General features: G+C 45.5%; 3 protein-coding genes and 2 long non-coding RNA genes across 5 annotated transcripts; all 5 read right to left on the reverse strand.

Annotated features, from left to right (window-relative positions):
* Nucleotides 1-11466: 11466 nt before the first annotated feature.
* On the reverse strand, nt 11467-12525 carry LOC120935876 (gastrula zinc finger protein XlCGF17.1-like; the record flags this gene model as incomplete). The annotated part of the gene is made up of 1 exon (XM_040347912.1): nt 11467-12525. A coding segment is annotated over exon 1 (855 nt), but the record flags the coding sequence as incomplete, so codon positions are not given.
* A 1340-nt stretch (nt 12526-13865) lies between these two features.
* On the reverse strand, nt 13866-14375 carry LOC120935879. The gene is made up of 3 exons (XR_005748556.1): nt 14333-14375; nt 14049-14252; nt 13866-13961 (listed from the first exon to the last, which is right to left on the reverse strand). It is a non-coding gene; the product is annotated as an uncharacterized LOC120935879 (long non-coding RNA).
* Nucleotides 14376-32473: 18098 nt separating this feature from the next.
* LOC120935509 (gastrula zinc finger protein XlCGF17.1-like) lies at nt 32474-33685 on the reverse strand (the record flags this gene model as incomplete). The annotated part of the gene is made up of 2 exons (XM_040347559.1): nt 33672-33685; nt 32474-33452 (listed from the first exon to the last, which is right to left on the reverse strand). Coding segments are annotated over exons 1-2 (993 nt in total), but the record flags the coding sequence as incomplete, so codon positions are not given.
* Nucleotides 33686-35967: 2282 nt separating this feature from the next.
* On the reverse strand, nt 35968-36480 carry LOC120935878. The gene is made up of 3 exons (XR_005748555.1): nt 36440-36480; nt 36196-36357; nt 35968-36081 (listed from the first exon to the last, which is right to left on the reverse strand). It is a non-coding gene; the product is annotated as an uncharacterized LOC120935878 (long non-coding RNA).
* Nucleotides 36481-52916: 16436 nt separating this feature from the next.
* On the reverse strand, nt 52917-54046 carry LOC120935877 (gastrula zinc finger protein XlCGF17.1-like; the record flags this gene model as incomplete). Its single annotated transcript, XM_040347913.1, has 1 exon — nt 52917-54046. A coding segment is annotated over one exon (1071 nt), but the record flags the coding sequence as incomplete, so codon positions are not given.
* Between the last annotated feature and the right edge of the window lie 15544 nt (nt 54047-69590).

The following is a 69590-nucleotide window of genomic DNA, read 5'->3' on the forward strand; positions in this document are numbered from 1 at the left end:
TCCTTCACTGGGCAATGCCAGACCCTGTGTCTTTCGAAGGTATTGGACAAGCCAACCATTTGGACATGCTGCATAAACAGACCTCCTATAAGAAGTGTCCTTCTTCATTCCACTTAGGCCCCGTACACACGACCGAACATGTCCGCTAAAACTGGTCCGCAGACCAGTTTCAGCGGACATGTTCGGTCGTCTGTACGTCCGACCGGACAATTTTCCGGCGGATCGGACAGGTTTCCAGTGGACAAATGTTTCTTAGCATGCTAAGAAACATGTCCGCTGGAAGCCTGTCCGTTGGACATGTTCGGTCGTCTGTACGACTTACCGGACATGTCCGCTCGGCCGAAAGCCCTCGCATGCGTCGAAGTGATTCAACGCATGCGTGGAAGCATTGACGTTCCAGGGTCGTGCACGTCGCTGCGTCATCGTTGTTACCACGTCACCGCGTATCCTGTCCGCGGGGATTTTGGTTTGATGGTGTGTACTACCATCAGACCAAAATCCGGCAGCGGACATGTCCGATGAAAACGGTCCGGCGGACCATTTTCATCGGACAGTCCGTCTGTGTGTACGAGGCCTTAGAATACTGGAATATATCACTTGACCAATGCGATGGTGGAAGGTAAAGGATACTTTCACTTCCTTTGGAAGGAGTTAAGGAGGATTGAAAATTAATTGTAGGTGGGAGGACCATCAGAAACCAAGAGCTTCCCTAAATCCTACAGTCCCCCTTAGCTCAGAGCCTTTCAGACTGACTACTTCCTCTGAAGCCCCCACACCTCTTCAGCACCATTACACCCTCAGAGTCATTTAGCCCTATTGCTTCCTCAGTGTCCCCCAAAGTCTTTTAGCTACACTACCTCCTCAGGGGTCCTAGAGCTCTTCAGATGCCGTAAACCCTCAGAGGCTCCTAGAGCCCTTTAACACCACTACCTCCTCAGAGGCCCCTCAGCTATTCTACTTCCCTCGGCACCCTCAGTATTTTCCTCCCTCTGACACCAATGATGGAACATATTGTTCATGGCAGGCTGGGGAATGTTTTCTTCCTCCTGACCAGCAATGTAAGGGGCTCTATGCTCCATACTCATGACCCCTGCACTCCATCATTGTGATGGCTGCATACTGCGATGATTGCCCATTGGCTGCCTGTGTAGTGTAATAATTGGCCTTTGTAGACCATGTATGGTCAGGATGGTCATTGTCTTGTCTATTTATTGTCAGTGCTGTGTGTTTAGAGAACCATATTACTAGAATTTAAAGTGGATCTAAAGGCTGAAGGTTTTCCACCTTCATGCATTCAAAGCTTTATTGTGATCAAGTGATGTGCACGAGAGAGGCTGTAGTCCTAAGTCCCTGCCTCCTATTTGGTTGAGACTTAGCAGTGGGAGCCATCGGCTCTTTTTTTTTTTTTAAGGCTGCACATACCTTATAATCTATATTTGCAATCCGGCTTCCAGGTACTTCTCCCGCGGGAGTAGGCGTTTCCAAGCTGAGCCGCAATGTAATCTGGGAGTTCGCCCAGATGATTGATGTCTATCAGAAAATGTTCCCCCGGCGGATAAGGCCCCGCCACCCATATTGCTTAGTTGCGTCACGGAGTTTCCGAAAGAACCCGAACATGCAGAGCTGTGCGTCAGCTCTATACGGCGCCTGGTCGGTGCGCAGGCGCTGTGTAGAGCTGACTCGCAGCTCTGCAAGTTCGGGTTCTTTCGGAAACTCTGTGACACTTGTGACGCAACTACGCAATACGGGAGGAACATTTTCTGATAGACATCAATCATCTGGGCTAACTCCCAGATTACATTGCGGCTCAGCTTGGAAACGCCTACTCCCGCGGGAGAAGTACCCGGAAGCCGGATTGCAAATATAGATTATAAGGTATGTGCAGCCTAAAAAAAAAAAAAAGGCCAATTGTACATGTTAGAAGTATAAAGAGTTTAGTCTGATGTAGATGTTATTTGGGTGAAACTCCGCTTTAAGTCCAAAATTAAGACAATGTTCTGACCCTATTAGTGGGGAAATGTTCTAACCCTGAAGGGGTTAATATACAGATAAAAAATGTTCGGGCAGCACTTGCACTATGGACACAATGTTTAAATACTTAACATGATAGTTGCAATGAAACTTTCTTAAAGTGGTTGTATACCCTCGGAGACAACATTATTTAAAAAATTGGGCCATAACACAGGCAGCCCAACGCTGTCTGTGAAAATGTACTCACCCCTGTAATTAGCTGTAAAATCGCATTTTTTTTTTTGATGATGTCACCGCGCTTGCGCACTTATGCTCGTCAAAACCGGCCCATCTAAAGTTTGCCGGTTTTTCATTTTTGTTGCTTCCGGCACTGAATGTGAGAGAGCTTCCCCTCTGTCCGACACAGAGGAGAAGTCTCGTGTTGTTATAGCTCTTGCTGATACTCCCCACGTGTGATTGTACAAGACGTCACAAAGGGGAGTACACTGCAGCCGCAGACACAGCAACTAATGTAATTTCCGCGGTAACGGAGATTGAGATCGAGGCTTGGTTACGGTGATACAGCGCATGCACGAGATTTACAACAGGGAAACAGTAAGGGCGGAAATGACGTATGAAAAGGAGTCACTAAACAGCAGTCGCAATGGCGCTTTCAATACCCGGAAATGCTGCAAATAAGAACTACACAAAAAAGTATTTACAGGACTCGTTTTTAAAAGTGTTATATGTAGAATGCATTGCGCCGAGCTAGTGTACTATATCAATTCAAAAATAGAAAAAATCGGCGGGGGTTTACTTCCTCTTTAAGTCTCAGTCAACTCGGATGAATCAAAAGCAAACAACTCAATGTTAATATTGAGTCCGGCCGGAGCAATTGTGTTGAGCTCAGAAATCCATTTTGATTCCCATCTGGACATCTTTTTGATAAAATTGCCCCTCTCCGCTTTGGGTTCACCATCCTAACTACCCAAAATCTAGTCCCTTTCAGACTCCTATTGTGAGATTCGTCATAGTGTTTCTGGATGGGGCGCTGACCATTCCTGTGTAAAATCTTACAGAAATCTATCCTAATCCCGACCTTTAATTATCATTTCATTCCCCCCACATACAATGTCTGGAACCAGCGTTTCATGAAATCAACACAGACCATAAATTCCCTCATTAATCTACATATCCACACTATATATGTGTGTATCATCATCTGCTAGAGATAAAAGACATCACAGTGACTATGGAGGAAGAGGACGGACATGACGGGGTTACTGGGTGTAAATAGAAAATAAGATCTTATTACCTCCTCTGCTGCCAGTTCCAACAATGTCTCCTCTCTACTTCTTCCCAAATCACCTCTCACCTGCAACTTCCTGTCTGTACCTGACATCACTTCCTGTCAGTATATTACATCACTTCCTATGATCTATAAGGGAAGCAATCTTCCCACTGATGATGATGTAAAAATGTCCTTCTCCCACTGTCCACTGATATAAGGGGATCCTTCTCCCATTGGTCACCAGTGTAAGGGACCACTACACTGACCACTGATATAAGGAGGTCTTTCTTCCATTAGTCTCCAGTGTACGGGGGCACTAAACTGACCACTGATATAAGGGGGTCCTTCTCTCATTGGTCAATAATGTAAGCAGCCACTATACTGATATAAGGAAGTCTTTCTACCATTGGTCATCAGTGTAAGGGACCACTACACTGACCACTGATATAAGGGGGTCTTTCTTCCTTTAGTCTCCAGTATACAGGGCCACTACACTGACCACTGATATAAAGGGGTCCTTCTCTCATTGGTCACAATGTAAGGGGACACTACACTGACAACTGATATAAAGGGGTCCTTCTCTCATTGGTCACAATGTAAGGGGCCACTACACTGACCACTGATATAAGGGGGTCCTTCTCTCATTGGTCAATAATGTAAGGGGCCACTACACTTAACACTGATATAAGGGGGTCTTTCTTCTATTGGTTTCCAGTGTAAGGGACCACTACACTAACCACTGATATAAAGCATACCTCCCAACTGTCCCTGATTTTGAGGGACTGTCCCTGATTTGGAGAAATATCCCTCTGTCCCTCATTCCCCATTTTGGTCTGATCTATATATATGTACATGTAGCACTACCCCCAAAGGAGCTGCTGGTTTTATTTGGGTGGCACGTTACCTCTATATTCCTGTCTAGCGTACTGGATGAGAGCTGTAATAAAGTCAATGTCCACACGACAGGTGTCTTTTCTGTGCTTTTATTACCCAGCCGGGTAAAAACGGTAAATAGTAGAAAGGTGAAGGGTTAGAAGACTTGGAAAATGGCGGGTTCAGGGTTAACTGTCGAGGAAACCGTCCTGCTTCGAATGATAAACTTCTTCACCACTTAACTCTCTGACCCCCGTTCTAAATTTACAATAGCACCTGCTATAAAAGTAGCTAGGCGCTACATATATAAAATGTAGCCTTACTGTGCCAATTATATATAGAATCACCAGATTGTTGATGTAATTGTCTGACTGTGGCTGAAAGCTTTCCTTGCTCTCTGATAGGTAGTCCTTGGATTTGTGAAATGTCAGGATCCTGCTGTTGCAGAGTGGTAGTCCATTGTGGATAACTCTGACCCTATATCCACTAAGCACTGAGCTTGTCACCCATTAATCTCTGTGATGATCACAGGCAATGAAGATATCTGTTTTGGATTCACACCTGGAACATGCTGAAGTAGTTCCTGTAGGTTCTCCCTCTGCCCTGGGAGTGTCTAGTTTAATGGCTTGGTGGGGAGAATTCCTGTACTCCTCCCAATTACAGTTTCTCACTATATGCCTTTGACGAACACACTGCCATCATCTACTGTCCATATCGGGAACCCTTTCCCGATTTCCTGTTTCCTGTTATCCAGTGGAACTTGCCCCAACTCCCATTTAAAGCTGAAACTTTCTGCCGGATGAAGGTGAGAGACTCAGGCAGCTTTCAAATGGCAGTCTCCACCACAGACAGGGGGAAGTGGAAAGGGCTTTCTCCCTCAATAGAAGTCTTCCACGTCCTTGGGTAACTACAACATAAGCTTCCACATCCTCTGGCTCACTCTCTACTAGGGTGACCACATTTCCAAACTGCCATTTAGGTACACCCCCCTTCCCAAAAATCAGCTTGTGCTGTAACGAATAACAGCACAGTGATTGGACACAAGATTTCTCCAATCACAAGCAGGGGACAGGGATTGTGCTTCTCCAGGCATTCCCGGCCACGACAAGTACTGTCAATGAGTAAAGCAGTGATGTGGCATCCTTTTTGGGGGAATCTTTACCGCAACCTTTACTGCCATCAGGGGGGTACAGGCAGTACACCTGTAAGGGGCCCGGAGGTCCACAGGGCCCCAGATGGCAACCCCCCCTTTTTTTTTATTTATTTTTTATAAAAAAAAATATATTTTTTTAATATAATTATATTTTATTTCTTATTAAAAGGGACAATTTTTTTTTAGGGATCCGGAGGTTCCCAGGGCCCCAGATGGCAACCCGCCTTTTTTTAAATTTATTTTTAAAAAATATATATATTTTTTTTAATATATTTTTATTTTATTTTTTATTAAAGGGACAATTTTTTTTTTTTTTTTTTTAGGGGTCCGGAGATCCCCAGGGCCCCGGATGACAACCCCCCCTTTTTTTTATAAAAAAACTCTTTTTTTATATATATTTTTTTTATTTTTTATATATATATTTTTTTATAAATGTTTATTTTTTTTTTATATATTTTTTTTTTACTTTTTCTTTTATCAAAGGGCCCAGAGGTTTCTTTTTTTTATTATTAAAGGGCCCAGAGGTCCCCAGGGCCCCAGATGGCAACCCCCCTTTAAAAAAAAAATATATATATATATATATATATATATATATATATATTTTTTTTATTTATTTTTATTAAAGGGCCCAGAGGCCCTATATATATTTTTCTTTATATCTTCTCAATTCGCGGCAGCCCCCCCGCTTCTCAATTTCAGGCGGCAGCACCCCCCCCCCCCCTGGTTCTCTGCTCCAGGTGGGCCCATGCCTAAATCTGTGTAAGGGGCCCCATAATTCCTGATGGCGGCCCTGACTGCAGCATGTGAGTGTGTCAGCCTGTCACACTGCATTTACGCACACTAATCACTAGTGCCAGCCTGCCCCCAGTGTCCCTAATCACTAGCCACCAGTGAAATGCAAAAAAACTGTGCAGCCAGTCACTTGTCACACCTGTCCCAGTGTCACCAGTGCTGCCAATAACACCACCATACCTCATACCAGTGTCCCAATTACCTTCATACCCCATACCAGCATCCTGATTACCGCCATACTCCATACCATCGTCCTGATCACCTTCATATCTCATACCAGTGTCCTAATCACCACCATACCCCATAACTGTGTCATGATCACCGCCATATGCCATACCAGCACCCTGATCACCTTCATACCTCATACCAGTGTCCTGATCAGCACCATATCCCATACCAGCATTCTTCTCACCTTCATACCTCATACCAGTGTCCTGATCACAGCCATACACCATACCTGTGTCATGATCACACCATATCCCATACCAGTGTCCTGATCAATGCCATACACCATACCAGTGTCTTGATCTCTGCCATATGCTATATGAGCATTCTGACCACCCCAATACCCCATAACAGAATCCTAATCACCACCATACCTCATAACAATGTCCTGATCACCACCATACCCAATACAAGCATCTTGCCCCCCGTCAGACCTCATACCTGTGTCTTGATCACAGCATACCAGCATCCTGAACACAGCCATACACCATACCAGTGTCCTGATTACCGCTATACCCCATACCAGCGTCCTGATCACCGGCATACCTCATACCAGCATCCCGATCACCCCAATACTCTATAAAAGAATCATGATCACCACACCTCATAACATCATCCTGATCATCACACAGACTAAATAATATACACTGATTTGGGTTATTTTTTGGGGGAAATTATTTTTATTAGTTTTAAAAATAAAACATACAAAACAAAGCCTATTGGGCATACCCAAGCTTGAGAGACAAAAACAACAACACTACTTATTAACTTAATACATAGCACTATTGATCTGGTAACCAATACCCAAAGGCAACCATATTCTAAAATTGCTGGTGGTCAGTAAATGGACGAGTAGTAAAAAACTCTGTCCCAGAGTTTGGGGATATACAAATGCAGTTAAGAAGAAATAAACTGTTGTCATCTAGAGGGGCGATATAGTGGAGGTGACAATATCCTTGGATTCTGTTCAGAGACCCCACACCTTGGAGAATTTAGTAGGGCATCCTTTCGACTCATAGGTCAATTTGGATAGTGGCACCATTCTGTGGACTTCCAAAAGTCCAAAGTAGGAGCTTGAGGGGATTTCCATTTATAGGGGTAGATTCAGGTACCTGCGCTTTAACTTACGGCGGCGCAGCGTATTGTATTTACGCTACGCCGACGCAACTTACAGGAGCAAGTGCAGTATTCACAAAGCACTTGCTCCGTAAGTTGCATCGTTGTAGCGTAAATGGGGCCGGCGTAAGCCCGCGTAATTCAAATGTGGAAGGGGGGCGTGTTTTATGCTAATATGTTATGACCTGACGTGATTTACGAACGGCGCATGCGCCGTCCGTGTACATATCCCATTGTGCATTGCTCTCAAGTACGCCGCAACAACGTATTGGTTTCGACGTGAACGTAAATTACGTCCAGCCCTATTCGAAAACGACTTACAAACGACGCAAACAATTCAAATTTCGAAGCGGGAACGACGTCCATACTTAAAGTGGTTGTAAACCCACTTTTTTTACTTTTGCCTACAGGTAAGCCTACAATAAGGCTTACCTGTAGGTATAAAGAATATCTCCTAAACCTGTACGGTTTAGGAGATATTCCCCTCGCAATGCGCCGCTGATTGCAGCGGCGCATGCGCAGGGGGGATCCTCGGCTGTAGGACCGGCCCCGCCGACCCATGCCGGAAAGGAAATCTCCCGCGCGCATGCGTTCCGAGGTAAGTGTTTCATAATGAGCTAATATGCGGTGCATACTAGCTCATTACGGCTTTTGCCTTGCAGGTGTAGAAAAAAAAATTTAATGCGGGTTTACAACCGCTTTAACATTGGCTGCACCACCTAATAGCAGGAAAACGACTTACGCAACGACGTAAAAAACTACCGCCCGGCGCACGTACGTTTGTGAATCGGTGTAACTAGGTAATTTGCATAATCTACGCCGAAAACGACGGGAGCGCCACCTAGCGGCCAGCGTGAGAATGCACCCTAAGGTACGACGGCGTAAGAGACTTATGCCAGTCGTATCTTAGGCTAATGTCGGCATATCTTGCTTCCTGAATACAGAAAGGAGATACGCCGGCGCAGATTTGAATTTACGCGGCGTATCTATAGATACGCCGGCGTAAATTCTCTCTGAATCTACCCCATAGAGTATAGTCTTGCGAGCATAAAATAATAAGAACCCTATCAGGGTTCACAGGGCTCTGGAAGTGGCTAGTAAATAGATCAGGCCCAGCATACAGACATCAATGGAAAGGGGTACTGAGCTGGTTGGACACATTTTGAAATATCTGACCAAAATGACCTGATGAATGCACAGTCCCAAAGTCCATGAAGAAACGTGGAAGGATCTTTCAGACAACGCCAACATTTGGATGGGTGGGAAGGAAAGACCATGTGGAGCTTTTGGGGAGTAAAATGAACTATGTAGAATTTTAAATCAAGTTAGTCTGTCTCTGGCTGAGACCAATTGTTGCATGGGGTATTCCCAAATTTCCTCCCAATCCTCGGAATCTAGCTCGAGAACCTCTTCATGCCAGCAAGACATAAGCTTGTTGAGGCCTTTATGTACAGAGGGTTGAAGGGCTTTATATATATATTAGAAAGAGGTCTCTCTAGAGATTCCTACTACAGTAGGGATTCAATCCCTGAAATTACAAATGATACTGTTTTTTTTATGGAATTGCAAATGGAATGCATGGCGAAGCTGGAGGTACCAGAACAGGTACAAAGTTGGTGAGGGAATATTTAAGTTTTAGAGAGTCAACGGTTTGGGGGACACCATTTGTACAGATGTGATTAATATATTTAATTCCCTTAGAGGCCCATATATTGGGATCCAGAAAGAGAGAGAACTGAAGGAGAGAGGGGTTTAACCAGAGAGGTGTGTGAGACGACCAGTGGTGGGAAGACAAACGATGTTGAAACTGCCAAGCCTTAATGACAGTTTGGAGGCTGAATGGCCTCCAAACAATAAGTTTCAAAGGGAACCAAGGTGTGCTGCCTTCATCAATACAATTGCTGCATTAGTCTCATCCACCACCAATTATGTGCCTGTGTAAGAAACACAGCAATGTAGTAGGAGTATAAATCTGGCCAAGCAAGACCCCCTTGTGTCCACGGTCTCTGTAGTACCCCTGAATCTAGGCTGCTGTGAACCCCATAGGAAATAAATCATTGCCTGCAGACTCAAGTTGTTTAAAATGTTTCTTTGGGATCCACACTGGGGCATGTTGGAGAATATATAGTATTAAAGGGGAATAGTTTACATTTTATAAGGTGGATCTTGCCTATGAGGGAGAGAGGGAGATGAGCCCATGCTGCCATACCTTGCTTCGACCAGTTGCAGTAGCGGTAAAAGATTATTGGGTTATTTTTTACCAAAGAAATGTAGCAGAATACATTTTGGTCTAAATTTATGGAGAAAGACTATTTATTTGTAAAATTATAACAGAAACTAAGAAAAACATATTTTTTTTACAGAATTTTCAGTCCTTTTTCCTTGCTATAGCAATACATAATAAATAATAAAAAAAAACAGTGGTTAATAAAAACCAAGCTAAAGTTTTATCTGTCTCAAAAAAAAAAAAACTTCCATTAAAGTATGACTGTGCCCCCCCCCCCTTTTTTTTCCTGGCTATTCTACACTACTTTTTCTTTTTGCACTCCCTTTTCTTACACCCAATTTCCCTCCTCCCCCCTCCTCTTTTCCCTCTTCCCTGCACTGTTCCCTATATGTGATAGTCTAATGCTCGGACCCACACCTCATTATGTCCTTTTTATATAAATTTTAGTCCGTCTATCAATCCTAGCCTCCCGTGTTCGCCCCTGGGGGGGGGATCACCTATCCCAGGGTGTCTCTAATGCCCCATTTGGGCCTGCATTTTGCGCTGGTCTACTAATACTCCAAAACTCAATGTCATAAGGGTAGCGTTGCTACAATATTGTCTTTAATGAGTACTGTATCTTTTTATATATGTTTATGGTTGACTCCTCCTGAAGAAGAGACATTTGTTGCAAAACATGTTGAGGACCACTTCTGGACCTGCATCTCTGTGTCCCTACACACCAGTGGGGCTCTTCATCTTCTAAATGCAAATGCATCGGAAGTTACAACAACTATACTATTGTTCTGTTGTTGAAAGTGGAGGGTAGGGGGCGCTAGTTGTGCTAAATAATCCAGTGAAAAATAATACTGTTCTATAAGTGAAAATCAGCATTAATAGTCCCAATAACATATATTGACATTCATAGAAACAAAAGTCCATGCATGTATCCAATAAAGGAAAAATACAAAAAGTGCTATAGATTTTCCAGTGATACGATCAATAGAAAGTCCTTAGTGTGGAATTTTAAATCAAACAATATTGCGTGATGAGAAAGGTCATCAAAGTGTGGAATCCACCTTCACCATAGAGCTAACATTTCACCCGACGTGATCAAGTAAAGGATGGCACCTTACCAACAGTAGTTGACCCTTTAGTTCAAAAGAAGTCAATAACGCTTTTTTACACAAAGTGTAATGCTCCTTGCAGGACCAGAGATTTGCCAATCAAACGATCATGTTCCAACAGTGAATCCCACGGGATATAAAAGAAAAGACCGCAATAGTGTAATACTGATTTATTAAAACGATAAATAAAATATAAGCTGCCAAGTGGCTCCTTACTATGTGCGGTGCCCAAGTCCCGGCACTGAGGCTGCTGAGCGTGTTCAGTATGAGAGATGGTCTCCATCGCTGGGAAGTCTGGCGTGCGTTCCACCACCGACGACCAGCTGACCCGGAAGAAACGTGAGTATGCGTGACCAGTGTGCGCCTCGACGTACGTTTCATGGGTTACGTCATCAGGAAGCGATCTCGCCAATGAAAAGTAATGACTCAATTTTTATTCTTCTACTGCTATCAATGGCCAACACGGTACAACACTTCATCCATGTCTTTGGTGATCTCTGATCTCCTTATGAACTGTTTCTTACATGATGAAGATCAGCCATGGAGTATATCTCAGGTGTATATCAGGGTGTGCTTCTTCCCCACATGAGAGCTGTGATGTCCAGTAACATTCATATAGAAGACATTTCCGGCACTCAAGGCACTAATACACCTCAAGGGTTGTGTGGGATCCCTGATGTACAGGAATACAGTACTTCAGTGAGGAACAATTCCCTCACTCAGGACAGGAGAGTGGCTTCTCCCCCGTGTGAGATCTCTGATGTCTGTAAAGATTGGACTTCTGTGAAAAACATTTCCCGCACTCATTACAGGAATATGGCTTTTCCCCTGTGTGCAATCTCTGATGTTTGAGAAGCTCTGATTTTTGGATAAAACATTTCCCACATGCAAAACAGGAATACGGCTTCTCACCTGTGTGCAATCGTTGATGTGTGTAAAGATGTGACTTATCTGAAAAGCATTTCCCACATTCAGGACAGGAATAAGGTTTTTCCCCTGTGTGAGTCCTTTGATGTGTGGAAAGATTGGACTTTTTTGAAAAACATTTCCCACACTGAGGACAGGAATACGGCTTCTCCCCCGTGTGAGATCTCTGATGTACAGAAAGATTGGACTTCTTTGAAAAACATTTTCCACAATCAGGGCAGTAATAAAGCTTTTCCCCCATGTGAGACCTTTTGTGTGTTACAAGCTCTGATTTTTGTAAAAAACATTTTCCGCACTCAGAACAGGAAAACGGCTTCTCACTTGCATGCATTTTCTGATGTCTGTAAACATGCGACCTATCTGAAAAACATTTTCCACACTCAGTACAGGAATAAGGTTTTTCCCCTGTATGAGATCTTTGATGTGTGGAAAGGTTGGACTTCTTTGAAAAACATTTCCCACATTCAGGACAGGAAAAAGGCTTCTCCCCCGTGTGAGACCTCTGATGTACAGAAAGATTGGACTTCTTTGAAAAACCTTTTCCACAGTCAGGGCAGGAATAAAGCTTCTCCCCCGTGTGAGATCTTTTATGAGTTACAAGTTCTGATTTTTGTAAAAAACATTTCCCACACTCAAGACAGGAAAGTTGCTTCTCATCCATATGAGATCTCTGATGTATGGAAAGATTGGACTTATCTGAAAAACATTTGCCACACTTAGGGCAGGAATACGGTTTTTCACCTGTGTGAGATCTTATATGCACAGTAAGACTGGATTTGAATTGGAAACCCTTCCCACACTCAGTACATGAAAACCTCTTATCTGTTGAAAGAACGGCACCGTCCCTCACAGTCTGAGGTTCCTCAGGATAAGAGGAATACGATGGACCGGCACCGTCCCTCACAGTCTGAGGTTCCTCAGGATAAGAGGAATACGATGGTCCATCTACACTGTGTGGTGCCGGATGGACATTTGAGGTAGTCGGGTTTTCTCCTGGACTATACTGTGTGATGTCCTCATCTTCTACTTTACAGTCTGGAGACAAAGTGAGACAATCCTCTGAGGTTTTCCTCATCTCCCGTCCATCTACTAAAATAGAAATACAAAGATTATTACTAGACATGAGCAGATTGGTTCCCCTAAACCAGGACTCCGCCCACATCAGGCAGCTTTGTCTCTAAGAATCTTACAATTCCCCCCTTCAAGGTAACTAGTAAATGGGTCCTCTGATCTCCTACCAGATCATTTCTTTATTCATGGACCTTAGTCAGAGAGTGAGGAAACGAGAACTGTCTATTATAGGAGTGACAGTGATGAGGGGGATTATAGGACGAGTGTCCCCACCCCCTCTATCACTCATTGCCATCTTCCCAACACAAGACGTCCTGCACTTCATTATTTACTACATAATTTAATATGAATAACAGTGGGGCTGAGTCCCACCAGAGGTCAGAGAGTGAGGATGGGGGTAGAATAACCAAGATGAAGACTGGACTGATCCTGAAAACCACCATCATTGGGTTATTGACTCTTCCTTCACTTTATGTTTAAGGTTCTAAAGTTTGAGGATGTTATCACATTATTATCAACATATAAAAGTCTGTAAAAAAAAAATCAATAGATGGTGCTGGCTGCGCTCTAGGTCTAAAAGTCTGTGCTTCAATAAAATCATCAGATATAAAATGTCCAGCTGGTAGAAAATGGGTGTAACAAAAGAGAATACATATTATGTGTGTATATATAGCAGTGGGTAGAGGAGAGAAAGCAGAAGTCAGGCCTATGAAAGGTACAAAATATGGTATAATATAAAAGGACTATATAATATATATTGTAAGGGTCAGGGCTCACATGTAATCATGAAGCCACGGGCATAGGGCAAATGACTCAAGACACATGCCCCAGTTGCCTAGGTCGAGCAATGCCTATAATAAAAATCAACATTTTGCTGCCAGCAGAACCCGAGAATCTCCATACATTCAGTATAGATACATAAATTGTGTCGGCAGCACAGAAAAGGAAGATTATCTGAAAAAATACAACACTACAGGATGGTGTGTAAGTGACCAGGGTATTACAGGCTTATATCACCCAGTCCCCGCCCTACTCTGGACCAATCAGTGAGCAGTATGGGTGGAGGAATGTATTTAGTGTTAATGACCCACCTGTGCTGATCTCTGTAGGAGTGTCCTCCTCTATAAATGTCCCCGTTATTCCATCCTCCTCCATAGACTGCTGATCATCCCTCACATACCTCTCTTCTTCTGCTTTAACCTCAACTTTTATATCCATCAGATCTTCAACCTTAAAAAGAGAAGGAGAAAAATAACATCTGTAAAATCGAAAAAATCTAAACACCCTCTACATAAGTTCATGTTCCATTCCACCAACCTTGTAATGGTGAAAGATGTTGTGATCTTCCTGTGTGGAATCCCCGGAATACAGAGGATGGGGGCATCTCTCTGGTGGGTTCCTGGTATTAGGTGATTCCATCATGATGTCCTTGTAGATATGCTGGTGTTCCTCAGAGAGCTCATCATCCCCCTCTTCAAACTCTTCTTTAACAACAATATTGTAATCCTTGAGGTTTCCACGCTGAATAAATAATAATACATTAATTGTAACAAACAAGCTTGTGTATAAATCTTAACTATCAATTATTGTTCCTCATCTACCTGATGATGGTGGGGGATGGTGTGACCTTCCTGTGTGGAATCCCGGGGATACAGAGGACGGGGACATCTCTCTGGTGGGTTCCCATTACTGGATCCATCTGTAGGAAACACACACACTGACTGAATACATTGTTTCTATGTGTTTATCAGATGATGGGGGATCTAGGTGGAGCCTCCGTACTGCTCTCACCTTTACAATAAAGTCTCCTCTTACCCGGTGATGTGAGGGGCGGCTGATTGTCCATCATGACGTCCTTGTAGAGATCCTTGTGTCCTTCTAAATACTCCCACTCCTCCATGGAGAAATAGACAGTGACATCCTGACACCTTATAGGAACCTGACACACACAATGATACCGTCACCATCCAGACACATCCCTTGTCTGTTACTGGATAATGTCCCAGAATTCCCGGCACCGCTCACCTCTCCTGTCAGCAGCTCCGTCATCTTCTTGGTGACTTCTAGAATCTTCTCCATGTTGTGTCTCTCAGGTTTTAGGGAGTCACATGGAGGCACTGTGATGGTCATATGATCACCTGACTTCACAAGAGGAAATCTCTGTATTGAGGAACCAATAGAAATATCATGTTAGAATCCCAGAATCCTCCTCACCTCTCCAGACATGTTTGTGTTTTATTAATAGAGATAAGAGTGATGTCATGTGACCTCCCAGAATCCTCCTCACCTCTCCGGTCATCAGGTAGATGATCTCCAGGGTGAAGTTTAGTATTCTCTCAGTCATGTGACTCCGGTCCTCCTCCATCCTCATTGGTGACGTCATTTGATCTATACAGGTCTCCTTGTAGACGGATAACTTTGGGTAATGAAAGTAAGAATTATTTGGATGGTATTTGTCACACAATAATATGATGTGGATGTGAGGGGGTAATAGGAGGACTACTGCCTCCACGGGAACACATAGGTAGCTGGATTCATAAAGAGCGCTGCATCTTTAAGGCGGCGTAGCGTATCGTATTTACGCTACGCCGCCGTAAGTTAGATAGGCAAGTACTGTATTCACAAAGTACTTGCCTCCTAACTTACGGCGGCGTAGCGTAAATGGGGCCGGCGTAAGCGCGCCTAATTCAAATGAGGATGTGGGGGGCATATTAATTGTGACCCGACGTGATTGACGTTTTTTACGAACAGCACATGCGCCGTCCGTGTACATGTCCCAGTGTGCATTGCTCCAAAGTACGCCGCAAGGACGTATTGGTTTCGACGTGGACATAAATTACGTCCAGCCCTATTCACGCACGACTTACGCAAACAACGTAAAATGTTCAAATTTAGACGCGGGAACGACGGCCATACTTAACATTACTAGTCCAGCTATTTGATGGAATAACTTTACGCCTAAAAAATTACATAACATAATCTGCGTAGCTTTACTGCGACGGGCGCACGTACGTTCGTGAATAGGCGTATCTAGTTATTTACATATTCTACGCCGAACTCAATGGAAGCGCCACCTAGCGGCCAGCCTAAATATTGCACCCTAAGATACGACGGTGCAGGCTGTCGTATCTTAGCTAGGTTTAAGTGTATCTCAGTTTGAGAATACACTTAAACTTAGGACGGCGCAGATTCCGAGTTAGGTCGGCGTATCTATGGATACGCCGGCCTAACTCTTTCTGAATCCACCTATTAGTTTGTACTGTTAAGTGTTTGTTACCTTTTAAAGGTACCAGAACCCTCGTGACCTGCCCCTCTTCTCTGTTGGGTTGTTTTGTGTCTGAACTGGTTTTGTTCAGTGTTAGATCTGCGGACACGGAATGATAAATACAATCCTTCTGTCTTTTTGTTATTTCCTCCCTCTGACACTAGTGATAGAACATATTCTTCATGGCAGGCTGGGGAAAATGTTCTTCCTACTAACCAGCAAGGGGCTCTATGCTCCATACTCCTGACCCCTGCACTCCATCATTGTGTTGGCTGCATATGGTAACGATTGTCCATTGGCTGCCTGTGTAGTGTAATAATTGCCCTTTGTAGGCCATGTATGGTCAGGATGGTCATTGTCTTGTCTATTTATTGTCAGTGCTGTTTGTTTAGAGGGCCATTATACTAGAATTTATCTCCAAAATAAGTGGGTAAATGTTCTGACCCTGAAGGGGTTAATCTAGGTTTCCACACTATTGTAGCGCTACCCCCTCAGGAGCCGCTGGTTAGATTTGGGACGGCATGTTATGTTACCTCTGTGATGTGTCTAGGGATGATGATGAGATGCAATAACGGAATGTCCAAACAGCAGGGTGTCATTTTCTGTGCTTTTATTCCTCGCCCAACATGGCAAACAGTTAACTTGAGGTAGATAGAGATAGGTTTGCGAAAGGAGAATTTGCAGATTCAGGCCTATGGATAACGGAAGCAGTCCTGCCTCCAATGGGACTTTAACTCACGTCGCCACTCCAGCCGGAGTGGGTAAAGTGTACCTGGACAGGCCTCTCACACTGACCTGGCAGCCAGGGTATCACTCGGAACTCTGAGGCCCCGTACACACGACAGAGTTTCTCGGCAGAATTCACAGAGAAACTCGGTCAAAACCCGGATTCTGCCGAGAAACTCTGTCGTCTGTACACTTTTGGCTCGATGGAGCCGCCGAGGAACTCGTCGAGAAAATAGAGAACATGTTCTCTATTTTCTCGTTGTTCTATGGGAGAAGGCGGCCCGCCGAGCTCCTCGGCGGCTTCATCCCAGAACTCGACGTGGATTGTCAAAGCCCTGTTGGATCACCTGCCTCTGGGCTCACCTCAGACCGATGCCCCACAGAACAGCATAACTTGCTTGAGAAAATAAGAAAATATTGTGTTGCGCTGATAATCAAGTAAAAAATTGCATACATATATATATACCATATACATAAATAAGAACCCCCTACACCTCAAATCAGGGAGGTATATGTGCAAAAGATAAACAAAAACCACTAAAAAAACTATCATGTGAAAAAGTTCTAATAGAACCAGCAAAAATAGTTCATGGAAAAAACACAGCTCAGTACCACTTGACTTATTCATGGGCTTGACCATGAATAAGTCAAGTGGCCATTGACGATACGCGTGGGGGAGAAGCCGAGTGACGCGATCGACGGTCGAATCCGTCCCTCTGAGGAGATCGTAGCACTGAGCGGCGTTCAATGACTGATTGCAGTTGAGCCTGTTTACCATCGAGGTTCCGTGAGTGCAATCATTGTATTGCAGGGTTCATTTCCCATTTTATTACGTTATTTGCACCATATATCTTTCTTTTCTCCTTATGAGCGGCCGATATCCTGTGTTGAATCGGGGAGTCCAGAAGGGAAAGGTTTTTTTGCTATAATGACAGCTGCACACCAGAGGACTGTGGATCTCACACCTGTCTCCTATTAGCCTATGTACTGAACTGTGTTTTTTCCATGAACTATTTTTGCTGGTTCTATTAGAACTTTTTCACATTATATTTTTTTTAGTGGTTTTTGTTTATCTTTTGCACATATACCTCCCTGATTTGAGGTGTAGGGGGTTCTTATTTATGTATATGGTATATATATATATATATATATATGTATGCAATTTTTTACTTGATTATCAGCGCAACACAATATTTTCTTATTTATTCACTTTGGTTTTGTGCACCTCACGTGTCTGCAGCTTATCTTTAGTATTTTATATGGTTTTAGTAATAGCGCTGTAGTACCTTTTTACATATTATAACTCGCTTGAGATCTTCCTCATGAGGTGTGGGGACCCAGTAAGTCACTGGGGCCCCTTTGCCGCTTTAGTTGCTCCGGACCATGAGGGCCCAGAGTCAGGAACTCCGCGTAGCACGTGCGCCCCGGCCTGGTAGGCCATATAGCCAGGGCCCTTGATCGTGCGCACACCCTAAAGTTGGGTGCCGCCCCTGGAACCAGGAACGGGCGAAGAACCCCACAAAATGGCGTCTGCCACAGAAATACCCTCCCCAGCATGCCCCGCGAGGGAAACACTCCTCTGATTGGCTGCTGGAGAAAAGCACCTCCGCCTGGACCCCCGTGGCGCCACCTGCTATCCAAAGATGGAACGGTATCTTTGGAACACAGAATGAAACCGAAGGAAGCCCAGCACGGCAGAAACCCATGAAATTAATCAACATGGATGAGAGCAAAATAACTCTCTCACCCCCCTCTAAATGTAACATAGAACCTGTACTAAAAGTACACAGGCACTACACACTATATATGTGTGTATCATCATCTGCTGGAGATAAAAGACGTCACAGTGACTATGGAGGAAGAGGACGGACATGACGGGGTTACTGGGTGTAAATAGAAAATAAGATCTTATTACCTCCTCTGCTGCCACTTCCAGCAACGTCTTCTCTCTATTTCCTCCCGACTCACCTCTCACCCAGAACTCCCTGTCTGTACCTGACATCACTTCCTGTTTGTATTACGTGGAGACTTCCATTTGCAGTATTAGTGAGATCACCATCTTGTGGATCTTGGAGAAGCTGCAGCCATGAGAAGTAAGTGTGTGTGTGTGTGTGTGTGTGTGTGTGTGTGTTTGTGTCCAGATTCAAGTACATCCGTGCAAAACGAGTTTTGCTCTGCACCCACGCAAATATTTTGAAATGCCCGCGATTCACGGAGCAGTAGCTCCGTAAATTGCGCGGGCGATATGCTAACAGCCGGGCGTAAGGCTGCCTAATGTAAATGATCCCGCCGGGGGCGGGAATCATTTAAATTAGGCGCGCTCCCGCGCCGAGCGAACAGCGCATGCTCCGTCGGGAAACTTTCCCGACGTGCATTGCGCCAAATGACATCGCAAGGACGTCATTTGCTTCTAAGTGAACGTGAATGGCGTCCAGCGCCATTCACGAATCACTTACGTAAACGACGTGAAATTTAAATTTCACGAGCGGGAAGCGCAGCTATACTTTAGCATAGGTTGCCCCTGCTATAGCAGGAGCAACCTTGCGCTAAAGTCGCCGTACAGAAACTCCGTACCTTGCGTGCGCAGGGCCCGCTCAACTTTTGTGAATCGGTGGTAGTATGCAATTTGCATACTATACGCCGATCACAATGGCCGCGCCCCCTAGCGGCCAACGCAAGAATGCAGCCTGGGATATGAAGGCATAAGGAGGCTTATGTCTGTCATATCCTAGGCTGCAGTCGGTGTAACGAGGTTCCTGAATCAGGAGCACTCGTGGGCCACTGTCTTTATATAGCCAGATTCACGTAGAGATACGACGGCGTATCAGTAGATACGCCGTCGTAACTCCGAATCTCCCCCGTCGTATATTTAAGTGTATTCTCAAATTGAGATACACTTAAATGTAGCTAAGATACGACCGCCGGCGCCGTCGTATCTTAGCTGTCTATTTACGCCGGCCGCTAGGGGCGTGTACGCTGATTTACGCCTAGAATGCGTAAATCAGCGAGATACGCCTATTCACGAACGTACGCTTGCCCGTCGCAGTAAAGATATGCCGTTTACGTAAGGCGTTTTCAGGCGTAAAGATAATCCACCAAAAAGATGGCGCAGCCAATGTTAAGTATGGACATCGGACCCACGTAGAATTTTTACATTTTTAAGTCGTTTGCGTAAGTCGTCCGTGAATGGGGCTGGGCGTAATTTTCGTTCACATGAGTTTTTGCGGCGGAATTTGAAGCCTGCGCACTTGGATACCTCCAACGGACGGCATGCGCCGTTTGTTCAAAACGTCATTTACATGGGGTCATGCTTTATTTTCATAAAAAACACCCACCTGTTCACAATTTGAATTAGGCGCGCTTACGCCGGCACATTTACGCTATGCCGCCGTAACTTAGGACGCAAGTGCTTTGTGAATACAGCACTTGCCTCTCTAACTTACGGCGGCGTAGCGTATATGAGATACGCTACGCCTGCCTAACGTTAGGCACGACTACCTGAATCCAGCTAATAGACTTTTTCCTTTGCAAATGTCTGCGCTGCTGCAGCACTTTCTGTACATCACAGAGCTGCCCCTTCACAGACAGGATTAGGACACCCCCCAAGAAATGTTATTTAAAGGAATTTGACATTTTTATTGTTTCACTTTAAGACCCGGTTCACACTGGGGCGACTCGTTAGGCGACACAGCCGCCTGACAAGTCGCGTCCCATTGTAGTGAATAGAACCGTTCTAATAGGAGCGACGCAAGTCCCTCCGACTTAGAAAAAGGTTCTTGTACTACTTCGGGGGCGACTCGGGGCGATTTGCATTGACTTCTATACAGAAGTAATTTTGCAAATCGCCTTGGAAGTCGTTTTCAGGTCGCCTGGCCGAGTCGCCCCCGAAGTCGTGCCGCCCCTGTGTGAACCGGCTCTTAGTATTTAAAAAGAAAAAACATTGCTCTTGGCCAAATGCATTTTTTTGCCTTGGTACATGTTTTCCAAAGCAGTGCCCCAATGCTCTTTTATTAGGACACCTATTTGCCTATCAGCCCAAAAAAATTGGCATTTTTGATTCGGCTCCCATAGATTTCAATAGGATTTGGGATCGGCTTTCAAACTTCCCTTAAAGTGGAACTTTAGTCATATGTAGCAAGCCCCCGAGGGAGCTGCTTTTGTTTGTTCAGTACGTTACACTGCCTTTCAACCCCAATGAACTGTCCCAGCCCCTCTGGCACACCTAGCAATGCGATTAATGGAATAACTCAGCAGGAATACACAACACGGTTCTTCTTGTAGTTTATTTGAAGAAAAGTAAAATTCAGGTTAACATTAGTCAGCCAGGACCTGTGTAAGTACCCAGGACTTGGTTGAAACAGTTTAAAGAAAACAGTCAGGAACACTATGCAAACAACGAAAGCAATAGGTAACAATATGTACAGATTAAATAGACTCCCCAATAACTTTTGGTGTGTGTGGGATGCTGTGGCTAAAGGGGAACCCCAGGCCGGCCTACGATACCTCTAGTACACACCCAGTGATATGATCTCAAAACCCGTGGTGTGTCCCCTTTAAGAGCACCCGCGGTAATGTCCTGGAGGCAAAACGTTGCATTTTATTATATTCACCAGCAATGTAGGAGCTCTGTGGACAATATTTGGATGTGGTATTCTATGAAAAGCATTAAGAGGTTCCTGGGCAAAGCCCCCTCACCAAATCCTGTACACAGTCAGCGGTCCTCCCCTGAGCGATCGATCGATCTTAGATGCAGGTGTGTCGCAGTGGCATTAAGGTCCTTGAGCTGTTGCAGGGTGTCCTTCCTTAGCATGGACAGTCTGTTCCTCTGGGCTGGAGCTGCATGAACAATCTGTTCCTCTGGGCTGAAGCTGCATGAACAATATGTTCCTCTGGGCTGGAGTTGCAGGCTGTGTGCCCCTTGGTAGGCCACGTTTCCACACACACATAGAGTGCAGGAGATGCTCTCCTGATGGGGTGCAGGCAAAAAGAGGTGCTGGCCTAGTTCCTCTGGCTTTTTAATCACCTTCCCCACTGTCCTTTGCTGCTGTCTGATGATTGGCTCAGGCTCTTCCAATAGGGAGTTTACAAACAAGCAGTTCTGAGAGTCTGTGTGTGAAGAGAGTAGGGGGTAGGGTGAAAAAGCCCACGCTGCTGCAGCAGACAGCTGTCCCCTAAAAGATTAGTTCAGACTGGAGAAGTACCTGCTACACATACAACAAAAGGCTAAACCTACTCACCCCATTCAGAGCCTATTCTATCTAACCCTGTAAACAAAAGATGTCTATACTTACCTATTCTAAAGCTGCTCCGGCATCTCACATGTTCTCTCCAGCCACCTTATCCCTTTAAATCCGAACACATAAATTCACAGGTTCTGAAGCTGATTTAATGCAGACAAGACACCAAGTGAATGTAATTACCGTATTTATTGGGGTATAGCGCGCACCCCTAAAGTTGCACCCAATTCCTGTGGAAAAAAAGATTTTTGTACTTACAGTTTTGGTGTCTTGCGCGGCGTCCATCGGCGGGTCCGGCGTCCGTCTGCGGCTTCGGGTGTCCTCTTCATCGGGTCCGGCGTCATTCTGCGGCGTCCTCCTCGCTCGTTTCCCGCGCCGGGTTTGAATACTGCGCCGGCATATACCAAGTGCAGTACACTCAGGCAGGCTCGGCTACTGTGGCGCTCACGTCCTGTACGTCCAGGACGTCAGCGCGAGAGGAGCCGAGACTGCCCGACAATACACGAGTGTACGGCGCAGTATTCAAACTCGGCGCGGGAAAGCGGGTATCGGCGTATACCGTGCACCCACGATTTTGCCCTGATTTTCAGGAAAAAAATGTGCGCGGTATACGCCGATACATACGGTACCACCTTAATTAGCCACAGAACTGTTGTAATTAATATGTGTTCGGGTTTAAAGTTACGAGGAGGTAACCCTACTCCAGTGGCAGCTTCTGTGAGGGATGATTATGCCAATAACAGCTGCAAATGCCTGGGAGATGGCATCACCCATAGGCTTACAATGAGGCATCTGTTGTCGACTGCTCCACATTGAAGCCATCGCTGACAGCTGATCATGGGACCGGACCAGAGTGGCTCTTGTATAGGCAAGTATAGACATCTTTTCTTTGCAGCAGGGGTCTCAAACTCAAATTACCTGAGGGCCACAAGACAAGTTTCCATATCCCATGGGGGGCCGCATGCAAACTTTCAAACTTCAAAAACAGTACTGGTGTCAGCGAACGCATTATTAACCCTGACCACTACACTGCACACTGACCACTACACTACATACTGACCACTACACTACATACTGACCACTCACCATGAGGGTACAGCACATCAGGGCACAGCACACATGAGTGCACAGCGCACATCAGGGTACAAAGCCCAGAACATCAGGGTACAGGGCACATCAGGGTACAGCACAACAGGCCACATCAGGGTGCACGGCACATTAGGGCAGGGCATATCAGGACAGGGCACATGGCACAGTGCAGGACATGGCACATCAGGGCACAGCACATCAGGACAGGGCACATGGCACATCAGGGTACAGGGCACATGAAACAGCACATCAGGGTACAAAGCCCAGCACATCAGGGTACATGGGGCACATGGCACATCAGGGTACATGGGCCACAATCAGAGCACATCAGGGCACATGGGGCATATCAGGGCACATGGGGCACATACAAGCACACCAGGGTACATGGGGCACATGAGAGCATATCAGGGCACAATCAGGGAACATGGGGCACACCAGGGAACATGGGGCACATGAGAGCACATCAGGGCACAGCACATCAGGACAGGGCACATCAGGGTACAGAACATGGCACATCAGGGCACAGCACATCAGGACAGGGCACATGGCACATCAGGGTACAGGGCACATGAAACAGCACATCAGGGTACAAAGCCCAGCACATCAGGGTACCCCATGTACCCTGATGTGCTGGGCTTTGTACCCCGATGTGCTGTTTCATGTGCCCTGTACCCTGATGTGCCATGTGCCCTGATGTGCTAGGCTTTGTACCCTGATGTGCTGTTTCATGTGCCCTGTACCCCGATGTGCCATGTGCCCTGTCCTGATGTGCTGTGCCCTGATGTGCCATGTCCTGTACCCTGATGTGCCATGTGCCCTGTCCTGATGTGCTGTGCCCTGATGTGCTCTCATGTGCCCCATGTTCCCTGGTGTGCCCCATGTTCCCTGATTGTGCCCTGATGTGCTCTCATGTGCCCCATGGCACATCAGGGTACATGGGCCACGTCAGGGCACAATCAGAGCACATGGGGCATATCAGGGCACATACGAGCACACCAGGGCACAATCAGGGCACATGGGGTACATCATGGCACAATCAGGGAACATGGGGCACATGAGAGAACATCAGGGCACATGGGGCACAGCACATCAGGACAGGGCACATCAGGGTACAGGGTACCCTGATGTACAGAGCCCAGCACATCAGGGTACATGAGACACATGAGGGTACATAGGGCACATCAGGGCACAATCAGGGCACATGGAAGCACATCAGGGCACATGGGAGCACATCAAGGCACATGAGAGCACATCAAGGCACATGAGAGCACATCAGGGCACATGAGAGCACATCAGAGCACATCAGGGCACATGAGAGCACACCAGGGCACAGGTCAGCATTTACAGGTCGATCTACACTTCCGCGGCACCCGCCCTGCGGGCCGCAAATGGCCCGCGGGCCGGTACTTTGAGACCCCTGCTTTACAGGGTACGGTAAAATAGGCTTAGAATGAGGATGGGAGTAGGTTTAGCCTTAGTTAGATTTTCACATGCACTGCACTGTCAGGGATCAGAAGCAGGGATGGTCAGCTCTTCATAACTACACATAGGAAATTGAGACCAGACTGTGTATGACTTAAGTAAGATTCATTTAAAGTGAAACCAAAATGTATCCAAACTCCAGCAAACAAGAAACAGAGCAAGCATGAACATATAAGTGAACCATAATCATATAGTCAAAATGCCTAACTAGCAACCTAAGTAAGTAATAGGAATCCTAACTAGCAAACTAACTATTTACAACATGTACAAAACCGAGGAACGCAGATAAACAGGGTAAAATCAGAAATGCAAGGAGGAGGGGGGAACCAGGACTGGGATCAGGAATAAGGGGAGCAGACCAAATTCAGTGGGCAAGAGCACAATTTGGAAGGAAAGAAATGGTCTGGAGGGAAGGACTGAAATTCTGTTTTGTAACCAGATGAGATCAATTCATCTGAGGCAAAGTCATAGCTCCCAACTTTCCCTGATTTCGAGAGACTGTCCCTGATTTGGAGCAATGTCCCTCTGTCCTTCATGTGGGTCTGATCTATAGAGTTGTATATAATATGCACTTTTTATCAAAAAGTGTTTTCGAGCCCTAAACCTTTCATCCGATTTCTAAATTGCTGCATTTGTAAATTCCAAAAGCCAATATAAAGGAATAGTAGTGGTAAAAACAAAGCACTTGTGGATTCAACCAATCTTGTTTTTTGTTCAATTCTCCATTAAGGGGGCATGGTAAGGGGTGTGTCCGATGTCTGCATACTTTTGCTGATACCCTGTTTCCCCGAAAAGGTGCGCTAGGTCTTATTTTCAGGGGATGTCTTATTTTTCCATGAAGAAGAATACGGTACACGTTTATTGTTGAACAAATGTAATTTTAAGTGATCCCCCTCCCCCACCACTGTGCCAGAGGATACCTTCACCAGACATCCCCCCACCCATTTATCAGACATTTCCCGCCTACCTCAGTCACTCCTGTGTGTCCACACAATGTGCCCGACTCCTGCTCCCTGCTACTCACTGTCTAATTGTGAGTCGGCCAGAATCCGTTAGGGCAGAGCGAGCAACAGGCGGCAGCTTGTCCTAGCAGCGGCATGGGCTCTCTGATGAAGAGACCACGCACTTCCTGTCTGCTCTGTCTGCGCTGCGGCCAATAGTGAGCTGAAGCTAAGTTTCGGGGGGCCTTATTATCGGGATGCCTTATGTTCGGGGGAGGCCCCATTATAGGGGAGGTCTTATTTTCGGAGGGGATGCCTTACATTTCAGCAAGAGGCAAAACTGTAAGTAGGTCTTATTTTCGGGGGCTGTCTTACTTTCAGGGAAATATTCCGTCATTCCCATCTCAAAAAGTTGTTAGGTATGCTAGATTGTGGCAGAAAAGGTCATTTGGTAGAGGTTCCAGAACCTTTTCAATGCAAGAAACAAACAAATTCATCACAGAGGAAAAGGTATACAAAGTTATAGAGGACTGCATGGTTTGTGTCTGAGGAGGGGGCAGAAGCCTCCAGAAACTTTGAAGTTTGGCAGGCTGATGAAAACGGGTCTGAAAGTGAAAAGGTCCCTGCAAACCTACAGAAAGCACATGCTTTGTTGCAATTCCTAATAATGGGAAGCCTAGTTGCCTTACGACCCTCCCACTGTGACTCTAACAAAAGTAGTTGCAGATAGGGAAACCTCCCCAGGTTACAGATTCACCCCTCCAGACCGGTATCTGTCGCTGTGTCAAAACAAAAATCTGCATCGATTAGAAGTTCAGACTGAAAGAAGTGATCCAGCTGTGGCGAGGCATTGATCTCACTGCCGCTGTACTGTTCTCCAGAGTAGCTGCATTGGTGGAGAGCAGGAGGCAGTCCTCAAAAGCCTATAGACCAGTGGTAAATGCATTGTGGGATGTTGAAAAAAATAGCGCCTGTGGTGCCAACCCCCCCCCCCCCCCCCCGTTTCATCTCTGCCTTCCTGGCACTTTGTGACCAAGCTGAATGTCAGTACTCACCATGGCAATGGTAGAGAATTAGCCACCCCCAATTGCAGCAGCACTCATTCTCCAGAGAGAAGGCAACAAACAAAAAAAATATACAAATTTGGAGATTTCGGGGGAAACAGAGCAATAGAAGGGCCTTTCTTGAGCTACGAATACATACTGAATAGATTTTTTTTTTAGCTATTGAAAATAAAAAATTCTAAATTCTGAACCATTTCATTTGCCTGTGAACCGTGACCAGTTAACAAACCACATAAGTGGCCCTGACTCTTTAAAAGGTTGAGCACCCCTGAAGGAACAGACAAAGGACTTATGCCGCGTACACACAATCATTTTTCGGCATGAAAAAAACAACGTTTTTCCAACTTCATCATTAGAAACGATGTTGCCCACACACAATCGGTTTTGAAAAATTATGGACAAAAGCGCGGTGACGTACAACGGCACTCTAAAGGGGAAGTTCTATTCACCTTTGGGCTGCTTTTAGCCGATTCCTTGTTAGTAAAAGACGATTCACGCTTGTTTGTCTGTTACAGCGTGATGAATGTGCTTACTCCATTATGAATGGTAGTTTTACCTGAACGAGCGCTCCCGTCTCATAACTTGCTTCTGGGCATGCGCGGGTTTAAAATGTCGTTTTTGCCCACACACGATAATTTTTTACAACCCGAAAAACGACATTTTCAGAATCCGAAAAACGATGTGAAGCCCACACACGATCATTTTAAATGACGTTTTTAAAAAAAAAAGGCCAGATCAGAAGTCTATCATGAAGAAGCCAGGAGGCTGAATACATGTGGTTTTGTGTTGTGAAGTGATGTTGGAAACCCGTGTGGGAAATCCTAATGTAAAGGACCTTTCTTTTAGGCTCCATTCACACCTCCGCGACAACGGCGTATGCGGCGTATTTTGCCGCGAGTGTGTTTTTTTTTTTCAAATTCTTCCCATTGCTGTCAATGGGAGAACGCCAATGTCGCCTGAAAAAAAGGGTCCGGGACTTTTTTTCAGGCGACAGGCGTACGGCGTCTATGAGATGTGAACCATCTCCATAGACAGCAATGGGAATTCTCCCCTCTAGTGGCACAAGCGTCCGGCGTCGGGCGTTTTGTCGCATAGATGTGAATGGAGCCTTAATAAAAGGGGGTAGTGAAAGCCCAGAAGTGGAAATTAATGCTCAACCCTTGATTGTAATCTTCACATCACATAGTACATGTTATAAGCATGTCTGTATTACGTTCCTTCTACTGCTCAGCCACTCACATTCTCATTATTGGGCAATGGTGACAATGCCCACTCTGGGCCAATTGGAAAGTAGCAGGAGATCCATGCTTGACATCCTCATTTCTACGCCCCCGTCGACTGGCTTGGTCAGCAGACACACCCCTATCTCTGGTTGCCCTGATTGGCTGCACTCCGCTGGTGCAATATTTATACATCACAAGCACCAGGGCTCTAGGCTTGTCGTAGCATCTGCTACCTAGCTCCCTTCCTGTCATGCCCTGGCTGCTGTGTCACTTGGGTTCCCCATTGCTGACCCCTGCCTTGTACCTGGATGACTCTTTTGGATTGCTGTCTGACTTGACCTCAGATTCCATAAACTTGTCCACTATCAGCCCTGACCTTGGAATTGGTCTACTGCATTAAGCTTGTACGCCAACTGCCCTGACCTTGTAACTGTCTACTGCAGGGATGTCAAACTGAATTTCATTGTGATTCGCATCAGCAGTAAGGTTGCCCTCTGGCCACTTCTATCTGGGTCATGCTACATACAGCGTGCAGGGTTAGAAATGATGCTACATACAGAGTGCAGAGTTCAGCATTGTGTCTTGATTATGCTATGTACAGAGTACAAGGTTCAGAAGTGCACTACATACAGAATGCAGGGTTCAGGGGTGCACTATGTACAGAATGCAGGGTTCAGGGGTGTGCTACATACAGCATGCAGGATTTAAGGGTGCACTACATACAGAGTGCAGCGTTCAAGAATGCACTATGTGCAGGGTTTAGGAGTGTGCTATGTGCAACATCTCATTTCCACCCTACTTCCTGGGTTCTGACCTCTGCACCCAGCACTCTGCCCCTGGCTTTCCACCTCTGCACACATCTTCCTCCACACCCTAAACAACAAACTCTACTGCCAGTAGCCATTTTCTACCAGGTCAAGCTGCAAGCCTAGAGGAACCCATACTTGTCTCGTTCATTCAGTCCCGATGCCGTCTGGCCAGGAAATATATAGTTAAAGGATCACTAAAGGAAAACATTTTTTTAGCTAAATAGCTTCCTTTACCTTACTGCAGTACTGGTTTCATGTCCTCATTGTTCGTTTTTGCTTTGAAGTTGCTGTAATTCTGCTGTGATCTCCACACTTCCTGCTTGTCTGGCTCCTTATGAAAAATCTCATGGCAGCTTTTCACTGTGGTCCAAGCTGTGTGTCTAAAACTCCTCAGAACCAATCAGATTAATTTTAAAAACAAAACACTGCCCTGGATTTGTTTGTTTTTGTTCTGTGGGTCTCTTTACTTCACAGAAACATGAAACCAGTTTAAAAACAAAAGTGAAACTAGAGGCACATTATATGATTGAATTTAATCTATTTTTAAAAGGAATCAGTTAACTTTTATGTCTCTATACCCTGTAAACAGTAATTTCAGCAACAAATTTTTTTTTTCCTTTAGTGACCCTTTAAGTTCTAAGACCTGGGGGCAACCAAGTACTGGTAGGCATGCTTATCTGAAGGTAACAGGGCCTGCTAAAGGCACAAGAAATGCTCATCAGCGATAGTTCCTGACCTAGCTAGGCACCAGGTTGTACATCACACTACAGAAGAGGATTAAGACGACTTGGACTTTCCTCCATCTTTTTTTCATCAGCTTTTTTTACTTCCTGGTGAAGGGGTTTTGGTATTGAGTTAAAATAGTTTTGCACTGATGTTTTATCTACCAAGGTTTCAGAAGCTTAAACCACTTCAGCCCCAGCGACGTACTGGTTCCTTGGAGAACTTTGAGTTACTATAATGTCAGCCATAGGCATCATCCTAGTATTGATATGTGACGGCGACGGACTGTTTTTGTAAAAGCAACCCAAGGGCTAATTAGCCACTGAAGGTGGCAGAAAAGGAGGGTCCCACCCCCTCCTCAGGCTCTCCCATCCCACCCACCTTACCATAGAGATGACCGAGGACCAGAACATCCCCAATCATCTCATTTGGCATTATATTGTGTGCTCTAAAATTCATTAAAGTGTATTTTTCCAATCACGATGTACCAGATACATGCTGGTGATGCCAAACCGCTAAAGGAAACATGCTTCATATTTGGTGGGAATGCCCACCTTTGTGCATGTTTTGGAAATACATTTTCGATCTATACTGCAAACTTACTGATCTCTCTATTCAACCATCACCCATGGTGACTCTCCTTTCCATGATACCTGGATCTCTTCAGTCAGTGAAAAAAGACATGATTAGACATTTTCTCAATGCAGCCAGAACAGTTATCCCTCGACATTGGAAATTGACTTCCATACCCTCTCTGGGGGAATGGGCAATTGAACTAGACTCTATCAGAAAACTGGAGTACCGTGTTTCCCCGAAAATAAGACACCGTCTTATATTTATTTTTCCTCAAGAAATCACACTATGGCTTATTTTCGGGGGATGTCTTATTTTTATTACCGGCAAGTATGGTACAACAGTATGGTACAAAAGTATGGTACAACAATCTACATTTATTCAACTATCCCCTGGTGTTTGTGTGGGGTGAGAGACTGTTGCTGGTCAGTGCTGGGGAGAAGCTTTACTTCTTCCCCTGAGTACAGAGCGTCCTTCTCCTCACTTCACTGAGGAGACATTTTACTTTCACTTTCACCTGACAGGGGGAGCCGACCTTATTTATGGGGCTGCCGACACCTCTCCGGTCACTTAGAGATACTGTGGAGCAGATAAGAAGGGCTGCACGACTTCTTTACAGCTCCTGAGCTCCGCACCAGTACAGTACGCCTATCACGTCTTGTTTACCGCTACGCATACGACACGCCATCACTACGTCTTATTTTCGGGGATTCGACACGCCATCACTACGTCTTATTTTCGGGGGTATGGCTTATATTTTGATCTTGCGTCGAAATCCCGCTATGGCTTATTTTCGGACTACGTCCTATTTTCGGGGAAACACGGTAGCTGCCGACACAAGAAATGGGAATAAAAGAACATTTTTCTTATACCTGGAACGACGGGGTCAGGTTTAGAGACTCACCTGATGAGCCATGATGTAGTGTCTTGGTAAACCAACATCTTTCAACTTTGGTTTCTATCTCCGTCCCCGTTTGTAAACCCCTTTCTTTTTTTTTTTCTTATTTCCTCTTTTTTTTGTGCTCAATGAATATATTACAAACAATATGCAAAAAGATGTGATCCCCAAACAAAAGCCGAATATACGACTAGCTAAAATTAAATAAATGATTGAATATCAAAATATATATAGGTATTTATCGCACATTAGAGATATATAGAAAATGGTGCAGTGAATGGGAAACAAATCACTCATAACATTAAATGTAATTGAACATTAGTAAAGTCCATATAAAAATGTCTTGTGGACATCACTGGTTCGGACACCGCCACCAACACCCAAACACACTGCTTCTTACCAAAAGGAAGATTAAAAACTTGCAAGACAATATATCAATAATGGCTCTTCAACAGCAAAGGGTATAGAGAAAAGGCAGCAGCTTCTTTAGTACAAGTCAGCAATCCTGGATGCCTCCCAAGATAGGATCCTCAGCAGCATGAGCATAATCAGTCCTTTAATTGACCTTGTTAGCGGAGAGCCCAGCAAAGAAAAGAAAACACTTCATAGTGCAGACATTCCAATAAGTAGTTTAATAAAGGATAAAGAAGTTGATACACTCACATTTATGAAGTCAATAACAAGCAGAGGAAAAAAAAAATGGAAGAAACGTCAGCGTTTCAAACCATAAAGATGGCCGCTGTGTAACAGTACAAGCGTTGCATGTTACAGGCTCCTCCCTACTAGTTTCGTCATCACCAACGTCTTCAGGGGTATATTAATTGAGGAACATATACCCTTGACATACAAGGGATAAATAATGCATCTTAATCACTTGACGACCGCCACATGTACGATTACGTTGGCAGAATGGCATGGCTGCGCAAAGGGACGTACCTGTACATCCCATTGAATTTGCTGCCGCGTGCTTAGTGAGCGTGTCTCTGCGGACTCGATGTCCGCTGGGTGCCCGCGATTGTCTCATGGAGTGAGATGCCTATGTAAACTAGTGACAGAACAGTGATCTACTACTCTCTGTCATAGGGAGCAGTGATCACTGTTGTATAACTTGTTGCTCAGCCCCCCCCCCACAGTTAGAATCACTCCCTAGGACACACTTTACCCCTTCTTAGCCCACTAGTGTTTAACCCCTTCCCTGCCAGTGTAATTTACATCAATGGCCCACACGGTACAACACTTCATCCATGTCTTTGGTGATCTCTGATCTCCTTATGAAGTGTTTCTTACATGATGAAGATCAGCCATGGAGTATATCTGAGGTGTATATCAGGGTGTGCTTCTTCCCCACATGAGAGCTGTGATGTCCAGCAACATTCATATAGAAGACATTTCCCGCACTCAAGGCACTAATACACCTCAAGGGTTGTGTGGGATCCCTGATGTACAGGAAGACAGGACTTCGGTGAGGAACAATTCCCTCACTCAGGACAGGGAACTGGCTTCTCCTTCATGTGCATTCTCTGATGTTTGCACAGATGGGACTTCTGTGAAAAACATTTACCGCAGTCAGGGCAGGAATACGGCTTCTCCCCCGTGTGAGACCTCTGATGTCTCTGCAGATTGGCCTTTCGCTCAAAACATTTTCCACACTCAGGACAGGGATACAACTTTTCCACCGCATGCAATCTCTGATGTTTGTATAAAGTGGACTTCTGTGAAAAACATTTCCCGCACTCAGAACAGGAATGCAGCTTGTCCCCCGTGTGCAATCTCTGATGGTTGCGAAGAGACGACTTCACTGAAAAACATTTTCCGCACTCAAGACAGGAATACGGCTTTTCCCCCGTGTGCAGTCTCTGATGTGTGTAAAGAGAAGCCTTCACCGAAAAACATTTCCCACACTCAGAACAGGAATACGGCTTCTCACCCGTGTGGGATCTCTGATGAATAGAAAGATTGGACTTGTCTAAAAAAGATTTCCCGCACTCAGAACAGGAAAGTGTCTTCTGCCCTGTGTGCAATCTCTGATGTCTGTAAAGATGGGACTTCCATGAAAAACATTTCCCGCACTCGGAACAGGAATATTGCTTCTCCCCTGTGTGAGATTTCTGATGTCTGTAAAGATGGGACTTTTCTGAAAAACATTTCCCACACTCAGGACAAGAATACGGCTTCTCACCCGTGTGAGATCTCTGATGTGAGACAAGAGCTGATTTTTGCACAAAACATTTCCCGCATTCAGAACAGGAAAACGGCTTCTCTCCTGTGTGAGACTTTTGATGTAGGGTAAGTCTGGATTTTTGTACAAAGCATTTCCCACACTCAGAACAGGAATATGGTTTCTCTCCCGTGTGCAATCTCTGGTGTGTGTAAAGATTGCATTTCTTTGAAAAACATCTCCCACACTCAGAACAAGAATATGGCATTTTCACTGTGTGAGATCTCTGATGTATGGAAAGATGGGACATCTTTGAAAAACATTTTCCACACTCAGGGCAGGAATGTGGCTTATCATTTGTGTGAGTTCTTATATGGACATTAAGATTTGATTTAAAATGGAAACCCTTCCCGCACTCAGTACAGGTAAACCTTTTATCTGTTGGAAGAACAACACTTTCCCTCACAGTCTGAGGTTCCTCAATATAAAATAAATACAATGTTCCATCTACACTGTGTGGTGTCGGATGGACATTTGAGGTAGTCGGGTTTTCTCCTGGACTATACTGTGTGATGTCCTCATCTTCTACTTTACAGTCTGGAGACAAAGTGAGACAATCCTCTGAGGTTTTCCTCAACTCCCGTCCATCTACTAAAATAGAAATACAAAGATTATTACTAGACATGAGCAGATTGGTTCCCCTAAACCAGGACTCCGCCCACATCAGGCAGCTTTGTCTCTGAGGAACATACGATGAGGAGATCATAGAACAAGTGTCCCCACCCCCTCTATCACTCATTGCCATCTTCCCAACACAAGGGGCCGGATTCAGAAAGAGATACGATTGCGTATCTCCTGATACGCCGTCGTATCTCTGAGTCCGGCCGGTCGTATCTATACGACTGATTCAGAGAATCAGGTTACGCATAGATATCCCTAAGATCCGCCAGGTGTAAGTGTCTTACACCGTCGGATCTTAGGCTGCAATTTCAGGCTGGCCGCTAGGTGGCGCTTCCGTATGTTTTCCGCGAGGAATATGCAAATTAGGATTTACGCCGATTCAGAAACAAACGACCGCCCGGCGCTTTTTTTTACGTCGTTTGCCTTCGGATTTTTGCGGCGTAAAGTTACCCCTGCTATATGAGGGGTATGTGCGGTGTATCCTATGTAAAGTATGGCCGTCGTTCCCGCGCCGAGTTTTGAAATTTTTACGTCGTTTGCGTAAGTTGTTTGCGAATACGGCTGGACGTAATTTACGTTCCCGTCAAAAGCAATGACGTTTTGCGGCGGATTTTCAAGCATGCACACTGGGATGTTTTCACGAACAGCGCATGCGCCGTTAAAAAAAAAACTTCAAATACGCGGGGTCAAGCATAATTTAAATAAAACACGCCCCCTACATCCCCATTTGAATTACGCAGCCTTACGACGCCGTAACTAAGGGCGCAAGTTCTTTCTGAATAAAGAACTTGCGCCCAAAGTTAGAGCGGCGTAACGTATCGGAGATACGTTACGCCGGCCGGACAGATACACGCAGGTATCTGAATCCGGCCCAGGAAGTCCTGCACTTCTTTATTTAGTCCATAATTTAGTCATGAATAACCGCGGGGCTGAGCCCCACCAGAGGTCAGAGAGTGAGGATGGGGGGGGGGGGGGGGGGGACAACCAAGATGAAGACTAGACCGATCCTGAAGACCTCCATTATTGGGTTATTGACTCCTCCCTCATTATCACTTTATGTTTAAGGTCCCAAAGTTTGGGGATGTTATCACATTATCTGTGCTCCAATCAAATCATCAGATATAAAATGTCCAGTTGGTAGGAAATGGGTGTAACAAAAGAGAATACATATTATGTTTATATACAGCAGTGGGTGGGGGAGCAGAATTCAGAACTATGCAATATACAACATATGGACTATATAGTATTAGAATTATGTAATGTACAACATAAAATATACAGTGTAAGGGTCAGGACTCATAATATTGGTATTCAGTAATCAGTGGAAGCTTAAATGTTTACATGAGACAAGTTGCAGAGATCCCACACCGCTGCCTCCCATCTCCTGAGACTGCACTCAGTGACTTGGGTCTGAGATTATACAGACATATCCCTCCACCCGACACAGCCAGCAGACATCAGAGCAGAGAACAAACTAGATCTAGGAATGGGGGAGAAGACCCAAGGCACATCCCCCAGGTGCCCAAGCCAAGCAACACCTATGACGAAAATCAACATTTTGCTGGCAACTGAACTTTTGAAATCGACAAGGCTTAGGCCCTTTTCACACTACAAAATAAATCAGTTTTAATAATCCGTATTAAAATCCGTCAGATAATGTTAAAAAACGGAAATTATACGTCCTTTATAACATATCATTAAAGTCTATGGGATTTTTTAATGTTCCGTAAAGATCCGTAATAGTCCGTTATAACGTACGGACGTTAGTTATTACGGAATATGTGACGGGTCTTGCACTAATTTTTTTTCCGTTGCAAGTAACGGATATATTAACGTCCGTTATATTTTAACATTGAAGTCTATGGCGCACGGACGTTAGTAAATGTCTCCGTAAATGTCCGTTATGTTAACGGACGTTAATTTTACTGAGCATGCTCAGTAAAGACTTCTGGAGCTGGACTTCAAGAAAGGGTGAAATGGTTTTTATTAACGGACGTTAGAAAGGAATGATATAACGGATGTATACGGATATATACGGATAAACATTATCCGTTTTCAATAAAGGAAGAATGGTAAAATATTTATCCGTATGTATCCGTTATTAAATCCGTTAATAAACGTCCGTTAATAGGTGTAATACGGATATTATAAAACGGACATACAATCCATAGTGTGAAAGAAGCCTTAGAGAGAAAAAAAAATGTAATGTACAGGACGGGGAACAAAGCTCAGGAAAGTGACCAGAGTATTACAGGCTGATATCACCCAGTCCCCGCCCTACTCTGGACCAATCAGTGAGCAGTATGGGTGGAGGAATGTATTTAGTGTTAATGACCCACCTGTGCTGATCTCTGTAGGAGTGTCCTCCTCTATAAATGTCCCCGTTATTCCATCCTCCTCCATAGACTGCTGATCATTCCTCACATATTTCTCTTCTTTTTCTGCTTTATCCTCAACTTTTATATCTATCAGATCTTCAACCTAAACCATGAGAAGGATCAGTAATAACATCTGTAAAACATCAGCATTAATAATAAGATATCACCTCAAAATATCCACGCATTGTCCGTTTTTTAGGTGCTCTGTCCCACCAACCTTGTAACAGTAAGGGATTGTGTGATCTTCCTGGTTCCTGGTATTAGGTGGCTCCATCATATCCTTGTGTTCTTCTGAAAATTCCTCCATCACTCCATACTCCTCATCCTCCTCTTTATACTCTTTTTTGACAACAATATTATAATCTCCGAGGTTTCTACTCTGGATATATAATCACATGATGAATGTAACAAACAAAATGTTGTGTAAAAGTCATAACTACCAATAATTGTTCCTCGTCTACCTGATGATGGTGGGGGATGGTGTGACCTTCCTGTGTGGAATCCCGGGAATACAGAGGTTGGGGACATCTCTCTGGTGGGTTCCTGGTATTCGGTGGATCAACCATATCCTTGTGTCCTGAAAACGTATCCACTCCATACTCCTCATCCTCCTCTTTATACTCTTCTTTCACAACAATATTATTATTGTCAAGGATTCCACTCTGAAAGATATAATAAAGCATTCATTGTAACAAACATGCTGTGTATAAATCAGAACTACCAATAATTGTCACTCATCTACCTGGTGATGGTGGGGGATGGTGTGACCTTCCTGTGTGGAATCCCGGGAATACAGAGGACGGGGACATCTCTCTGGTGGGTTCCCATTACTGGATCCATCTGTAGGAAACACACACACTGACTGAATACATTGTTTCTATGTGTTTATCAGATGATGGGGGATCTAGGTGGATCCTCCGTACTGCTCTCTCCTTTACAATAAAGTCTCCTCTTACCCGGTGATGTGAGGGGCGGCTGATTGTCCATCATGACGTCCTTGTAGAGATCCTTGTGTCCTTCTAAATACTCCCACTCCTCCATGGAGAAATAGACAGTGACATCCTGACACCTTATAGGAACCTGACACACACAATGATACAGTCACCATCCAGACACACCCCTTGTCTTTTACTGGATAATGTCCCAGAATTCCCGGCACCGCTCACCTCTCCTCCATCATCTCTCTGGTGACTTCTAGAATCTTCTTTGTATTTCTCTATTCTATCAGGGAGGGAGGTGGAGGCAATGTGATGGTCATATGATCTCCAGACTTCAGAGGAGGAAAACTCTAGATTTCAATCACGTTGTTGGTGACTTCTAAAATCTTCTGCATGTTGTCTCTCACAGGTTTTAGGAAGTCACATGATCTCCTGACTTCAGAGGAAAAAACTCTGTATGGAAAAACCAATAGGAATATCAAATTAGATCCCCAGAATCTTCCTCACCCCTCTGGTCTGTATTTTATAAAGAAAAAGTGATGCCTTCAATCCTTCTCACCTCACCGTTCTGGACTCCATTTTATTACAGTCCCACTTTCGGTTGAGGTGGCCCCTCCCACTCCTCACTACGTAGGATAAAAGATTGTTGCAGGTGCTTCGTCACATATGGCTACCCGCTGGAGTGCGCATGCGCGCCGCTGCCATATGCATTCCAACACCTTTACAAATGTGACGAAGAATATAGCTAGATCATTTAGCTGAAAGGAATTTGTGAACGTTTTAGTAATTGCTAGTTGATGAGAATTTAGCATTTGTAAAAGTGTTGGAATGCATATGGCGGCGTCGCGCATGCGCACTCCAGCGGGTAGCCCAATGTAATTGTTTCGCCATAAGTGACGAAACACAGGCTTTCTGATGCCATTAAATACAATACAGGACCAACAGTCCTTGACCATAAAGCTCCATTGTGGCATTGTCACTCCACATTACAGTCTGACAAAAGCTGTGTGATGTGTCAAGGTGTTGTTGGGTATATTGGGCCAGATTCACAGAGGAAATACGCCGGAGTATCTACTGATACTTCGGTGTATTTTCAAATTTGCCGCGTCATATCTTTATTTGTAATTCACAAAAAAGATACGACGGCTTTTGGCTAAGATCCGACAGGCGTACGGCTTCGTACGCCTTCGGATCTTAGGTGTTATTTTTCCGGCGGCCGCTGGGTGGAGTTTGCGTCGTTTTCCAGCTTCGGGTATGCAAATTAGCTGATTACGGCGATCCACGAAGATACGCGCGTTCGTCGCAATCTCTTACGTCGTCGCTAGTCGGTTTTTCCCGTCGCAAAATTAGGCCTGCTTTTCCATGGCTTATCTTTAGAACAGCCATGTTAAGGTATGGCCGTCGTTCCCGCGTCAAATTTCAAATTTTTTTTTTTTGCGTAAGACGTCCGGGAACACGAAACAACGTAACGCACGTCGCCGTTCAAACAATACGTCGGGGCGCCGTAATTTTGCGCAAAGCACGTCAGGAAATTTCCTAACGGAGCATGCGCAGAACGTTCGGCGCGGGAACGCGCCTAATTTAAATGGTACACGCCCCATTTGAATTAGGCGGGCTTGCGCCGGACGGCTTTACGTTACACCGCTGTAAGTTTACACGCAAGTGCTTGGTGAATCAGGCACTTGCGCTGAGAACTTGCGGCAGTGTAGCGTAAAGGGGATACGTTACGCCGCCGCAGATAACTGTGAATCTGGCCCATAGTAACCAGGCTTTTGTATGTGCTATTGGCCCAGTAACAGCTTCTTTCTGGCACCTCGATCATACAGCTCATTTATGTATCATCGCATTGTAAACTTTGAAACAATCACACCATCTTTTTCCAGAGCAGCCTGTATTTCTCCTGAAAAGTGATTGACCAGTACTGACTAGAGCTGCACAATTAATAGTTAAAAAATTGTAATCTCGATTCAACCCCCCCTGACGATCTCTATTGCAGAGTTTGCCGATTCTTTCATATAACAAGTGGAGAGACTTTATCTGCTCACTCAGATGTCAAAAGAAAAAAATCCGGGCCGTCTGACAAGTTTTTAACATGAAACATTGGCCCAGATTCAGGTAGGGGCGCGCAAAACTGCGGCGGCGTAACGTATGACATTTACGTTATGCGGCCGCAAGTTTTACAGGCAAGTGCTTGATTCACAAAGCACTTGCCTGTAAAGTTGCGGCGGCGTAGCGTAAAAGGGGCCGGCGTAAGCGCGCGTAATTCAAATGATCCCGTAGGGGGCGTGGATCATTTAAATTAGGCGCGTTCCCGCGCCGAACGTACTGCGCATGCTCCGTCGGGAAAATTTCCCGACGTGCATTGCGGTAAATGACGTCGCAAGGACGTCATTGGCTTTGACGTGAACGTAAATGGCGTCCAGCGCCATTCACGAACGACTTACGCAAACGACGTAAAATTTGAAAATCGCGACGTGGGAACGACGTCCATACTTACCATTGGCTGCGCCTCCTTTTAGCAGGAGCAGCCTTACGGCGAAAACGACGTAAAAAACGAGTGCCGGCCGCGCGTACGTTTGTGAATCGGCGTAAGTATGCAATTTGCATACTCTACGCTGACAACTACGGGTGCGTCACCTAGCGGCCAGCGTCAGATTGCACCCTAAGATACGACGGCATAAGAGACTTATGCCAGTCGTATCTTAGGCTACAGTCGGCGTATCTAGCTTTCTGAATACACAAAGTATATACGCCGGCGCTACTTAGCAATTACGCTGCGTATCTATGGATACGCAGGCGTAATTGCTTTCTGAATCTACCCCATTGTAACTAACGCTTCCTTCTTAGATCAAAAGGATAAACTGGTGTGTAAAGAAAAAAATCCAGGCAGTCTGCCAAGTTTTTAATAACGTGTAAATACAGGAAGTTTAACTACTTAAAGGGGTTGTAAAGTTTTGTTTTTTATTTTCTAAATAGGTTCCTTTAAGCTAGTGCATTGTTGGTTCACTTACCTTTTTCTTTCATTTCCCTTCTAAATGTTTTTTTTTTTCTTCTTTGTCTGAATTTATCACATCCTGTTCCTCCCCAGTAAGCTGTTCTGGCTGACTAACCCCCAGCCAGAACGGCTCGGATGATGGGGGCTTACTGAGGAGAAATTCAGGAAGTGAGAAATTCAGACAAAGAAAAACATTTAGAAGGGAAATCGATGGAAAAGGTAAGTGAACCAACAATGCACTAGCTTAAAGGAACCTATTTAGAAAATAAAAAAACAAACCTTTACATTGCACTGGAGATAAAATCGATGTAGCTACATAAACTGTAAAAATGGTGCGAGTAATACCAAACGGTACCAAAAGCAGTCATGAAAACATGTAGCTAAGTATGATACTGGTATAAAAATGTGTACAATGATACCACTGCTGAATCCAGATGAGGAGGGGTTAACATCAGTCAGTCGGCTTGTAGATGTCCCATGAAGGGAACTATCACAACTCCCAGTGGATGGCTGTAGAATCCCAGGTTGATAGAGGGAAGTGATAGAGGGAAGTGTAACAGCCCTTGCGTGTGGCAGAGTAAGGTCCCGCCGGCATGCAGATATGAAGGCACAGCAAAGGAGCCCTTCAGATGGACACGGCAAGCCTCGCCGGTGTACGTGACGTCACCGGATCTCCGACGGAACTCCCTGAAGGCCCAGAAGCCGGCAGAGAGGTGAGTACTAATCAAAAGAATTTTAAATCGATCAAAAAGATTTTGATCGATCAAAAAAATTAAAGATTAATCGATTAAAAGTTAATTTGCACAGCCCTAATATATATATATATATATATATATATATATATATATATATATATATATATATATATATATTGTCACCAGAGCAATACAGTATTGGTTTCGAGAGTTTAAAGATTTTGAAGATGTGAAGAGGGATGGGCTGACTCTGGATGGAGGGACATTTGGAGGAGGAACTGTGGGGTCAGTGTGAGGTAATAGGATGTGCTGACTCTAGATGGAGGGACATTTGAAGGTGAAGTTGTGATATCAGGGTGAGGTCATAGAACGTACAGACTACAGATTTATTGACATTAGGAAGAGGAGCTGTGAGGTCAGTGTAGGGTCAATGTGATAGCATTGGATGTGCTGACTCCAGAAAGAGGGACAGTCGAAGGAGGAAGTGTGATGCCATTGTGATGTCATAGGATGTGCTGACTTTGGATGGAGGGATGTTAAAATCCATGATGTCAGTGTGATGTCATAAGATGGGCTGACTCTGTATAGAGGGGCATTGGGAGAAGGAACTGTGAGGTCAGTGTGATGGCATAAGACTTTAGGATTCTGGATAGAGCAAAATTGGGAGGAGTAGCTGAGAGGTCAGTGTGATGTCATAGCACTCTCTGACTCCTGATGGAGTGGCATTGGGAGGAGGAGCTATGAGGTCAGTGTGATGTCAAAGGATTCTCTGACTCTGATTGGAGAGACATTGGGAAGAGGAGCTGTGGGGGGGTGCGCTGTGTGAGGTATCTGTACACACAGTGGGGTAGATTCAGTAACATTTGCACATTTTTTACGTAGGCGCAGGGCACCGTTTTTGCCCTGCGCCCCCGCAAATTTTCTGCGCTACCCTCGATTCACGGAGCAGTAGCTCCGTAAATTGCGTGGGCACTCCGGCAAAATGCCCGGCGTAAGCGCGCGCAATTTAAATGATCCCGTAGGGGGCGGGAATCATTTAAATTAGGCGCGTTCCCGTGCCGAGCGTAGTGCGCGGGAACGCGGGAACTTTCCCGACGTGCATTGCGGTAAATGACATCGCAAGGACGTCATTTGCTTCAAAGTGAACGTGAATGGCGTCCAGCGCCATTCAAGATTTACTTACGCAAACGACATAAATTTCAAATTTCGCGACGCGGGAACGACGGGTATACTTTAGCATTGGCTGCCCCTGCTATAGAAGGGGCAGCCTTACGCAAAAAAACCGACGTACGCAAACTGCGTACGCAGGGCTCGCGTAGGGTAGTGAATCAGCGTTAGTATGCAATTTGCATACTATACGCTGACCACTACCGGAACGCCACCTAGCGGCCTGCGTAAGAATGCAGCCTAAGATATGAGGGCATAAGAGCCTTATGCCACGCATATCTTAGGCTGCAGTCGGCGTAACGAGCTCTCTGAATCAGGAGAAGTCGTTACGCCGGGGCAAGTAAGCAATTGCGCTGCGTAACTATGGTTACGCAGGCGCAATTGCTCTTTGAATCCGGGCCAGTGTGTCCCACCTCCCTGAAAGATGAACTTTGGGCTTTGCCAGGACACATCATATTCCTGTGATCTCCGTGAACTCCGGAGACTTTACTGATCACATTTTAGGATGGATATCCAAGACTCGGATCATTATGGAAAAATTTGTTTTACTACAAATTAAAATGTTCTCTCTTTCTTCCTATTTGAATCTTTAATTTATAAGACATACATATTCCAACCCCCTCTAAATAAACCTCCCATCCCCCACCGCTAATAAAAGTCATACAATCCGTTAGCATAGATGAGGTGAGAAGGTGATTGGTGGGAAAGGTGACACATCTCCAAAATAAAGAGAGTGATCCGACCCTGTAAGTGGGGAAATGTTCTGACCCTGAAGGTGTTACTCTAGGTTTCCACACTATATATGTGTGTATCATCATCTGCTGGAGATAAAAGACATCACAGTGACTATGGAGGAAGAGGACGGACATGACGGGGTTACTGGGTGTTAATAGAAAATAAAATCTTATTACCTCCTCTGTTGTAACTTCCAGCAATGTCTCCTCTTTACTTCTTTCCGACTCACCTCTCACCTGGAACTTCCTATCTTACATAACTTCCTGTCCGTACCTGACATCACTTCCTGTCTGTCTTCCATAGAGTTGTCCTGGTAGAGATCACCACCTTGTGGAATTCCAAATAATTGCAACCCCCCGGGAAATGTCTTATAGATTGAACACGTCCTTCCTTGTGATAAGTGCGTATCAAGGTTGCCAACTTTCAGTAAATTTACAAACAGTTTGTAAAATCCATAATTGTTGCATCTGGTAATAAATGTCAGTTACGGACATGCAGCCTACATGTCCGTAATGGACAATCAAGGACAGATGCAAAAAGTACAGATTTTACAAACTGTTCGTAAATTTACTGAAAGTTGGCAACCCTGGTGTGTATGAACTGCACACTGATCAACCATAACATTATGACGACTGACGGGTTAAGTGAACAATATTGATTATTTAATTACAATGGCACCTGAAAGTGTGTTGGATATATTGGGCTGGCATGACTCATCCATATTTAGGGCTGACTCAGCCGCCCTGCCAGGTTCATTGCCTGGGGCTTAGCCAAGTTCCCCTAAGTATGCAGACTGCACCTTTTGGCCTCCGCCCATTAACTTCTAGAAGTTTCTCCAAGCTTCTAGAACCAGGGGGAGGCACAAGAGATCTGCCTGTATAAGTCATTCAGCCTGACCTGCAATAAACCCTGACCCAAATTCTAGACTCACATTTACCATGAGCCAAATACATTTGCCTGTACTTAAACACTAGCACATTAGAGGGTGCTACAATACAAATTTGCAACTATTACTATTTTTATTCTACAGGGCCTCTGCTTTCAAAAAATATATACAGTTCTGTCAGGGACTCAGCAGCCGATTCGCGCTTCCGCGCATGCGCGCGCCACGCACGGGCATGCGCGCCTCTGCGTTCCAGCGTGGATCTATTATACCGTGCGCGCGCACCCGCACGTGCGTCCACCAATCAGGGTGCAACCCGGCCTATTTAAACCAGCACCACACTCATGGTGGTTGCTGGTTTGTTGTCAGCTTTACCTTGTTTGGAAAAACCTTGAAGAAACCTGAACCTTGACCTGTTTGACCCGGATTTGGACTTTGACTACTCTCTGCCTTCTCCTGCACTTGACCCCTGGATTGTTTATTGGACCCGCTGCCGTCTCTATTCCCTTTTTGACCACTGGCTTGCTGACTTGGACTTTCTGCCTTCCGGAACCCCTGACCACTTGGCTTGTTTCCTGGATCTCCTGACCTGAATGGGCTCCCAGCCCCCTGGATTTGTTTTGCACCGGCATCTCTGCTACATCTGCCACAGCTTCCCTGGTGTCTCCGCATCACATCTCCAGTGACTTTCATCAAACCATCTTCCGCTGCTGGTAACCGGTGCCTCTTTGTGCCCCTCCTCGCTGTCTCCACCTCCAGGGGGTGAGGTGCACAGAGTCGCAAAGGTAGCCGCCCTCGGCATCTCGGTCTCGGTGAGTACTTACCTTAACGTTTCTGACAGTTCTGTGGGTTTAAAGCGGAGGTCCGTTCACCGCTGCAAAAATTAAAAGCCAGCAGCTGCACATACTGCAGCTGCTGACTTTTAATAATAGGATACTTACCTGTCCTGGAGTCCAGCGAATTTGTCACCGAAGCTGATGGAAACATCAGCTGTCGGGTACATGGCCCCTCCATTGCGAGTAATGGAACCTGGTAGTGAAGCCTTACGCACAAGGCTCTGCTCCTCTTTCCTACTGGCATGGCGGCCGGGGGAGGAGGAAAATCCGAAAATCCAAATTAAGGTTGAATCTGTCATTGAAGGCTTATGGTGTCTGTCGAATGTTTTAAGAAAAAAAAAATGAAGATTCTACAGAATCTTTAAAAAAAAAAAAAAGAAATTTCGACTCTTCATGTCTCTCTATGTGGAATCTTCATGTCTCTCTATGTGGAATCTTCATGTCTCTCTATGTCGAATCTTCATGTCTCTCTATGTCGAATCTTCATGTCTCTCTATGTCGAATCTTCATGTCTCTCTATGTCGAATCTTTTCTCTTTATGTCAAATCTTTTCTCTCTATGTCGACTCTTCTTCATGTCTCTATAATGTCAAATCTTTTCTCTTTATGTAGAATAATATTGGACTAATAGAGTTAAGGTTAGGCACATTCGACCGCAACGAAAACGAAAATAAAGCATTTGTTTATGTCGGATCTTTCGGTTTTCGTTTTCTGTGCTTTCGTTATCTTTTGTTAAAACGATAACGAAAATACCTGAAATTCGGACGAAAACGAATGCACATGTCTATCCTCTTCATTTCAGGGCTACTGCTAGAAATCATGGGGCCCCGTACAGCCTACCTCCCCCCACTCTTCTGCTGCTTCCCCTTGTTAATGTCTTCTGCTGCCCCCCATAATAATATTTCCTGGTCCCCCCATGTTAATGTGTCCTGCTGCACCCCATGTTAATATGTCCTGCTGCCCCCCCCCCCCATGTTAATGTGTCCTGCTGCACCCCCATGGTAATAAATCCTGCTGCCCCCATGTCAATGTGTCCGGCTACCCCCATGTTAATGTGTCCTGCTGCTTCCATGATAATGTGTCTTGCTCCCCCTCCATGTTAATGTGTCCTGCTGCCTCCCATTTTAATGTGTCCTGCTTCCCCCATTTTAATGTGTCCTGCTGCCCCCAATGGTAGTGTGTCCTGCTTCCCCCATTTTAATGTGTTCTGCTGCCCCCCATTTTAATGCGTCCTACTGCCCCCCCATTTTAATGTGTCCTGCTGCCCCCCATGGTAATGTGTCCTACTGCCCCCCATTTTAATGTGTCCTGCTGCTCCCATGGTAATATGTCCTGCTGCCCCCCATGTTAATGTGTCCTGCTGTACCTCCCATGTTAGTGTGTCTTGCTGTACTCCATGGTAATAAATCCTGCTGCCCCCTATGTTATTATGTCCTGCTACCCCACCATGTTAATGTGTCATGCTGCCCCATGTTAATGTGTCCTGATTCCCCCACCCCCATGTTAATATGTCCTGCTGCCCCCAGGTTAAGGTGTCCTGCTGCTCACCCCTTGTTAATGTGATCTGCTGTTCCTACTGTGGGGGGTTAGCTTATTGGGGATCACCTTCCCTGGGAAAAAGGCTAGTCCAAACAGCAGGTTTTCTTAAGACGACTACAGTGCAGGCTTAATTTCCGGGAGGGCGTCCATGGATGTCCTCCCATGTATGAGCTGCCTTTGCGTCCCTGCGAGTCGCGCTCTGCGATCAACGAGTCTATGAGACTCGGCTGATCACAGATCATAGTAAGGAGCCAGTCTCGGCCCCTTACCATGTGATCACCTGTCAGCCTATGGCAGCTGATCACATGATGTAAACAGAAGATTAATAATCTGTAATCACACCAAATTTTAAATAAAAAGCCTGCATGGGTTCCCCCTCCAAGAGCATACTAGACCAGTGATGGCGAACCTTGGCACCCCAGATGTTTTGGAACTACATTTCCCATGATGCTCATGCATTCTGTGGTGTACTAGAGCATCATGGGAAATGTAGTTCTGAAACATCTGGGGTGCCAAGGTTCGCCATCACTGTACTAGACTCTTGGGTCTGGTATGAATTTCAAGAAGAACCCCGTACGTCGGAAAAACGGCATGGGGGTCCCCCCAAAATCCATACCAGACCCTTATCCGAGCACGCAGCCCGGTCGGTCAGGACCCTCCTGAACCGTACCAGGCCGCACGCCCTGCGCCCCCCACCCCAAAGCACCGTGTCCTCATGTTGATGGGGAAAAGGGCCTCTTCCCGATGACCCTGGCCTTTGGTTGTCGGTGTCTGCGGGCGTGGAGCTTATCATAATCCGGGATCCCACTTTAATAAGTGGACCAGATCTGTCAGTGGGGCTGCAATGGTGGCAAAATTGGGTATAAAACATGCCTGTGTTCCCAAGAAATGCATGAACTTGCTTTTTATTTACAGGTGGGGGCCACTTATGAACCGCCTCAATCTTGTTGATCTGAGGCTTGATCAGCCCTGGAACCAATAATGTAGCCAAGGTATTTGGCCTCCTCCAAGCCTATGGTACACTTTTTCAGGCTTTCACCCTGGACAAATGAGATTCAAAAACTGGGCTGTGGATGACGACATTGTCGAAATAAGCGGATGTGTATTGGCGATGTGGTCTCAATATTTTGTCCATCATTTCCTGGAATGAGGCAGAAGTACTATGCAAATTAAAAGGCATCTGCTTATACTGGAATGACCCTGCAGGGGTAGAAAAGGCTGTCTTCTCTTTTGCAGATTCTGTTAGGGGTAACTGCCAATAACCTTTAGTCAGATCCAAAGTAGTTATGCACCAGGCATTTCCCAATCTGTCAACAAGCTTGACCCGAGGCATTGGGTACGCATTGAATTTGGACACGCTGTACTCCCTGAAATCATTACAAAACCTTATAGTGCCATCTGGCTTTAGGACCAATTCTCTGGGACTTGACCAGTCACTATGGGACTCTTCTATCACGTCTAACTCTAACATGTTCTTTATTCCATTTGCAACTGCTTCTCGCCTAGCCTTGAGTATTCTATAGGGCTTTATATTTACGTGGACCCCTAGTTCCGTAATTATGTCAAGCTGTATAGGTTGGTAAGAGAAAATTAGCTAGATTCAAGGACATCTCCGCAACTTTGCGGCGGTGTAGCTTAAGGCATTTAAGCTACGCCGCCGTAAGTTAGCGAGGCAAGTACATGATTCTCAAAGTACTTGCCTGCTAAGTTACGGCGGTGTAGCCTAAAGCAGGCGGGCGTAAGGGCGCCTAATTCAAATGTGTGTAAGGGGGCGTGTTTTATGTTAATGGGGCTTGACCTTACGTTTTTTATTATCTGCGCATGCGCCGGGTGCCTACATTTCCCAGTGTGCATTGCGGCTAAGTACGCTGCACGGGCTTATTGATTTCGACGTGGACGTAAATCCCTATTTATGGACGACTTACGCAAACGACGTAAAAAATGTGAATTTCGACGCGGGAACGGCGGCCATACTTAACATTGCCTAGGCCAACTAGGGCCTAGCGCTAACTTTACGCGGCCTATCTCATACGTAAACGGCGTAAAATGTACTGCGTCGGCCGGGCGTACGTTCGTGAATCGATCGTATCTAATTTGCATATTCTACGCCGACCGCAATGGAAGCGCCACCTAGAGGCCAGCCTCAATATTGCAACCTAAGATAGGACGGCGCAAGCCGTCGTATCTTAGATACGTTTAAGCGTATCTCTGTTTGAGAATACACTTAAACATAAGTCGGCGTAGGTTATCTACTGATAAGCCGGCCTAACTCTTTCTGAATCTACCTAAATGTCTCTATTCTTACTCACAAACTCTTTAACGTCCTTCTGTTGGGCCACTGACAAGGTTTTAATTATTGGCACGTGAGTTGTCACGAGGGCCATGTCCTTTTGGAGGGGGGGGGGGGGGGCACTGCCAGTAAAGTCTCTCTGTCCTTCCAAGGTTTCAAGAGATTAACGTGATATATTTGCTCAGGTTTCCTTTTCCCTGGCTGGTAAACTTTGTACTTCCCCTACTCTTTCCATAATTTCAAAAGGACCTTGCCACTTTGCTAGGAATTTACTCTCAACTGTGGGGACTAGTACATGCACTCTATCACCAGGGTTGAAGGTTCTGGTCTTGGCACCCGATTATAAACCCTTCTCTGGGCCTCCTGGGCTTGCGCCATATGGTCCCGTACAAGAACCATTACAGCATCAATCCTACCTTAAATCAGACTAGGATGGCAGATTTGCAGCAGATTAGGGCTTGCAAGATGGTGGCCATCACTAGGCCCCGGCCAGATCTGCAGGCAGAGTCCACCTAATAGACGGCTACACCACAGCAGGGAGGCACGGAGGTGAGGGAATAGTTTGTCTGGCAGTCCCCCGTTCCCGGGGCTCAGGATGGAGGAGGGTCAGCGCGCACCGGCGAGACCAAGGCCTGTAAGATGGCTGCAGCCGTGAGTGCGTGTGTTCCGTAGGGGCCTAAATATCACCGCGGCAGACAGTAACCCCTCTTAATATCCAGCCCAGGGCAAGGCAGGAGATGTGGTAGAACAGTCTGGGTGTTTTTTTGGGCTCACCAGACCAGGAGATGCACAGATGGTGGAGGATTGCATTTAGGATGCCCAAAGCTCCTCTCCAACATGTCTACCGTTGTCAACATCAGGACACACCCAATATATTCTATTATTTAATGTTATTTCTTAAAATAATTGTTATTATATCATCTGTTTTATCGCTGATCACACCAATGTTCTGTGAGCTGGAGATCTGAACGTTATTTTAGGGGTTCCCCAAGATCTCAATCTTTTTGCCAAGGGTTCCTCTAAGGTTGAGAAACCTTGATGTAAACTAATGACCTGTAAATTTTTTGCCTTTAGAGTGTCACTTATGAGTAATTTTTGGATACCTACATTTTTCGTTATTGATCCGGCACACATCATTTTTTTTCTTTCAATACATTTTTTATTATAATTTTATCCAGAGTTTTTTTTCTCAGAAAATAGGTGCAGGAACTCAACCACGACCCCGTTCAGATTTCACAAACAGTAGAAGGGTCTTAAAGGGGCATTAAATACCAGGATTGCATTACATACAGAGTGCAGAGTTCAGGTGGTTACACACAGAGTGTAGAGCTGTCACTTGTAAACACAGAAACCAGACTTCTGTGTTTTCAAGTGATTGTGGTGAGAAGGCACCAAAGGGTCTGAGCCAAAGGTGGTGGAACTGAGTTCCCCCAAGTTCCCCCTGAAATAAAGCCCTGATTGTATCTTATAACAAGATTGCAGTAACAAAAAAGAATAAAAGGTAGAAATCCAACTGGTCAGGAAAATTACTTGTCTGGAAAGTGGAGGTGGAGTCGTTATTCATTTGTGTACAATACAATACACAACATGTTACATTATTATAACAAAAGTATTGTAGAAAAGATCACACCATACAAAATGGGAGAAAAGTAGAAAATAAACCTGGATATTAAAGTGAGATGTGTATAAGGAACACTTTAACAATTACCACCATTTTATTCTCCAGGGCCTCTGCTGTCAGAAAATATATGTTTGGGGGTTTTATCTAATCTTCAGGCCGAAAATTTGCATTTTACCATGTGTGCAAAAATAATGCAAAACCAGTTCTGGCAGTAAAAGGGTTAATGTGAGCTAGATGGGATCACTCTGCTGTGGTCACACTATAAACATTAGAGCTCCCCCTAGCTGCAGTCTGATAATAACATTGCTAGGAGGTCTATTAATTTATTGCTACAAACTTCCCATCTTTATATAAACCTTGCCTGACATTTAGGGGTCTATACAATACATAGCGCCATCTAAAGGCCAAACATGGAATTTTAAATCAATTAGGCCCAGATTCACAGCCGAGATACTCTGTCGTATCTCTGTTTCTATCTATGCGACTGATTCATAGAATCAGTTACGCATAGATAGCCCCTAGATCCGACAGGTGTAATTGTTTTACACTGTCGGATCTTAGGATGCAGTACCGCGGCCGCCGCTGGGGGGAGTTTGCGTCGTAAACCAGCGTCGGGTATGCAAATTAGGAGTTACGGCGATCCACGACAGTTTTTCGCGTTCGCTACGTCGCTGCTCGTCTAGTTTTTCCGTCACAAATTTAGTCGTCGTTTTGGGTGCCCTAACTTTACACAGCACACATATGTGCTGTATAAAGTATGGCCGTCGTTCCCGCGTCGAAATTTAAAAATCAACATCGTTTGCGTAAGACGTCCGGGAATACGAAAGTACGCTAGGCACATCACCGTTCGAAAGAATGACGTCACTTCACGCAAAGCACGGCGGGAATTTCGAAACGGAGCATGCCCAGTAGGTCTGGCACAGGAGCGTGCCTAATTTAAATGGCACACGCCCCTTTGAATTATGTGGGCTTACCCTGGAGGCTGCCAGCGTAGGTTTTCATTGCAAGTGCTTTGTGAATCAGGAACTTGCGATGAAAACTTGCAGCGGTGTAACGTATCTAAGATACGTTACGCCGCCGCACTTCTACGTGAATCTGGCCCTAAGTGTCTAAACAATATTGGCCCAGATTCAAGAAGCTATTGCGCGGCGCAATAGCTGTTTTGCTCCCGCGTAGCGAATGCCCCTGATTCAGGAACATCGCTACGCGGACTGCAGCCTAGGATATGACAGACATAAGCCTCCTTATGCCTTCATATCTCAGGCTGCATTCTTGCGTTGGCCGCTAGGGGGCGCGGCCATTGTGATCGGCGTATAGTATGCAAATTGCATACTACCACCGATTCACAAAAGTTGCGCGGGCCCTGCGCACGCAAGGTACGGAGTTTCCGTACGGCGACTTTAGCGCAAGGTTGCTCCTGCTATTAGCAGGCGCAGCCAACGCTAAAGTATAGCTGCCCTTCCCGCTCGTGAAATTTAAATTTCACGTCGTTTACGTGATTCGTGAATGGCGCTGGACGCCATTCACGTTCACTTAGAAGCAAATGACGTCCTTGCGACGTCATTTGCCGCAATGCACGTCGGGAAAGTTTCCCGACGGAGCATGCGCTGTTCGCTCGGCGCGGGAGCGCGCCTAATTTAAATGATTCCCGCCCCCGGCGGGATCATTTACATTAGGCGCCCTTACGCCGGGTTACTTAGCATAGCGCCCGCGCAATTTACGGAGCTACTGCTCCGTGAATCGCGGGCAAATCGAAATATTTGCGTGGGCGCAGAGCAAAAATCGTTGCCCTTTGCCCACGCAAATATTGCGCGGATCTACCTGAATCTGGGCCATTGACTTATGCTCAACTGTAATCATAAGTGCATGAGTATGATCGCAGTCTTTAGTATGAAACCGCTCAACAAAAAAATAATTGTCGGATGAATGTGACAAGTATTTGCCCAAACGTTACAAATTCTGGCTGTATTTTAATTAACACATTTATTTCCTATGATTGTTAGCTCCATCTAGAGGCCACAGTGCTGTGTTTTCTGAAATACCTAGATCAGGAGGAATACTGCAATATGGCTACTAGATGGCTTCAATAATCATAGGAAATTACTGTATGACATAACATACAGCCAATATTCATCATAGCTGGGTGAATGCTTGTTACATTCGAAGAACATTTTTTAAATTGGACCACCAAGTGTTTGTGAAGCCTTACACCCCAAAATGTATTCAGTCAACAAAAGGTAATGAGCCGGATTCAGAAAGATGAGTGCATCTTTCTGCGGGCGTAACGTATCTCCGAATACGGCTTTATCTCCGATACGTTACGCCGCTGTAACTTTGGGCGCAAGTTCCGTATGCAGAAAGAACTTGCGCCCTTAGTTACGGCGGCGTAACGTATGTGTTGCGGCGTAAGCCCGCCTAATTCAAATGGGGATGTTGGAGGCGTGTTTTATTTAAATTTGACTTGACCCCGCGTATTTGACGTTTTTTGTGAACGGCACATGCGCCGTTCGTGAAAAAATTCCAGTGCGCATGCTTGAAATTACGCCGCAAAGCCTCATTGGTATCGATGTGAACGTAACTTACGCAAAGCCCTATTCGCAAACGACTTACGCAAACGACGTAAAATTTTCAAAACTCGGCGCGGGAACGACGTCCATATTTAACATTAGCTACGCCTCATATAGCAGGGGTAACTTTACGCCGAAAAAAGCCTAACGTAAACGACGTAAAAAAATGCGCCGCGGGACGTACGTTTAGGAATCGGCGTAAATACCTATTTAGCATATTCCTCGCGCAACTATACGGAAGCGCCACCTAGCGGCCAGCGTGATAATGCAGCCTAAGATACGATGGTGTAAGACACTTATACCAGTCGGATCTTAGGGATATCTATGCGCAACTGATTCTCTGAATCAGGCGCATAGATACGACGGCCGGCACTCAGAGATATGACAGCGTATCGGGAGATACGCCGTCGTATCTCCTATCTGAATCCGGCCCAATGACTCAATTTTTATTTTTCTACTGCTATCAATGGCCAACACGGTACTACACTTCATCCATGTCTTTGGTGATCTCTGATCTCCTTATGAAGTGTTTCTTACATGATGAAGATCAGCCATGGAGTATATCTGAGGTGTATATCAGGGTGTGCTTCTTCCCCACATGAGAGCTGTGATGTCAAGCAACATTCAGATAGAAGACATTTCCCGCACTCAAGGCACTAATACACCTCGAGGGTTGTGTGGGATCCCTGATGTACAGGAAGACAGGACTTCACTGAGTAACAATTCCCTCACTCAGGACAGGAAAGTAGTAGCTTCGGGGGGAAGATCTCCCGTGTGAGATCTCTGATGTCTATAAAGACTGGACTTCAATAAAAAACCTTTCCCACACACAGGACAGGAATACGGCTTTATCTCCGTGTGAAATCTCTGATGTTTGTCAAGACTGGACTTCTTTGAATAACATTTCCCGCACTCAGGACAGGAATATGGCTTCTCACCTGTGTGAGATCTCTGATGTGCGTTAACACTGGACTTCTGTGAAAAACATTTCCCACACTGAGCACAGGAGTATGGCTTCTCCCCTGTGTGAGACCTTTGGTGTGTGATCAGCTTAGATTTTTGTACAAAACATTTCCCACACTCAGAACACAAATAGGACTTCTCACCTGTGTGCAATTTCTGATGTCTGTAAAAATGTGACCTATCTGAAAAACATTTCCCGCACTCAGGACAGGAATACGGCTTCTCACCGGTGTGAGACCTTTGATGTAGGAGAAGTTCTGATTTTAGAACAAAACATTTCTTGCACTCAGAACAGGAATGGGGCTTCTCCCCAGTGTGAAACATTTCATGTGTTACAAGATCTGCTTTTTGGAAAAAACATTTCCCGCACTCAGGACAGGAATACGGCTTCTCCCCCGTGTGAGATCTCTGATGTCTGTAAAGATTGGACTTGTCTGAAAAAATTTTCCCGCACTCAGGACAGGAAAATGGTTTCTCACCTGTGTGAGATCTCTGATGTCGGACAAGTTCAGATTTTTTTAAACAGCATTTCCCGCACTCAGGACAGGAGTACAGATTCACCCCTGTGTGAGATCTCTGATGTGACACAAGTTTGGATTTATGGAAAAAATATTTCCCACACTCAGGACAGGAATGCGTCTTCTTACCCAAGTGAGACCTCTGATGTCTGTAAAGATTGGACTTCTGTGAAAAACGTTTCCCGCAATCAGGACAGGAATGCAGATTCTGCCCTGTGTGAGCGATCTTATGTGACACAAGTTGGGATTTATGTAAAAAACATTTCCCGCACTCAGGACAGGAATACGGCTTCTCACCCAAGTGAGACCTCTGATGTCTGTAAAGATTGGACTTCTGAGAAAAACACTTCCCGCACTCAGTACAGGAAAACCTCTTATCTGTTGGAAGGACGGCACCGTCCCTCACAGTCTGAGGTTCCTCAGGATAAGAGGAATACGATGGTCCTGCACCGTCCCTCACAGTCTGAGGTTCCTCAGGATAAGAGGAATACGATGGTCCATCTACACTGTGTGGTGCCGGATGGACATTTGAGGTAGTCGGGTTTTCTCCTGCACTATACTGTGTGATGTCCTCATCTTCTACTTTACAGTCTGGAGACAAAGTGAGACAATCCTCTGAGGTTTTCCTCATCTCCCGTCCATCTACTAAAATAGAAATAAAAAGATTATTACTAGACATGAGCAGATTGGTTCCCCTAAACCAGGACTCCGCCCACATCAGGCAGCTTCGTCTCTGAGGATCTTACAATTCCCCCCTCAAGGTAACTAGTAAATGGGTCCTCTGATCTCCTACCAGATCATTTCTTTATTCATGGACCTTAGTCAGAGAGTGAGGAAACTACGAGAACTGTCTTTTGCAGAAGTCGGGCTTATGTATTATACAGGATACAAGAGTTAGGACTATATACTATCAGAAAAATGTACAGTAATGTAGAACAGCATATATAGTGCAGGGGTCAGGACTATGTAATGTGCAATACAATTGATATAGTGTATTGGTCAGGACTCATAATATCGGTATTCAGTAATCAGTGGAAGATTAAATGTTTACATGAGACAAGTTGCAGAGATCCCACACCGCTGCCTCCCATCTCCTGAGACTGCACTCAGTGACTTGGGTCTGAGACTATACAGACATATCCCTCCACCCGGCACAGACAGCAAACAACAGAGCAAGTAACCCTGGGAGAATTGCTCTGTCAGGGATCTTACTAGACCCGGACATGGGGCAGAAGAACTAAGTCACATGTCCCAGGTGCCAAGGTTGAGTAACACCTATGTTGAAAATCAACATTTTGCTGCCAGCTGAAACCCAGAATCTACATACATTGTGATGCAATTGCCTATATGTCTCAGTTTAATGCTCCCTGCTAATTTAGTGCTGTGGGTTAGAGGTAACAGGTGTTTCATCTCTCTCTGTGAACACTGTTCATATGTTAAATAAGGCTAGCTTTTGAAAGGCCTTTAATTGTGTGATAACGCTGTCTAAAAACCTTTTGATACTCAGAGGTGTTAATAGGTGTCAAGCTGCATGCAGGGACGAAATGTCTGCCTAGGAAACTTAATGTGTGAAGGTGGTTTGTTATTATGCTGTTTAAGGAATGTGCAGTGATTAGACATGATAAATGTCGGTCGGTGCCGACCTGTCTGGAATGTTTTAGTAATTAGCCTTAGTGTGTGATTAGGGGGGGTGGAGATTTCATTGTTGCTTGAATGTCTTGGACTGTATAAAAAGCTGAGAAGAAAACCATTAAACTGTGTTGTTCCAGCAGTAAGCTTGTCTCATGTGTGGCTTTCTGGGCGACCCCAGGGATATTCCTCCTCGTGGAATATTGGGGTGATTTTCGTTATGGGAAGAAGGGAACGTTGACGGGGATATCATTCTAATACCGTCACAACTGGTTGGCAGCAGCGGGATTTTCCCTTCTATTCCCCTTTACACCCGGATTCCAAGCAGACACTGGAAGAACTACTGGAAGTTCGTGGAAGGATTGCTAGCAACAAAACCAAGCGGGTCATCATAGCAGAATTAATGGAGCTAGACCAGGAGGACGGGATTGCAGCAACGCCAGCAGTACAAGAGATGGAGACACCAGTGATTCAGGAAGAGGAATCGCCAGCCAACAAGCTAATGAGAGAGAAGCTAGCATGGTTCGGCCCGAACCCAACGGCGGATGTGGTGCTGAAAGTGATGGACCTGTTAGCGGAGGAGGCTAAACAAGTAAAAGACGCAGAACTACAGTTAAAACTGGCATCAGTCCAACAAGCAGCCGCACATTCTCCGAACAGTGAGTACAGCACAGCAGACACAAGGAAGATTCCGTTTAGCGCTTTTAAAGCTTTTGATGAAAAGGACTGTGAGATTGATAACTACCTGGCAGATTTTGAGAGACAATGTAACCTGCACCGAATAGCTAGAAGAGAGTGGGTTGCAATATTGTCAGGCAAACTGTCAGGCAAAGCTTCTGATGCCTTCCGGACCGTGCCAGATCAGGATATCCATAGCTACGCCAGGGTTAAAGAAGTGCTCCTGGCTCGTTATGCAGTAACCCCGGAGTCCCACCGACAGAAGTTCAGGGACTCACGCAAAACCACGGAAGACTCTTACGTGGAATGGGCATGCCAGTTATCCCTGTCGGCCTCTAACTGGGTTAACCGCAGCCAGGCCACCACCGCAGAGGACATTTTGCAACTAATGCTCCTGGAGCAATTTTACAATCACATCCAGACGGATTTCAAAGATTGGGTGAGAGATCGCAGGCCCATGACTCTACCAGAGGCCGCGAAGTTGGCAGATGAATATGCGGATACTCGCAAGACAAACCAGGTCACACCACGGGTACAACCTCCACGACCAACGGCGCCCTCACACCCACCAGCCGCTAGATACCAACCTCCTAACAGACTGGGGACATCTAGCCCTCGCTATCCACGCCAGGAGGACAACGAACAACGCTGCTTCCGGTGCAAACAGCTGGGTCACTTCAAGCAGAATTGCCCCATGAAGGACAACACCAGGTCAAATTGGTCTCAACCTGGGTACCGCCCACCAGCAGCAGCCCATTGTGTAGACTCGGCTTGGGATCTCCAGGAGCTGGGTCAGGAAGAACAATTGGACACCCTTTACGAAGTCCTCACGGTACAATCTGGTATTACGGACAACAGGGAACACCATTGTCAGCTGGTCATGGGCGACAGCCATGAGCCGGAGGGGCCCTGGAGGGAGCTGGGCAGAAAGAGGCACCGCCGGCTACCCCCCAAGAAGAAGAGGTCCTGGAAGCCGTATAACAAGCTGACCTGGGAGGATAAGAAGCGACTGGAGGAGAGGGAGTCGCAGCGGGCGTCCCAGATGCGGGCCGAGATGTTCGCCAAGGGCCCACCGGTGGCCCCTTACACCACCTCCCAGTTCCTGATGATGAAGGACCACATGGAGAGCTTGCAGTACATGAGCAAGCAGGATCTGATCCGTGAGTACATAGAGCTGGAGGAGTGCATAAGCCGCATGGAGGAGGAGAACAACCACCTGAGGTCACAGCAGGCTGACCCCCCCCAGGCTCCATGAGCTGGAGATGGAGCTGGAGAAGCTCAAAGAGGAGAACTGGCGGCTGCGGAGGGAGCAGAGGGTGGCTGACCCTATGGGGCACTGATCCCCCCCCCCGAACTCTGAGCACCGGTGCTACAGCATTTCAACAAATATAACTTTTTCTTTTTTATGAATCTCCTGTGATTGTCACTTCAGAGCCATAACCTGCCCCTCCCATAGCGGGACACCTAGACGGCGGCGCACAGACCCATTCGCTGTCTTCACACTGACTTCTGGTGACTCTGCAGATCACACAAAGTCTTGGGGACTGACCGGCGTGTGATCTGACGACCCGGTGACATACCTGAGTCGGGAGCAGTTGCCAAGGGAGGTCAGTTACGCCAAACGGAGTTAACCTCGGACTAAAAGCTCTGAACCCGTCAACCCTACTGGACCAGGGAAGGTCCAACCGGGTTTGCCGGAGCAGGGAGAAAAAGGGGGGCCATTGTGATGCAATTGCCTATATGTCTCAGTTTAATGCTCCCTGCTAATTTAGTGCTGTGGGTTAGAGGTAACAGGTGTTTCATGTGTGATTCATCTCTCTCTGTGAACACTGTTCATATGTTAAATAAGGCTAGCTTTTGAAAGGCCTTTAATTGTGTGATAACGCTGTCTAAAAACCTTTTGATACTCAGAGGTGTTAATAGGTGTCAAGCTGCATGCAGGGACGAAATGTCTGCCTAGGAAACTTAATGTGTGAAGGTGGTTTGTTATTATGCTGTTTAAGGAATGTGCAGTGATTAGACATGATAATTGTCGGTCGGTGCCGACCTGTCTGGAATGTTTTAGTAATTAGCCTTAGTGTGTGATTAGGGGGGGTGGAGATTTCATTGTTGCTTGAATGTCTTGGACTGTATAAAAAGCTGAGAAGAAAACCATTAAACTGTGTTGTTCCAGCAGTAAGCTTGTCTCATGTGTGGCTTTCTGGGCGACCCCAGGGATATTCCTCCTCGTGGAATATTGGGGTGATTTTCGTTATGGGAAGAAGGGAACGTTGACAGGGATATCATTCTAATACTGTCACATAAATCCAGTCTAGATACATAAATTGTGTCTGCAGCACAGAGAAGGAAGATTATCTAAGAGAAATACAGGAAGGGAAACACAGCTCAGGAAAGTGACCAGGGGATTACAGGCTGATATCACCCAGTCCCCGCCCTACTCTGGATCAGTGAGCAGTATGGGTGAAGGAATGTATTTAGTGTTAATGACCCACCTGTGCTCATCTCTGTAGGAGTGTCCTCCTCTATAATTGTCCTTATTATTCCATCCTCCTCCATAGAATGCTGATCATCCCTCACATACCTCTCTTCTTCTTTAACCTCAAATTCTATATCAATTGGATCTCCACTCTAAATCAAGAACATTTGAGAAAATATAATCTGTAAAAATTAAGCTTTAGTATTGTGACATCACATCTAGATGCTCCATCCCACAAACCTTGTAATGGTGAGGGATGGTGTGACCTTCCTGTGGGAAGTCCCGGGAATACAGAGGACGGGGACATCTCTCTGGTGGGTTCCTGTTACTGGATGACTCCACCATGGTGTCCTGGTACAAATCTTTGTGTATTTTTAGAAGCTCTGACTCCTCCATCACTCCATCCTCCTCTTTTATCTCTTCTTTACCCTCAACTTTACGATCTCCACATATAAGGTTTCCACTCTGAATATAGAATAAAAATTACATAAATTGTAACAATACAGATAATGTACAGATCCTAATGATACTATCAGCGATTGCTCCTTATCTACCTGCTGATGGTGGGGGATGGTGTCATCTTCCTGTGTGGAATCCCGGGAATACAGAGGACGGGGACATCTCTCTGGTGGGTTCCCATTACTGGATCCATCTGTAGGAAACACACACACTGACTGAATACATTGTTTCTATGTGTTTATCAGATGATGGGGATCTAGGTGGAGCCTCCGTACTGCTCTCTCCTTTACAATAAAGTCTCCTCTTACCCGGTGATGTGAGGGGCGGCTGATTGTCCATCATGACGTCCTTGTAGAGATCCTTGTGTCCTTCTAAATACTCCCACTCCTCCATGGAGAAATAGACAGTGACATCCTGACACCTTATAGGAACCTGACACACACAATGATACAGTCACCATCCAGACACATCCCTTGTCTGTTACTGGATAATGTCCCAGAATTCCCGGCACCGCTCACCTCTCCTGTCAGCAGCTCCATCATCTTCTTGGTGACTTCTAGAATCTTCTCCATGTTGTGTCTCTCAGGTTTTAGGGAGTCACATGGAGGCACTGTGATGGTCATATGATCACCTGACTTCACAAGAGGAAATCTCTGTATGGGGGAACCAATAGGAACTTAATATTAGAATCCCAGAATCCTCTTTAGATCTCTGGTCAGGTCTGTGTTTTATTAATGGAGATAAGAGTGATGTCATGTGACCTCCCAGAATCCTCCTCACCTCTCCAGTCAGCAGGTAGATGATCTCCAGGGTGAGGTTTAGTATCTTCTCAGTCATGTGACTCCGGCTCTCCTCCATTCTCATTGCTTTGGGAAATGAAAGTAAGAATAATTTGGATGGTATTGGTCACACAATAATAGGTTGTGGATGTGAGGGGGCAATAGGAGGGTTGCTGTACATTTTAGAACTACTGGCCCCAAGGGAGCACATTTAGTCTGAATTGTTTTTGCTACATCTCCCTTTTCTCGTTTGGGTTTGTTTTGTTTCTGAACTGGTTTTGATTTGTTTTATTATTATTATTTTTGTTATTATTTTTAGTTGAGGCAGTGCTGTGAGGTCAATGTCGGGCCATTATGATATCCAGGAAGGGGAACTTACTGATTTTTATTTTCCAGCTAATCAGGATAATTGCCAGAATTCCAATCTCTGGCAGCCTGCTGACTGACAGAAGTGATGTCACTGTCTCTCTCTGCAGTAAGAGAAGGGATTGGATTAGATTGGATAGCAGGAGGACACAGCTGGTGGATTAGAGAGCTATGAGCTGAGCTTTGAGGGAGGAGTCTGTTCTCTGTCTTCCAATGGTGGCCCAGTGTGGGTAGGAGGAGGATAGCAGGGGGAAGGGGTTTGTTCTCTTGGTTGCCAATAAGGATGAGCTCCGGCGTGTTCGCATAGAACACGTGCAGAGCCCGCCAGGAAGTCGGCACCCGCGCTGCGCTAATCACAGCCAGGCAGACATTGTCCGATGCTCGGCTGCAGAGATCGGGAAATGTCTGCCTGGCTGTGATTAGGGCAGCGCGGGTGCCGACTTCCTGGCGGGCTCTGCATGTGTTCTATGCGAACACGCCGGAGCTCATCCTTAGTTGCCAAGTATATTTTAGTATCCAGGACATTGTATAAAGGGTTTCCAGTGTTCTGAATTTCAGCACCGGGCACTGCCAGAGCCTGTATCATGGGAAGATATTAGTCTGCCTCCCCCAGATGCACATCACTGAGCCCCCGACCACCCGTTAAGTGATGCTGCGCAAAAATACCTCCTACAAGAACTAGTGTCTACTAAGGGGTGAAGGACTGCCCTTCTTCATTCAACTTGGTATTCTGAAATTTTTTATTTCATCAGTGAGATGGTAAGAAGGTGAAGGTTGCCTTAATTTCCTGGAAGAAGTCATGTAAATGAAATGCAGATGGGAGGACCATCATAGACAAAGAGCCCCTCTCTCTACTTTAGAGTCCTACAACCTCCTTTTCTCTCAGAACCCTGCCGTCCATTGACCTTTATCAAGGACCCAGAGTCCTTCAGAAACATTACCCACTCAAAAACATTGAACCCCACTACCCTATCAGGGGCACCCAAAACGTTCAGACTCAGTACCCCCTCAGAGAGCCCTCAGCTCCATTACTTCCCTCAAAACCTTCAGTATTTTCCTCCTTCTGACACCATTAAGGGATAATGGGCCTGATCCACAAAAGGGATACGCCGGCGTATCCCTGTTTCTATCTATGGAACTGATCCACAGAATCAGTTTCTCATAGATAGGCAGAAGATCCGACATGTGTAAGGGACTTACACTGTCGGATCTTAGGATGCAGTACCGCAGCCGCCGCTGGGGGCATTTCTCGTCGAAATCCAGCGTCAGGTATGCAAATTAGCACTTACGGAGATCCACGAAGCTTTTACGCTTCGTTTTTTCTCCGTAAGTATTAGTTTGCCGTCGCAAAATTAGGGCTGCTTTTACAAAGTGTAAAGTTAGTACACCATGTAAAAGTAGACCCTTCTTTCCCGCGACGCTGTCAAATTTCTTTTGAAAAAAAAAAATATTCTCTTTTTTTCCCCGACGCAACTTTTTTTACCCGGCGCGATTCACAAAACTCGGCGTAACGTAACTTCGTGCAAAGCACGTCGGGAAAATCGCGTCGGGAGCATGCGCAGTACGTCCGGCGCGGGAGCGCGCCTAATTTAAATGGGACTCGCCCCATTAGATTGGGCACGCCTTGCGCCGGACAGATTTAAGTTACCCAGCCGAAAATTTCTAGGTAAGTGCTTTGTGGATCGGGCACTTAGGTAGAGATTTTGCGGCGGTGTAACTTAAATCCCAAAAATTAAGTTGCGCCTGCTGTACGTGGATCTGGCCCAATATTCTTTGTGGCAGGCTGGAAAATGTTTTTTTCCTACTTACCAGCAATGTAAGGGGCTCTATACTCCATACTCCTGACCCCTGCACCCCTTCATTGTGTTGGCTGCATGTTGTAATGATTGCCCCCTTTGCTGCCTGCATAGTGTAATAATTGCCCTTTGAAGGCCATGCATTTATTGTCAGTGCAGTTTGTTCAGAGTAACATATTACTAGAATTTTAGTCTAAAATCAAGGAAACCCCCTTAAACAATCAGGAAGCACAGAGATACCATCCCCCTATGTGAATAGTACAATCATTAACAGTGGGAATCTGTCATGTGTAATAGCGGAATGCCCAAACAGCCAAAGGTCAGTCTGGACTTGTGTTCGGACCGAGCCTTGCAATCCATAACCTCTAAAATTCCTAGATTGTAAGCTCTAATGAGCAGGGCCCTCTGATTCCTCCTGTATTGAATTGTATTGTAACTGTACTGTCTGCCCTCCTGTTGTAAAGAGCTGCACAAACTCTATATCGCGCTATATAAATCCTGTATAATAATAAAGATAGAGAATGTTTCGTCTGGGGAAATGTTCTGACCCTGAAGGGGTTAATCTAGATTTCCACACTATATATGTGTGTATCATCATCTGCTGGAGATAAAAGACGTCACAGTGACTATGGAGGAAGAGGACGGACATGACGGGGTTACTGGGTGTAAATAGAAAATAAGATCTTATTACCTCCTCTGCTGCCACTTCCAGCAATGATTTTATCTACTTCCTCCCGACTCACCTCTCACCTGGAACTTCCTGTCTGTACCTGACATCACTTCCTGTCTTTACCTGACATAACTTCCTGTTTGTTCTCTATAGCGCCTACCTTTTCCTCAGTATATGTGACATCACCACCTAGTTGGACCTCAGAGAAACTGCTGCCCAAAGAAACGCATGTGATAATAATGATGCACTGGTGGTGTAGTGTCACATTCGGCTCCCCATCACAGATTGCTCCGGAAGTGACGTTCCATCGCCGCCATCTTGCTACACCCCACACCATTGCACAGTAATGATAGAGTGTGAAGGGAGCAAGCGGACATCTTGTTACACCCACCGGAGTTTCAGATTTCACAGTTATTTTCAACACAAAACGGAGCTTATGTGCTTAAATGCAGTGGGCTAGATTCAGGTATAGTATTTACGCTACGCCGCCGCAACTTACAGGAGCAAGTGCAGTATTCACCAGGCACTTGCTCCGTAAGTTGCGGCGGCGTAGAGTAAATGGGGCCGGCGTAAGCCCGCGTAATTCAAATGTGGAAGGGGGGGGCGTGTTTTATGCTAATGTGTGATGACCTGACGTGATTGACGTTTTTTACGTGTACATATCCCAGTGTGCATTGCTCCCAAGTACACCGCAACGACGTATTGGTTTTGACGTGAACGTAAATTACGTCCAGCCCTATTCGCGAACGACTTACGCAAACGACGTAAAAAATTAAAAAATCGAAGCGGGAATAACGTCCATACTTAACATTGCGTGCGCCTCATAGAAGCAGGAGCAACGTTACGCCGGAAAAAGCCTTACGCAAACGACGTAAAAAACTACCGCCGGGTGCACGTACGTTTGTGAATCGGCGTATCTAGGTAATTTGCATACTCTGCGCCGAAAACGACAGAAGCGCCACCTAGCGGCCAGCGTGAGAATGCAGTCGGATCTTAGGCTAATGTCGGCGTATCTTGCTTTCTGAATACAGAAAGAAGATACGCCTCTCTGAATCTAGCCCACTCGGGTCTCCAGCCCCCCTTCCCGATGCCACTGCTGCTAGCTGATTAAACAAGTAATTTTTCTTGGGCATGGGGTAGGCATCAGCAGTAGAGATAGCATTCAGCTTCTTTTAGTTCAAGCAGCCCCATTTTGGGGACCAGGACTACTGGTAAAACTTAGACAAGGGGTTGACAAATTTGCTTGGAATCTAGGAGCCAGCTAAAAAAGTTAGGAGCCAGAAAACGCGCCCCGTCCCGACGAGCTTGCGCGCAGAAGCGAACACATACGTGAGCAGCGACCGCATATGTAAACGGTGTTCAAACCACACATGTGAGGTATCGCAGCGATTGGTAGAGCGAGAGCAATAATTCTAGCCCTAGACCTCCTCTGTAACTCAAAACATGCAACCTGTAGAATTTTTTTAAACGTCGCCTATGGAGATTTTAAAGGGTAAAAGTTTGACGCCATTCCACGAGCGGACGTAATTTTGAAGCATGACATGTTGGGTATCAATTTACTCGGCGTAACATTATCTTTCATAATATTAAAAAAATGGGGATAACTTTACTGTTGTCTTATTTTTTAATTAAAAAAAGTGTAATTTTTCCCAAAAAAGTGCGCTTGTAAGACCGCTGCACAAATACGGCGGTGACAGAAAGTAATGCAACGATCGCCATTTTATTCTCTAGGGTGTTAGGATAAAAAATATATATAATGTTTGGGGGTTCTAATTAGAGGGAAGAAGATGGCAGTGAAAAATTACATTAGAATTGCTGTTTAACTTGTAATGCTTAACATGTAATACCAACGGTTTACCACCAGATGGCGCCAGCTCACAAAAAAAATGTTTTTTTTTTTTTTGCCCCCTTTCCAAGCCAAGTCGCCAGGACCCTATTTCTAGTCGCCATGGCGACCTGGCGCCCGGGATTTGTCGAGCCCTGACTTAGACCCTATGGAACTCCTGAACAACCCCAACGACAGAAGCGCCACCTAGCGGCCAGCAGGAGAATGCAGTCGGATCTTAGGCTAATGTCGGCGTATCTTGCTTTCTGAATACAGAAAGAAGATACGCCGGCGCAGATTTGAATTTACGCAGCGTATCTATAGATACGCCGGCGTAAATTCTCTCTGAATCTAGCCCACTGTTTGTAAATCCGAAGGACTATTTATATGTTAAATGTGAAAATCAGAGGTGTTATGTCACATTAGCAACCATGTTAGGTCAGCAGGTTTGCTGCCGATTTAAAAATGTAACATGTAAACAGTCCGTCGGATTTCCAAATACTGTATTTAAGCATATAAACTCCATTTTGTGTTGAAAATAACTGGGAAATCTAAAACTCTGGTGGGTGTAACAAGATGTCCGCTTGCCCCCTTCTCACTCTATCATTACTGTGCAATGGTGTGGGGTGTAGCAAGATGGCGGCGACAAAACTTCACTTCCGGAGCAATCTGTGATGGGGAGCAGAATGTGACGAGACACCGGCCTTTCAACTATGGCTTGCAGGCCTTGAATGGCAAATAATTTTCTTTTTGGATATGCCAACCCCTAACAATAAAAAGAGGGAGGGGCCCAGACATCTACAGTGTCAGTGAATTTAAAAGAACACATAGTAAAAACTGACAAATACTGATAAGAGATACTGCTTGGGTTTAATACACATGTTGTTTAGCATACGTGTCCAAAAAATCTTCAAATTGTGAATGTTAATGTAAACCGTGTGGCAAATGCAGCCACTGTGCCCATCAAATGCAGCCACTGTGCCCATAAATTGTCACCACTGTGCCCATCAATTGTCACCACTGTGCCATCAATTGTCGCCACTGTGCCATGCCAAACGCAGCCACTGTGCCATCATTTATCGCCACTGTGCCCATCAATTGCCACCACTGTGCCATGCCATCAAACGCAGCCACTCTGCCATCAATTGTCGCCATTGTGCCCATCAATTGTCACCACTGTGCCCATCAATTGTCACTACGGTGCCCATCCATTGTCACCACTGTGCCATGCCAACCCCAGCCACTGTGCCATCAAACGCAGCCACTGTGCCATGCCATCCAACGCAGCTACTGTGCCATCAAACGCAGTCACTGTGCCATCAATTGTTACCACTGTGCCATCAATTGTTATCACTGTGCCATCAATTGTCACCACTATGCCATGCCATCAAACGCAGCCACTGTGCCATCAATTGTCACCACTGTGCCATCAATTGTCACCACTGTGCCCATCAATTGTCACCACTGTGCCATGCCAAACGCAGCCACTGTGCCATGCCATCAAACGCAACCACTGTGCCATCAATTTTTACCACTGTGCCCAGCAATTGTTGTCACTGTGCCCAGCAATTGTTGTCACTGTGCCCAGCAATTGTCGCCACTGTGCCCATCAATTGTAGCCACTGTGCCCATCAATTATAGCCACTGTGCCCATCAATTATAGCCACTGTGCCCTGTAAAATGCTGCCACTGTGCCCTGTAAAATGCCGCTGGCTCTGATAGGCACTTCCACAGCCAACCAGCTGCCGCTATTCAGATGGCCGGCACTAGCCAGGGGGCCGGCCAGCTGAATAGTCGGCGGCAGAGGCAACAATACATAGATTCACGCAATGCATGAATCTATGTATTGTATCAGTGGCGGTGCGGGAGCCAGAGGGGGCGGCAGTTCAGCTCCCTCTATGGACGCACCACCACTGCTGCTTCACCCTACACAAATGTAGCCCTATTCTTTTTTCTCTCTGCGGCTACCGAGGTATGATGGCGCCACCTGTATAGTATTTTAGGAGCAGAGTCTTCCTAATCTGTGTGATCAGGACAGGATCTCTAACAAGCACAGTGCCTAGGGTTGCCACCTGTACGGGATTCCCCCAGACAGTACGGGTCTGGAATCATGTGCCCGGGTTTTGTACTGCCTGTAACCCGGGCACATGATTTAGCCCAGGACAGGGGCAGACCATCCAGACAGGTGGGACCATCAGCACACCCTTCAGTATGAAACAGCAGCAGTGGTGGCATTGTAATGAATACACTGTGTGCCTGCGGTGTGTGTTCGGGATTCAATGCTCCTTTCTGTCTCCCCCTCCCCTCCCTCCAGTCTCGTGCTGTGCGGGGTCCTTGTTATCTCTGACTCCCCCCTCCAATCAGCAGCGCGGTGTGCTGTGAGACCTGGGAGGCGGAGCTCACTGTAGCTCCTGTCGGCTGGCCAGAGGAAGGGAGGAGGTGAGCGAGCTGAACTTTTCTGGGAGAAGTTTCCTAGGGTGGATAGAAGTAGTACAAACTTTCAAGGAGATTTTTTCTTAGGAGAAGAATCAAAGGAGATAGTGAGGGTGAGGGTGGGGGCTGAGGTCTGCAGCAGCCCGATCACATGTGACAGATCACTTCACACTTCATTAACAGTCTGTGCAAACATCATCCAATCCAATTGTTCAGACTAGATAATGTGGAGTCATTTATAGTCATTCATGTAACCTGTGTGTGTATGTGGTGAGTTCACAGAAGTGTGAACTCACCACATATATACATGTATAAAAATAGTACTACAGCGCTAATTAAAATATTTAAAATTATAACATTAAAAAAATTACCAAATAATAAACGCAGCAATAAGTGATGTAGGTCAAACGAATAGTGCAAAATTATATATAGTATATTGCGCTGAATATTAACTAAGATAATGTGAAAACCATATACATGTGATTCAAAATCCAAATATATATATACAAATCCACACAACAATTAGTCAAATTGCATGGATACACCAGTGCTTCTTCTGTGAACAACACCCAGATCAGTGTAATGATTGAAAGATGTGAGATGTAATCACACTCTGCAGACTTCTGTTTCCTATATATGCAGCGCCTCCTCCACACTGATACAGCTCATAGAAATCAAACAAGAGAAAGAAATCTCATAGCGCAAATAGCATGAACAAAAACGAATGGGATAAATGATTTCTGACAAGGTCACACTCACGAATCCACGTGTCTAGTGACTAAGTCACGTGTCTAGTGACGTAACGCGTGGGGGAGGAGTTACGAGCGGGACGGATCGCAGATCCGAATGAGGAGAGTGCATCAGACACGCTGAGCGGCTTTGATCGGAGGATTGGTGCTTTGTTGTCAGAAATCATTTATCCCATTCGTTTTTGTTCATGCTATTTGCGCTATGAGATTTCTTTCTCTTGTTTGATTTCTATGAGCTGTATCAGTGTGGAGGAGGCGCTGCATATATAGGAAACAGAAGTCTGCAGAGTGTGATTACATCTCACATCTTTCAATCATTACACTGATCTGGGTGTTGTTCACAGAAGAAGCACTGGTGTATCCATGCAATTGGACTAATTGTTGTGTGGATTTGTATATATATATTTGGATTTTGAATCACATGTATATGGTTTTCACATTACCACATATATACAGCTTACATGAATGGCTATGAATGACTCCACATTATCTAGTCTGAGCAATTGGATTGGATGCAGAGTGCTAGAAGCTGGATTAGATCTGTACATACATCTAGTACTGTTGTATGATTCATTGTTGTAAATGTTTTTAGTGGATGAGTTTTTTTTTTATATATATATATAAACACATCGCTATCTCACCACTTCTCAGTCCCCCTCTCCTGTACATACTGCCCCCAGCTTGCATCACCCCCAGATCACGTCATACAGACATCACTCCAAGCTGCTTCCTACCCCCCCCCCCCCCCAGCTGAGGGACATGGTCACTTTCTTTCCCTTATCTTCCCAACATCACTTCCTAATTACCCCATAGACACCCCAAGAAATCCCTTAGGAGATATGCTACGTATGGAGAAACTTATCTACCAACACAGGAGGAGTACACGGAAATATGAGAATCTTTGGTCTCCGTGGCTAGATGCGCCGGGGGTTGCCCCGGTGGACCTGGTCATGGACAGGTTGTTGGGACAGAATTTGGGATGAGTAACACAGCATGGAAGTTTGAGGGTAGTAGAAGTGATGACATTGTAGTAATAATAACACTGCTGTATTTTGTTTTTAATAGCTTTCTGTATGGTCATGTTGCTCAATGTATCGTCAAACACTGTATACCACCTTTTCATCAACAAAAACTTTTTGTTGGATATAAAAAAAAAGTTATAAAAAATATCGTATGACAAAATACAACGTTGGAAACATGTAATATGTTGTATTGTATTGTAATTATTGAATTGTATTCTTTTGTTTATGAGCATACGTGATCTTACTCTTCGATTTTTTTCCAGACAAATACTGTGCTGATTAAGCGGAAACTGTACAATATTGTACGAGAACATTTTTTGTGTTTGTAATTTCTTCCAACTTGGCCATTCCCATCCCTTCTATCGAGATTTTATCCGACAGAACCTGCACTTCAGATCTAATTAGCTGTAATTCCTTCCGATGGCCCTCTTTGAGCTGGGACACCAGTGTTACCAACTCGTGTCGGGAGTGCCTGCAGGATAGCCATCTCATCACGTGTAGGAAGTGCTTGCAAAATAGCCATCAGGTCTAATTCACCTGAGATAGTTTCAGCCATATTCCTCTGATCCTTGCTGCTTGTTTCTTCCTGCTCTTGCCCCCCCCGTTTGTCTCCAGACGCAAGATAAGACTCATTCGAGGTGCTGCCCGCGGTATCTCTGAGAACTCTGTCCCCCGCGTCTCCACAACAGAGGCCCTTGCTGTAGCTGTCCGTGTACGTAAAAAATAATCTTTTATCTCGGGCTGTATCGATGGTACCGGCAGTGTCTTCGTATGGGTCTTTTGCTGCGGATTAACTTCCGTTTTTTTCTTAGCAAAGCTCATCCCGTGGAGCACTCCAGAGTGTACACTGCCCGGCAACCAATATCTGAGTCCCATCCCGTTCGATATACTCGATAAACTCGAGATAATATGCCCTGTCTACCATACACGTGTCGGCTCAACTCTTTTTTCGGGGGCTTTAGGGCTTTTCAATGCATCAGGGTC

This window comes from Rana temporaria, chromosome 4 (assembly GCF_905171775.1).
Source record: "Rana temporaria chromosome 4, aRanTem1.1, whole genome shotgun sequence".
Classification (NCBI taxonomy): Eukaryota; Metazoa; Chordata; class Amphibia; order Anura; family Ranidae; genus Rana; species Rana temporaria.